This window comes from Pinus tabuliformis, chromosome 7 (genome assembly GCF_031772625.1).
Source record: "Pinus tabuliformis cultivar Carrire ecotype Pingquan chromosome 7, CPIR1, whole genome shotgun sequence".
In the NCBI taxonomy this organism is placed as follows: Eukaryota; Viridiplantae; Streptophyta; class Pinopsida; order Pinales; family Pinaceae; genus Pinus; species Pinus tabuliformis.
Genome location: NC_142293.1, coordinates 489,153,935 through 489,226,023, shown reverse-complemented (window position 1 = coordinate 489,226,023; position 72,089 = coordinate 489,153,935).

Below are 72,089 nucleotides of genomic sequence, written 5' to 3'. Positions count from 1 at the left end.
ACAAAGATATTTATTAGCACACATCTCAAGCACAATGTGATTAGATTCTATGAACAATTTCATTATACCTTGACCCTTTACAAGCTTTGTAGGCTTGATTTCCATCTCATATTCTTGTATCTTTACTATCCATTTTCCTTGCCTACCATCACTATTGGGTTGTGTAAGAATCTCTTTCACTATTGTTGATGGCACATATGCTACTACTTGGGAATGAAACTCATATTCTCAAAATTCCTTGAATGCTTTCACCATAGCATATGCCTACTTTTCAAGAATAATATATTTCAACTCTACATCTCTCAAGGCACAAATAAAAAATGTTATGGGCTGTTCATACCCCTCTTCATTCTTTTGTAAAGGAACCGTGGAAATGGTGTGCTTAAAAGCAAAAGAGAAAATTCAGAACTCCTTTGAAAAATCTGGAATAGCTAGAACTAGGGCTTCGATAATGGCCTTCTTGATATGCTCGAAGGATGTACAATCCTCAGGTGTCCATCTCACCTCGTTGTTATTTATGAGAATAATGTAATGTACTTGAGGAGCTCAACAAAGTTTGCAATAAATCTGCATAGAAACTTGATCTTTCCTAAGAACGATTGTACTTCCTTCTTATTTTAGGGTAAAAAATCTTTGATATAGCCTCCACTCTTTCTGTATCAATCCTGACACCCTCCGTGGAAACTATATGTCCCAACAACTTTCCCTCTTGCAAGGCAAAGAATGATTTCTTTAGGTTCGACGAAAGACAAAACTTTCTGCATTTAAAAAAGTTTGCCTCATATGATCTAAATGTTCTTCGTATAATTTGGAGAATACATTCATGTCATCTAGGTAAATGATTATGAATGTTTCCCTTTCATTGAAAAATGCAATATCCATGGGTCTTTGAAAATTTGTTCCTGCATTCATCAATCTAAAAGGCATTTTTTCATTCATGAATGTGCCCCATGGTGTTGTGAATTTCGTCTCATCTTTGTCATTCGAGTGCATTTCTATCTGATTATAGCCTTAGAATCCATCCATCATTAATATTTTTGAGGCTTCTATCACTTTATAGAAATAAATGATCCATCTTGAGAAGTGGATAATTTTCCTTTAGAGAGCATCTGTTCAGATTTATGAAATACACACATAATTTGATATCGTCATTCCTTTTTATGAATGGTGCAAGGTTTTCCACCCACTCTAAATATCTTAGTGGTAGAATTCTCTTCCCATCCAAAAACTTCCTGATTTCCTTCTCTATTGTCGACAACAAAATTGGAATGAATCTTCTGAGTTTCTACACAAAGGGCTTAGAATTCTCTTTCAACAATATTCTATGTTAAATAATGGAAGTATCATAAGTTTTCAAGTCTTTGTAAATCCATGCAAACAAAAATTTAAATTGCTTAAACAACTCAAAATGCCTCTTCTTGCAATCAGGTTGCAAACACTTGGAGAATTTTACCTTATGTGGATTTTCTTTAGTGCCTGAATTGTGTTCCTCAATGTTCTTGGCCACCAGTTGAAAAATGGGTCTAGTGAACACATCATTATGATCAAATATTTGATCAAGCGGGACTATCCCCTTTAGGATGAAGTTGTTCTTTAGTTGGATCACTTCACGGCCTCCAATTTGGTTCAAAAAGTTGGAAATGGTTTCTTTTTATTCTTCCTCCTCCCAATTTGTCTCGAGAGGTTGACCTTCAAAATATATACTAATCGCTGAAAACTTGTCCACTAATTACAAAAACCTTCTTAGCTCTTGATCATCTTCGAAAACCTACAAAGGCTTAATGTTATCTGGGACAAAGGGCATAAATTGCATCCCCAGCTCATATTTCAACTTCTATGGCAATGCGTCTGCATGTTAATTATCTTCCTTTTGCTATTGGCAATGCGTCTACATGTTAATTATCTTCCTTTTGCATAGTTGTGATGTTAAAAGCAACAAAATAGTTCTCAAAAATATCCCATACAACAATTGGATATGATTTGATTCAAGTATGTTTAGTGGTATACATGTTTCTTATTTGAAACACTACTAGCTCATAATCACCAAAAGTCGTAATGTTTTTCACTCTCATTTTCTTGTCTATTTCTAACCAAAGAATCAATGGCTTGTACTCAATGAAATTGTTAGTGGAATCAAATTCTAGTTTAAATTATAGGGAAATATTCTGACCCAAGGGAGGTACTGGAAGCACTCCTGATCCTGTTCCTTCCTTATTGTATGCTCCATCAAAGAACAATTTCCACACTAAATGCAACTCGTGTGGTTGTTCAATTTCACTAGGTAGTGAATCAAATTCTATCATGGCTTCAGGGTTTATGGATAGGCTATCACATCCCATCGAATATCCTATGGTATACACAGATAGGTTTTTAGATTTGTTTCCATTTCTTATGAAATACAATAGTTTGGATTCCCGGAATAATATTCACTCTTGACTCCCGAATACGGGTATTATTGCATACGATAAATCCATTTATAGGGTTCCACCTAATTTCCCAACCCAGGACCTAGAAAGAAACATGCCATAAGAGACAGGGATATCGGCTACCATTATGTCCATAACCAAGATTTTGTTAGGTATTTGAGTGAGGGAGACCACTAAATCTTTAATGATACCAAGGCATTTCACTGTCCGAGAGTCGAATGAGTAAATGTCATGGTATGGTTTGGTGATATCTAATCCTAGTTCCAGCGTAACTAACTTGGGCATGAAATTATGTGATTCCCCCAAATCCAACATGAAATTATGAAGAAGTTTAGTATGAACATTTAATGTAATGTAAAAACAAGAAATTTTATCCTATTTCTTTTCCATGTGTGGTCCACACTCTATGTTGGGAGGGTCTTCCTAGATGTTCAAAGTATCACTATGAGAAATTGGTTCGAAGGGGGTTATGAGCTTCTGTATGTGTGGTTGATACATTGGTTTTTGGAACAATTCTAGCAGTGGCATTGGGACCTTTATCTTGCTCAATTCCTATTTGAGGTTGAACAATGGGGTTATGTTTCTTTTAATTTCCTTAGCTGGTTGGATTAGTGGTTGGGAAGGCATAGGGTCTTATGGTTTGTTGGCTTCCTAAGTCGAGTTTGGATTGGGATATTGAATATTCTTACCCTTTCTATGTGAAGGCCTTTGTGTGTTCTTTGAACTTTCTAGAGTTGAGTGATTGGTATCGTGTTTTGGTTCCAAATCAATTACAAGTACCAGAGTTTTAGTTTGATGACCTATCCCAATTGGTCTACCTAGTCTAGGATGTAAGTCATATTTCCTCTTGAGTTCCACCATCACTGAGTAAGTGATTCTTTGATATTAGTAAGGTGATACTTCATAATCATCATATGACTCATAACTCTCTTGTGATGTGAGGGAATTCGTATTATGATTTTCTGTGATATAGATGGGGTTTTTATCTCCTACCAAGTTTATATCTTCATTTTGGATGTACTTGTCAGAAAAATCATTAGTTTGAAGGTTGATATCGCTTCTCACAAGGTTTGTATTGGTTTTTATTTTGACCTTCTTTCCCTACTCATCCGTTGAGGGTTGAACGACCTACAAATAAAAATGGGATTTCGAGGTGGCTAGTGTTGACTCTTTCTTGCCTCTTTTGACTCAAGTTTAGCAATGTTATTGAACAAATTTCTGATCAACCTATTCATTTTTTCAATCTTTACTTTAGATGGGTCTTTATTGTAAGTAGGATGATCAAGTTTGTCCTTTACTTTTTTCTTACCTCTTTCCTTATTCCCCCCTTTTTCTTCCTCAATATCATAATTTTCATTTTTGACTTCTATTCTTTATAGTTTTCCTATAACAATTAAGTTTACTTCTATTTCAACTGCGTTTGATTGCATGCCTGCTAAGTTTCTTGGTATCTTTTCCCTCAGAATGATAGAAAATTCATGCTCGAAGGCAACTGCATAACTTACCATGGAAAAAATGGGAGTAGGTTTTATCTCTTTTAGAATATTATTATAAAGCTTATTGAATCGCTTGGTAAACTCCTCTACATGTTCAAAAAGTATCTTCTTCACTGTTGAGAACTTAGTGAGATAGTACTAGAAATCTTTCTTCTCACCCCACTCGGCACGAAATGTTCTTTCTAAATTTTCCCACATCCCCTTCTAGGGTTTTTACAAATAGTGTCATAACACATCTTCATCTTCCACCGTAAAATTATCGGTAAAGTCTTGGAAGGTGTTGATATGTTCTTCAACAATCTATTTCTTCTTGCCACTAAAAATGGGTAGCAACTTCAACTAATTTTCAGGCATGTCACGTAACACTCGAGGAAAAGCCAAAGGAGCATATCTGGTTGCTACCCAAACCAATGGCCAATTGCGTTGATTCTATTGGTTATGAGGTTGCCCTTTTCCATCCATGATGTGTTGTAAAATTACATCCCTAACATGGATGATATGGGAGTTCTAGTTCTCTTAGTAGTTTGTGGAGTCACGTGAGGTGCATATGAGGGTGGGTTTTTCAATTTGCGTGGAGGGCTGAGTAATTTAGAATATTTGAGTATGGCTGTGAGGGGAATATATCAGTATGGATGATATTTGGACAAGCTAGTTGGGAAACTACTGTTGAACAGGGTTGAGGTGTAGTGTCAGTCTTTTGACTCTCTGAAGGTTCTGTTTGTGAATTTTTGTTACATTGTTTGCAAGTGTAGATGAAATTTTTGGGATTAAAGACTGGAAGTGTGAGATTCTAATCTGGGTTTCTCTGGGTGTGCTTCTTCAAAGAAGCTAGAATGTGGATGTGGAGAATGATTTAACTAAGCTTTAGGTTGATTGTCATTGTGGTAGGTGGTGAGTATGATGATGACAATGTGTTAAGAGATAGTGAAACTATGAATAGTGGAGTCACCAAGTGGAATTCATAGTCAATAATTTCATATCTTGTCCACCAATTTTTTTTGATAAAATATCATTTCACCCAGGGAATTAATTCAAATCGTCCCTAGCAATGGCACTGTGAGATATTGGGACCCAGAGTCACACTATGTTGTGCTATAGTGTAGAGCCTGGGAACATCTAAGTGTGATCCTAGTTTGTTGTTATGATTATGGTTTTCTGTTGAAATTTTGCATGTGAATTCTTCTATTGTTATTTCTAAATTTGTCGAATCTATTTATACGTTCTTCCAGCCTAATGTTCTAGCTTGTTTATTCTTGGTTTCAAACTTCAACAAGAAAATAAAGATGATGAGAGTTGCAACAAATTGGATCACATATTAATGCTAATTTCTGTGAATGTTCTTTGTGGAATGATTGTATAATTCTTCCTTAAATCTTGTTGATGTTTTATGTGTTTAATTTAGGTTTAAGTATCATGCACTTTATTTTCCCCATAAAGTTGTCACAAGAAAGTAAAGGGACGTGAAAAATTACTTTCAACCATTCGAATCAGTCTCTAAGTCTCTACTTATGTATGTGTATTCCTATGTTAAATGCAGTGAAATTACTCATAATCTAACTGATATTTATTATGCATTTGAAAATTTGAACATCACATGCATTCAACATTCATCATGGGTTTCATCCAAGAAAGTACAAAATGTTGATGGTAAATTATATTCAAAATAAATTTCAATTGTTGTTTTAAAAATTAAAAATCTTTGAGAATATGGGTAGAGTAAAATATATCAACCATTAAAAACAATTTTTATTAGGCAAGATTTCCACCATTTTTAGTTGGAGAATTCATGAGCTTTGGGTTTGGCATAAGAAACTGATCTTTATTTTTTTTTAAGAAGGTGAAAAGTGGAGAACAAAATTTAACAAATTCAAAAGAGAAATTAAGAATCCCTGTAAACTTGTTAAAAATCAAATGGGTATCTCAAGAAAGAATTAAGCCACAAGAAAACATAAAATTTTTGAAATTTTCCTTTTCATTAAAACACTTGTAAACCCATCAAAGAATTCAATATAAACTTCAACAAATTTGATAAATATTGCAAAAATTGAAGAAAACAATCATACTGATTACATAATTCACTTCAATTTAAAAATCCCATTTTAGACTCATAACAAATTAGGTCCACAACACGTTTTTCCATGAAAATCCTTGAAATTGTAATAATCTTGTGAAAACCCTCAAAATACAAGGTAGGTTCATAGAATTACATGTAAAATATGAACATATAACCCAAAAATCACTTCAAAATCCCTTAACAACTTCAAAATTCCCAGCAAATGCTATAGAAAATTTGGCAGAGTGTCCCATACATGAAAAGATTTCTTTCGCTTGAAAATACAAAATGAGGCATATATTTAGGCACTCAAGGCCTGATAAAGTACCCTAAACCACTAGTGGTATTTAGAAAACCATGAAGAATCTTTACAAAATGTGAGTTGTATTGTAGCAAACTTCTTCTAGAAGTTTTTGGAAAATTCTATTAGCTGTAGGGTGGGTCCCTCTAGATTTTCCTGTAGTGGCTTCTCCATCTCTCTCTTAGTTATACACTAGGTCTCATCTCTCTTTCCTGGGCGTTGCCTGAACTAGGCACTAATTTGGTTGGGCCACCAATGGTGCCAGTATGATGCCATTGCCCATTGTTGAGGTCATTCCTAATATTGTGCTTGTTGTTATGGTGGAGGGTTTGTGTTGGAACCCACCTCTATTGACACTACCTGTAACAATGGTGTAAAACCACTTTGAATGGCCCAATTATATAAGTCCATGAGTGTCTTCCATTCCTTACCATATGGAATATCACATGCCCATGCATCTATGGTAGTTCCTTCTAGGTTGGTGATGGCCTCATAATCCATTCTGCCTCATTCCTTGAAAATATTATTGAGTGTAAACAAAATTTCAAAATGGTCATCATGAAATTTCACAATTTCTTTTCCGTGAAAGGCATAACCCTTTTCTCTGAAGCCCTTGTGATATTCTTTAATTTTAATTAGGCTTTTCATGAAGGATTCCTTGGGATATAGATCCCCATTATTGTCGAAGAAGGTTGGAAATATCTTCCGATAGAGCATTTCACATTTCTATTTAAAGCTTTCTATTTTTTCCATTAGTGTATATATCTCCTCCTCGAATAGCATCGCTAATTAGAGATTTCTTATCATTGGGTTAGCCATTTCTAGCCATCAGAAAATAAAATGTCAAATTCATGAGCTCATCCAAAACAACAACATCTAACCAAGACCCTCACCTCCTCGGAGTATAATTGTGTTGGTGCAAAATAAGGATGGGACATGGAGACTTTGTATTGATTATAGGTACCTAAACAGAATCATTGTCAAGAATATATACTCGATTCCTAGGATTAACGATTTTCTTGACCAACTTAAGGGCACGAAGATCTTTAGTGAGATTGTTCTGAAGTCAGGGTACCACCAGGTTCTAATTGAATATAGTAATGTATGGAAGACATCGTTCAAACTTAAATAAGGCATTTTGATTGATTGATCATGCCCCTTCACCTAACTAATGCTTCAATAATCTTTATGAGGATGATGCATGATATCTTGTGGTTGTTGATAAACTCTTTTGTGTTTGTATATTTGGATGACATCATCATGTTTAGTAGAACCTAGACAAAACATTTGTGGTACATTCAATAGGTCTTGAGAACCCTGAGGAAACACAAGTTTTATGACACCCTCGAGAAGTGTTAATTTGGCATGTAGAGAATTAAATATTTGGTATATATTGTGGATGAACATGGGGTGCATGTGGACCTAGCCAAGATGCAAGTAATTTAGGATTGACTAGCCTTATCTCTAGTAATGCTTGGTAGCTTCTTAGGCCTTGCTAACTTCTATTGAAGGTTTGTGTTGGGATCCTCTCATATTTCTTGACCCTTAAGTCAAGCAATGAAGGTTGGAGAAAACAAAATTTCCTAGCCCAAGTCCTAATATAAAGAAATCAAGGATATGAAACATCACCTTTTCTCTAAGCTAGTTTTCATCCTCGCACACTACAAAAATCGTTTGAGGTTAAGATAGATGCCTCTGACTATGTTATCATTGTAGTCCTCACTCAGTAAGGACATGTGTTGGCCTATCATAGGGAAACACTCTATGATATTATCCATAAATATCACACCTATGACAAGAAGATGTACTCCATCATGCAGGCATGCTAACAATGGAAGGATCATATTCTAGGGAAGGAGACAATCATCCACACTAATAACAAACATATACAATTGATGTAGACACAAGGGAAGTTATAGAATTGACACCATAAAAAATGGTCCACATACCTTTATCAATTCCAATTGACATAAAATACAAGAAGGGTAGCACCAATCATGCTACAAAATTCCTTAGTTAGCCCCTAATTGTTGCACTAACCATAATTCTTAACTCTTGTGGGCATGAGACCTTTAGGTGGTCAAAATTATACAATGACTTTGACTTTGCTACCATGTACTAGATGTTCATCACAAGAAAATAAGTTATATACTTCCATCCCCAAGATGCACTCTTATGCTACCTAGGCCACCTTTGTATTCCTTCAAGTGAGAATGCCAAGTTGATATAGGAGGAACATCATAGTCGAGTAGTAGGGAACTTTGGTGTGGAAAAGATAGTTGCAGTACTTCAAAAGTATTTCTACTGGCTAAAGTTTTGATAGGATGTCCACTGATATATTAGATCATGCACTACTTGTGCCATTGTTAAACCAACCGTCAAAAAGCAGGGGTTGTACACTCTTCTACTTACAGTAGATAAGCCTTGGGAATGAGTCTCCATGGATTACATGTTAGGTTTTCCATCCATCAAATATGGTAATGATTACATGTTTTTGGTTTTCGAATGATACCCTAGGATTACCATTTTAGCACCATGCAAGAATAATATCACCACTAAAGCCACTACTAATCTCTTTTTTGAGCATGTTTGGATTCATTTTGGGCTACCTGAAACCATTAATTGAGATAGGGACAATAAGTTATATAGCACCTCCTCATCTAGCCTGTGGTATCTAATGGAAACCAAATTAACCAAATTGAATGATTTTCATCCCCAAATATATGGATAAATAGAAGTGGTCAACATTGTTATTGTGCATAAATTGTGCATGTAGAACTCCAAATTTCCATGCACATGGTATGAAATCCTTCCATATCTTCAACATAGTTAGAATAGATCCCTCCATAGATTTATTGGCCATAATACATTTTAGGTGTGCTTTCGGTTCTAACCATTGGCGATAATTGATGTAGCTATGTCCATTTCATCTTCACCAACAGAGTCCTCCAATGCCTAGGTGAAGGCAGATAGAGCATCCAAATTTGTTGAAAGGGTCCAACACCTTCAAAAATAAGTTCATGATATCTTGCACAAATCCAATTCCAAGTACAAGTAGCGACATGACCAACATAAGGTTCCTCATAAGTTTCAAGTTGGTGATAAGGTTTGGTTGCATTTATAGAAAGAGTGTCTCATAGGCCCCATAGGAAGCTTAGAACACTCTAATATGGGCCTTACAAAATCATAAATATTGTGGGTGAAAATGATTTGGAATTGAGTATTCCCCCTTTCCTTGGCTTGCAACAAGTATTTAATTTACAGTTGCTTCAACCATATTTTCCACCTCTGTTGACACCTTAGAGGCAGTCGAGCAATTGGGCCCCACATAACACAATACTAACTGCATTGAATAGGATACAATGGATCAAATCATGGACGCCAAGACAAAGGATACCACCAATAACACATATAATTTTACTTGGTTTTCAATGGAGGGCAACTTCTTCACTAAGGCTAGTGGCTCACTACAAGCCAAATTCAACAATGGTTTACCCATCAGATGAGGGAACTTAACATAATGGAGACCAATGCTTCCTAAGGGGGGAGGACTAATTTAGGTGCACATTGGTGGCCACCCACCTCTTCCGCTATCTCGGCGGTTCTCTATCTTATTAGTGGTTTTTCTATGATTTTTTTGGTCCCAAACTTCCGGGGTCATTTTGAGATCCTAAACAACGTATTTTTACAATTTAGGTGGTTAGGGGTTGCCTTCGTTCAAGTTGAAAGTTGTATTCCTCAAATATTTCTTTCCAATGAGCTATTGTGCACCCAAAATGAATATTGTATGCAAAAGTTGCACCCCTAAGAAGATGATGTACCAACTAACAACCTCAGGGATCAGAAATATTTGGCATTTCACCTTCTAGGGTTAAGGTTGTGGACCTCTATCGTTCTTTGTAAAGGTTATTCTCTTGGCCTCCTCTAATATTTTATGCAACTATAGGTAGCCACCATCTTTGTCTCTCTTAAGAGATAGCTACCACCATTCTAGCAAGTTTGTGTTCTATAGTATTCTACTATTTCATTTATTAATAGAAGTTGGGTTTTCACCATATCACTATGATTTATGTTATATTTCTCTCTATGTGTTTTATTTGTTTCCTTTCCTTTCACTTTATTGCTTGCACAACTCGAATTGATCAAGAATGGATTACAAGGTCCACTTTAGGGGCAAGTCACCATTTTTTTATTCGGGGCCTAAAATATTTGTGAGCCAATTTGAGGGATCAAATGAAAGGTTTTGGGATCAAAACATTGCATGCAAAGCTCACATTCCCTCGATACGATTCTACACATCATAATATTTTCAACAATGCAGAAAATCACCTCAATTGAATTTCACATGCAGAAGTTATAGCTCCCACAGTTGGACCATGTTGATCACCATGGTATTGAGTGCATGTAATTGAACCATGTTGATCACCATGGTAATGAGTGCATGTAATTGAACCATGTTGATCACCATGGTATTGAGTGCATGTCATGTCAACGGCCAATACTTAAACATATAGGGCTAATCATATAAACTTTCAATAAGGTAAACGGTCTGAAACCCTATCACAAATTATGTGTTGAAACATGCAAGTTGAGACTTGCAAAAACACCCTAACCTTGACCGTAGATACCTATAAAATTATTGTTACATAGTTGAGTAACTTATATTACATATTATAAAAAAAAATACTAACACGGTTATTTTCTATATCACATTTTGTGTTCATTTCTATAAATGACAATTTTGGAAATTTTGAACACTAAACAAATAATGATTAATTCCATATTTAAAATAATAATTTATAAATTTAAATTTTAAAATAATAAATTATAAAATAGGAAAAATGAAGAATATTGTAAAATTTATTATACCGTTACAATTTGCATGAAAAAAATAATCTCATATTTCCACATGAAAAATCCAAGTTACCATATTTAAACATATAAAAAGCACTTAAAATTATTCCATACACACGTAATGCAATATATTCCATACACACGTGTCATTTAAAAAAAAATTCCCGGTCAATTTTAAACGGTAAACGGTAAAGAACATTCGTAATGCAATATATTCCATACAGACTCTCATTCGTAACGAGCCTCCAGAATTACAATTAAAATTGAAAAGATGGAAACATCGAAATTAAATAAATACATAAATTGAGAAACATCACAAGGCCATTGGCTGGAGCTTCATCATAAAACGATACTGAAAACTAATTTTCAGAGACCAGACTACATTCTTAGAACCATGCTAGGCAGGTTTGGGGAGATCTCTGTGATTTGGAAGGATCCACTCCTTTCCTTATGACATAGATTTTGTGGACAAGGCTATTAGAGTGGAATATAGCTAGGCTCAATTTAAATATTTTAGGCTGTCATTTTTGGTAGTGTTTTGCTGGAATTTAAATTTGACTGTGTTGAGTTTTTGTTAGTTATTATTTTTAATTTAATTCTGATTAAAATTTAATAAAAAATATTAAAATTATAAATTTGAGTTTTTTTATACCAGTAATTTTAAAATTCTAGAAAAATTTAATATTTTAAATTTAATTATAAAAGTCAGCATTACATTAATTTTTTATTTTTAAAATTTATTATATAAAATTTATTTAATATAAATAAATAACAAAAATAAAATAAATATAATATTATTTATATATATAGTAATGAGAATTAATTTAGTTAAATTTAGATAAATTAACGTAAACTTATTTGTTTAATCAATTTATTTTTGAACTCATATTTATTTTTTTCTAAAATCTTGTTAAATCTAGAGACTTATTTTACAACTCAGCATAAAATAAAAATAAAAAGTAAAAATTATATTCTAAATAGAAAAATAATGTCAGCTATAATTAAAAAAATGAATATGCTTTAAAGTAATCATAAATAAAAAAATGTATGAATTTTTCAAAAATATTTCAACAAGAGATTTAAATAAACTATTTGAAGATTTATGTTAACTAATTTATGTCCATATCAACTTCTTATATATTTATATATAGAAAAAAAAAGTTTTTATGGTTAAAATTTTTATTTGGTCCTATATATACTTTATTTAGCATTCAAAAATACAATTTTAACAATGAAAAATAACACATTGTATTTTGCACTCTAAAAAAGTTTGATCCTTCTCGGTTCATGTTAGATCCATACTTAAGATGGCTCTAACATGGTTGTAGAACTCAATATGAGTCTGAGGGGATGTGTAAGCCGTTTTAAAACAAAAAACAAAAATTATATTCTAAATAGAAAAATAATGTAGACTATAATTAAAAAAATGAATATGTTATAAAGTAGTTAGAAGTAAAAAGAAAGTGTGAATGTTTCAAAAATATTTGAACAAGTGATTTAAATAAACTATTTGAAGATCTATGTTAACTAATTTATGTTGATATCAACTTCATATATATCTACATATATAAAAAAAAATAAGTTTTTATGGTAAATTTTTTATTTGGTCATATATATACATATATATATATATATATATATATAGCATTCAAACAATTTAAACAATGAAAAATATACATTTTATTTTGCACTTTAATAAAGTTTGCACATGAAGAAATTTGATCCTTCTAAATTCATGTTAGATTTGCACTTCAGATAGATCTATGCTGGTTTATAAGAACCAATTTGTTTAAATTATCTATATATTCAAATTATGAAGAAGTTGAACAAACTTCTAACTTAAAGCTTCAAGTTGGCCAATCTAATAACTTACTATAATTCAAATGTTATAAAAAAAAATTAATATTAAATAAATGGTTACATTTATACATTTTAAATAACAAATAAAATCCATTATTTCATCTAAAAATTTAATAAATAAAAAAATTAAATTTTTTATTAACAAATTCAGTACCAAAATACTAAAACATAGAAGAGTTCAGACAACATCGCTTATAGCCTATAGGTAAAGCATTCCCCAAATATCTAACCACCTCCAAGTATCCATGGCTATCTAATTCATTTTTTTTCATGTGATTCATTGTACTCATCTGGTACTAATTACATCCACAAATAATATTTACCAGTTATTCAGAGGAATCAAGGTAGATAATTACTTTATAAATAAAGCACTCTCCAAATACCTAGCCACAATTTTATAAATAAAGCACTCTCCAAATACCTAACCACAATTTAATTGTGAATTCATTTGTTTTATATGGTTCACCATACCAATTTATAGTTAATACCAATTACAGTCCGACTATATATAAAACTAATACCAACTACAATCCAATTATATATAACTATCTAAATTTTTTTTTATGTGTTTTACTATACCGATCTAATACTCTACGTCCATGAACCATATCTACATGATAGACAAACAAACATGTCCTGACCAAAATAGAAAAAAATCACACTGTCCCCACTACACAACCTACACTCGAAATTCATTATCCCCACCACACGACTTACACTCGCTCGACACCTAATTCATTATATGGACTTGGTTTTTCCAGTCCACTGCAGAGCCGGCGTTCCTCTTGCGTATCACGTTCTCGTACGCATTCTTCACTGCTCTCAACATGTTGGTGGGAGAAAATATGTTCTCACGACCGCGCATTCGAGCACCCCTTGAGATTCGGTTTGGACTCGAGTCCATCACATGGATGGTGCTCAGTCTTCTTCTTCCCCGATGTTGGGCGTCTCTTTTCTGCAGAATTCTCTGGTATCTGCATCGATCTCCGGCCGTGAATCGGCAGAAAACATATGGTATGACGCCCGTGTATGTCTCCATGTTTACGCACAATTATTTGTGGGTGCTTATTATAGCAGGCAGTCCATAGTGTTAACATGATATGGAGGTCTGTCGTCGTTCAATCGCCTTTTCTGCGTGGGAAGCACGCAGTTTTGAACTCATTAATAAAAAATTGAACGAGTACGTGAGTGCCAGCCGATGCAATCGGATCTCCACGGACAACGTCAGAATCAAAGGCTTTCCGCTAACATTATTTGGCTATATTACTATATTTAGCCCCTTCCCAAATGGTTCTGGAAATTAAAATAATAACACAGTGCCATGGTTCATGCGGTTGACTTCATTGGAAACTCCGGCCGCTTATCTTCATATCTTACAACGTGACATGATGTACCTCTCTCAGCGAATTTTCAATGGCTGATCAAGAAGAAACACCATCAAATCAGCGACTAATTCCGTTGACTTCATTGGAAATTGAACAGAGATTACACAACGTGACATGATGTAAATCTACAAGGAATTTTCGTTAATAATTTGGACGAAAAACAGAATCTATGGGTGCTATAATGCTATATTTTATAAGGTCGTGAGATGCCCTCACGTCATTAGATAGGTCGTTCATAGTTATATAATATTATTCTTAATTAAGACACCGGTTTAGCCAAAAATGAATAAGTATTTTTTATTTTGTATGTATTTCTGGTTTATCCAAAACTGTATAAATACTTTTTATTTGTATTTATCTCTCTCTTCTAGATATTGGTAAGAAATAGTGTTAGGGATTATAGTGATTGAGAGCATGGTTTACTTTTCTGTTTTACCCAATTTAATTTTAAGGAAGATGTTTGGTTTACTTCATTTAATTTTAAGGAGTATATTCGGTTTATTGCGAGTAGGTGTTCTCACTTTTGTGAAGTTTTGATTTTTACTATATCATAAATTATTTGGATATAAGTTTGGTGTTACAATGGTAATTGGAATAATTGATTCTAGACTTTTATTAGATTATTCTAACATGTTATTTATTTACCATGATTAAAAATTGTTTTGTTTCTTTAATAAGATAAAGTAAATTATGTTAGATATTATTTTTTGGGCATTAGGCCATGCAATGAGTGCTAAGTGGACTATTCAAAAATCATGAATTAGTCAGTTACAACTGCCTCTCATGGAAATGGTCATAGATGAATGACTTACTTAACGCAGTTGAATCCCAAAAAATGATATCTAATATAATGCACTGTGAAAACAGCCAATACTTAATTCAAAAGAGTGTAGGGAACTCTATTTGAATGGTTCATAAGGCACAATACTTGCTAAGGTTTTGCAAATGGGGTAGCAAGCTAGGTGGGCTTGATTGTGGGGATAACTCCAAAGTTAAGCGTGCTTGAGCCAGAGGTGATCTGGGATGGGTGACCTCCCAGGAAGTCCTAGTTACTGGGTGCAAGCCTCGGTAGTGATGATTGATGCTATGCGATTTATTTCACTAGATTCAATCCCACTCCTTCACCCCTGAGCATCACCCGATGCAATGAGTGCTAAGTGGACTATTCAAAAATTATGAGAAATTAGTCAGTTACGACTACCTCTCATGGAAATCCCGATGCAATGTGTGCTAAGTGAACTATTCAAAAATCATGAGAAATTAGTCAGTTACGACTACCTCTCATGGAAATCCCGATGCAATGAGTGCTAAGTGAACTATTAAAAAATCATGAGAAATTAGTCAGTTATGACTCTCTCATGGAAATCAATTTGTATATTGTTATGCAAATTGCTCATTCTCTATGTAAAGGTAAATTATTAACGAAAATAAATTATAGAATTGTGTCTTGCTCCCCCTCTTCAATGCTAATTCTACTGTTGTTGTAGATGTTGGAAATACTAAGAGGGGGGTGAATCAATGTTTCACTTCAATTAGTTAATTTAAACTTCACAGAGCATTAATTATCATTAGCATCAGATAAAAACATAATTTAGCATCACATCACATAAAAAGATAACAACACCAGAATAATGCACAACATCAAAGACAATACACTAGATTTTTTTAGGTGGAAACCCTTCCACGAGAAAAACTACGAAGCATTTCTTAATATAAGTCTTCAAATTTACATCAATAGGAAGTTCCAAATTCCAAGATTTTCAGCATCAACTGAAAATCCCCTTAGTTTATAAGCTCCAAACTGAAGGACACTCCAATGCCTTGATTTAGCAGTTCTAACAAAAAGGAAGATCCAACTCCTTGATTTACCATTTCCAACTACAATGATGCTCCAACGCCTTAATTTACTAGCTCGAACTAGAAGGATGCTCCAATGCCCTGATTTACCAACCTAACTAGAAGGACACTCCAAAACCCTAGTTTTATGAGCTTCAACTGAAAGGATGCTCCAACACCCTGCATAGGCTCCAACTTGCCCCAACACCACCCTGCTGCCCTAAAGTGTTCTCAGGCTCCAACTTGAAGGAGACTCCAATCTTTTGTCTTACACCACCCTGCCACCCTATTTAGCAAGTAGACAATGTATCACAATTTTCAGATTGGATCCACCTCTGCTCAATGCAATACAATATATGTTCAACCATAAAATTTGCTTCAATACCAATGATATCCCATAATCAAGACAATTTGGTTACCAAGCCAAAATCAACAACAATAAACCTCTGCTCATGAATAACATCAAGCTCAAACAACGTGTTCATTTACCAACAAATATCATTACTCAATATGAAAACCTTAGCTCATCAATTTCGTCATATTTTTACTCTAAAACCCTGCATAAATAGCTCTACCAAAATCTTACTTCAAAATCTCTACTCAAACATCATACGTAACTGATAAACCCTCAGCATATGTAACACCCTCCTCTCTCATCTACTAAAGTAACCGGTGAACCGGGGTAAACATGTGACAAGAAGTTACTACGATATGACTTGACTCCATATGTGTTAATTAAGGAAGTGGAACTGATAGAAACACACCATACAAACTTTCCACATGAGCAGCAGAACTTCTAGGAGCCATCCCAACCACTTAGGCATCCATCCCCTTAAAGCCCAAGATGCTCCCTTGATATGGGCATGCTTGCATCGAGGAGGCTCTGGATGCTCCCACAACATGGGTATGCATGCATCCAAGGAATTTTCTCGTGATACTCGTGTCTGCATCTCCAAGATTTGTGCCATTTTTTCAGGCCTAGAGCCCAGGTCACTACCTAGAACTCAATGACACTTTTAAAACTGAAATATAACAACCAAATAATGATACAAATGAAACTAATTGAACAAGGACTTAACTGGACCCCTACTAGCCATGACAAACATTTTGTCAAACACGTCACAAATATGTAATCTACAGGTTTAAGCATATCTGAGCATAGGGGTATCATACTTATCTGAGAATCGCTAAGAAGCATTGTTCCCTTATATCATTAGTTGCATTATAATCTATTAGGTCATATATACATTGTTCATTCATTTACAAATCAAAACATGAGGAGAGCCATACACCATCATTGTCATAATACATGCTAAAAACCAACATAATAACAACATAAATATCAAGGATACATTAGCCATATAATCCACATATAAACCGGTATAATACTTATGAAATAACAAGGAGAAATAACATCATATTAATGATGTAAAAGCTAACTTGGTATGAGACTACCACGTTCCAGTTGACCGTAGATTGGCTGAGCTAGATCTCTCTTCAGCCAATCACCCCCGTGTCATATTCTAAGCATTAATGTTGGATCTCCTAAAACATATCAATCAAAACCATTCAGGGTTTCAAGAGGCCAAACCACCTCAACCCACTAAACAATGATTCTACCTCACAGCCGGACATCAAGAAACCATCACCAGATCAGTCTCTACCTAAGCCTTCCAGGGCTCGAGAGCGTTGTTCCAACTAAGGCTTCTAGAAATAGTAACTCAACCCACAACTTAGTTTGGGCTTCCAGAGTGTTTGTCTAACCAGGGCTTCCATGGCTAGTAACTCAATCCACCAAGGGTTTTCAGAGCGTTTTTCCAACCAAGGCTTCCTGGACTAATAACTCAACCCAACCTGTTATAGGGCTTCCAGAGTGTTTCTCCAACCAGGGCTTCCAGGAACTAATAACTTAACGCAAGCTAAAGGAAACATGAGAACCAACCAGAAAAACAAAGAAATAAACCCGCGACACCATGGATATCCAGGAAATGGCAAGGCTAGGAAAATCCATTGCCAATCTAGGAAATCCCCCATGCCAATGACAAATCAAAACCAAGAAACCACATGCATGTTCCATGCATGCCAAAAATAGCAAGGAAATCATGCATGCAACTCGGTAGCCGCTAATCCCAATGTCCTCTTGCACTTTCCTGCTTTTCCTTTCCCTTCTTGCTCCAAATTCCAAGTATGCCACACTCCTCCAAGAGTGCTCCAAGAAAACTCTAAGTGTCCAAGAGTATGAGAGAGAGAGAATAGAAGAGAGTTACACCAAAACATGTCAAAATATTCCTAACTGATCTTCATAAGCCTTTTTATCAATGAGGCCTCTATTTTTTTCATTTTCCATTATTTTCCTTCATTTTCCTCCTCACATGCAACTTGTGACGATTCACCTTCCTTTTCTCCTAATTTCCATTATTTTCATAAATAAATGTTCCAAAATGCCATTTTGCCTCTCCAAAGCCTTTTCCATTGTCTTTTCCAATTTCCTTAGCCATAATAAACCGAATGAGCACCCACACTAGGATGTCTTGCCCACCATTCAGCTTGGAATACGTGTCCCATGACCATGGTCTTATATGTTTTTACATGGATTTTTAACCAGGGTTGTTATAGAACCCTCCCCCTTGAGGGAACACCATCCTCGATGTTCAATGACACATATAACCAGTAAGACCGTCGAAAACAAAACATACTACTCATGGAGCTTTAAAACAAAGCTCATTGCAGTATTTAAAATGACCATTTGCTAAAACAAGACAAACATATCGTTTACTGAAGCTTTATAACACAACTCATTACGATATTTACAATAATAACCACATATATGGACATAAATATTTGCTTCACCCAAAAAATAATCATACTGTCTATGGAGCTTTATAAATCCAGCTCGATACAATATTTAAAATAATACATGCATATAAATATATGCACATTTTCTCAATCAACAATTAAAAGGATATGATACCTGCATCCGCAACAAGGGAATCCAGAGGCTCACACCTCCACCCTCAAAGTAATACCATTATTCACCTCCTTCCCAGGAAGTCCAAAATCCACTGCAAGGTTAAATTTGCATCCAATGTCCAACACTATAATCTTGCGCCACTTGTCCTCTTAGTGAACAGTTATTGGCTCATTGTTCTAGGGAACATTCCCAATGTGCATTTGGTTCCATCTAGAAATGCTAATGACCAAAATAAATATATCCCCGACCTTCCCTTCTCTGCTACATAGTACCTTGGGCAATTTGGTCACCCTCTTTCATGCAGTCACACACCTTCCAAGTTCCGCTACCAACCCCATCCTGGGTAGTTCATCCCTCGACAAGGTTTCCTCGCATCAGAAGATTCAAAAACCGAGGAATATACCTGCCTTAAACCATCATACTGGTCATAGAATTCTCATGGCAATACATGTACACTATTGGGTACTAGTGTCCCACAATGGCCTTGCTGTTGAATGCTTTTCCAACATACTGCTTCTTGTTTCAATTCCTTTCACTGACACTGCTAATTCTTATAGTCGGTTTCAATCATCCAAACGAAAATTTCCATGCTTCATGTACCAATCACATAATTTCCATTAGATTCACAATAAATTGAAATAAATTCAAATCATACCTCATTGGTGGCCGATCAATAAGGTATACTTGCAATTTTGTTCGCTTATTGTCACAACAAGTCAAACTAACATCTTTCAGCAAATCATCATCTATAAACATATCACATCAGGTTAACTCAAAACACAACCATCATAGATCAAAATTATAAATCACATGAAACCATCATAAACCAAAATCATAGATCACAAGAAATCATCATAGACCAGAATCATAAATCACATGCATAATAAAACTAAAATAAAATATTGATACTTATCCTTCATCAGTCCTTACTTCTGCCCTTTTTCTTTCTGTACACACACTGGATTGGTTGTCACACCCAACAAACATCCAATTCCTTCTCCTCAACCATGTGTGCATAAACAATGTACATCACAACACATACATCCACACACAATGTACGACACCACACAACACATACACCTACATCTGATATACAAAACAACACATACATTTATACCTGATGTATAACACCACACAATACATGTACCTACACCTGGCATACAACAAAAAACAATACACCTATACCTTATGTACAACACCACACAATACATGTACCTACACTTGGCGTATAACGCAACACAATGCATGTACTACACAAAGTCCAACACAACGTGTACACATGTCACGATACCACAACTACACCATGCACATACATAACACCACATGCCCACAAAACAACATGTTTGACATGCACATAATACCACATGTACACTGGTACCATATGTACAACATGTACACAGTACCACCTATAAAAAGCATAGCCCGCACAAGGTGTGCACAGGATAACATGTACATTTACACAACACCACATGTACGCAACACCATATGCACGACATGTACACAACACCACCTGAACATAACACCACATGTACAACATGTACACAAAACCACATGCTTACAACACCACTTGTACAATTATGAACACAACACCATATGTACATACACTGCATATACAACATTTACATAACACCCTATGTACACAACACCCTATGTACACAACACCATACATACAACAGGAACACAAAATCATATGTACTCAATAAAACATATATTACATGGACACATCACCATAGCTACAATCATTGAATATACAATGTGCACAACATACACAGAATAATAGCACTGCACATCCAAAGCCATACTACCTCTACTAAGAAACCTTGCTTCTAGTGTCTTTTCGCCATCCATGCATATCCTAGCATGCCTCAGATCCCGCTGCTTTCATTCAAATGATGTATCCCTCAGAGCTACTTGTCATAACATAAACATAGTCATAATACAATCATAAAATATCAATTCATATCCACATGATATTGAACTCGTATATCTTTCATGACTACTCTCCCCTCTTGATTACCCATAAGACCAAGAACTTCGTCATGCCACTCATTTGCCTAAGCAATCATTCCTCTACAAGAATGATCCCTAAAAACCCTGTCGGACAATGACATAGATACATAGATACATATACATATACATTAGCATAAAAAAATCATGATCCTATTAGACAATGAAATACATACACACATACATACGTATATAAAGAATAACATAATCATGATCATAACATAATTACGAGATAGCATAAGTTTAAGGTTAAAAGAACTCCCTTTATCTTTGCACACCATGCACAACATTGAGAACAATCGTTCCCAACATATCCAAGGCATATGATGCCTTAAATCCATTCACCTTACCTTTCTTGATTACCTTTCCCATGATTGTCCTACCACTGTCCATTTACACCAATGGACCCAACGAGTCCATTTGGTTGTCATACTCTTACCTTCAACTACCCTTATACATGCATCGAATTCATCTAAGTCTTACATTGCCTGCTAGATTTCATTCAACTCTCCCTGAGCTCCACTAACTTTCCTCTTTCCCAACCAATTCCCAAGACTCAAAACTTAAAAGGCAATACCAAGAATAAAGCAAGAGAAAACCATGAAAACCAATAACAATACGACACCACAAACAAAGTGGCATGATCATGCACTAGACATAAGAAAACTGCAAATCAAGTGCAAACAAGGCACAAAGAATTGAAATCATAAGACTCTTAACAGACACTATGACTCAATCCCCATTGTTCCCAAAGAAAGCTCAACCCAATCCTTCTTTAGAATTTCATGGAAGTCTCTTTTCCATGCGATCCCCTACATCATATTTCCATAAACACATAACTGTCAGTTCATAAATAAACATAACAATACACCAATTACCTTAACTTGTTGTGCCAAGCATGTTTATTGCAACTTAACACATCCACGCCATCTCTCAAGGGACTCCAATCCTTTGACGAATCTAGCCATAACTAGAACCAGCTATTATACCTATCAAATACATATTTATGAATATAACACATATCCTCATAATGACAAACAAATTCAAGGTTAATAAGACTTCCTATATGCAAAGCACTCATCCGTTTGGAATTTCAGTTTCCAAACATAGCTAAAGGAATTTCCACCCAATTCCTTTCTTTTACCTTTTCCTTGTTGCAATTGAGTCTTACTATGCACTATCACATCACTTGACTATTAGTTATATAGACACATCAACTATTACCTTGTCAAGCTAATACCAGGCATGTTTCCCTGCAATTGCTCACACATGTTAGTCTCACATTCCAAAGATCAATACATCATGTATATTAATTTGAAATCAACCTTTACAAAGTCTAACAACCATGTCATACTCAACAATCAACTCACATTCATCAGTCATAATACATAATGCTACAACTACCGCATACTTACACTCAAGTACATATTATTTGTCTCAACACATATGTATTAGTACAACCATCTTAGAACAAGACCATTTCCGCAAGAAATATTATAGACATGTACTCATATCATTCAAGTAATCAAACATTTAGACAATAGATAGATGACATAATAGACAACAAACACTCAAACACCAAATAAATGACATAGTCAAACATTCAAACATTCAAACACCAAATCGATGACATAAGATTTAACTCATACCTTAATGTATCTCAGGGGAGGCTATATTGTCTGCACAATCAATTTAGATTAGAATGATATAGCTTCACAACATATCAACTCAAATATATATAAGGTCATGCTATCCATAATAGTCACTGGCTAACATATTCACATCATAAGCTCATAAAAATTTATCATTCGTACATAATAATCACATATGCATAGTCAATCTAGATTAGTATGACATAATATCACCAAATATTAACTCATACAGGAATGTCATAACCCTGACCATTTGCATAGACCAATCCAACTTAGTATGATACATATAACATCAAATTCTTAATGTAATAACCCTAATCATCAAGTTACTAGCATATAATAACAAGTTATAAATCATGCTCATCAACAACATATAACGTAATCATCAAGCTAACTATCATAGAAAAGAAACAAGTTACCCTATAACATACTCATCAATAACATATAACATAATCATCAAGCTAACTATCATACAACAACAACAACAAATTAACCTATAAAATACTCATCAACAACATATAACATAATAATCAAGTTATCTAACCTAAAACAACAATAGCAATGCATACCACCACAGGTTACTATCATTCATGACTATTTGACACATGTGCATATGACTACACTAATCAACTAGCATCTATCATACATGTAACCATAACAACAATAAAATGAAAGGAATACAAATAACCATAATGCATATAACAATCCTTAACCTACATACCTACATGCCCAACATACAAAGCTGTATGACGACATGCTATTGCCTCGAGGTCCAACGCTGCAACTTCACTTTAATGATTTGTATCTCCTACTCTATCTTATCCAATACATTAGCATCATAGCATACCAATATCATCATGATGACCTAATTGCATACAACGACTTCACAATGCATGTGTGACCTACCATACATGCATAACCATAACCATGACAATGCATGCATAACAACATATAGACACTAACATGCCTAACAAATGCATATACAACCATACACTCATGATGACACATCCCACAAAAACACCATCAACCTTCACATGGTGACATCACTACAATCATGCTCAACACCATGCAAATGCAACAAGCACATAGTATCACAACACAAGAAGCACATATGCAACCGACATGAATGCATGACCAACACATAGCCCATCTAGTCCGAGGGGTGAACCATGCTCAAATACCACTCTGTAACACCCTCCTCCCACATATATCCAAGTAACCTCCCAACTGGGGTAAACATGTGAAGAGAAGTTACTACAATATGATTTGACTCCCTATGTATCAATTAATGAAGTGAAACTGACGGAAACACACCATACAAACTTTCCACATCAGCAGCAAAACTCCCAAGAGCCATCCCAAACACTTAGGCAACCAACCCCTAAGAGAAATTGGGTTTTTTGACCATTAAACCCCCAGATGCTCCCTTGATATGGGAATGCATGCATCTAGGAGGCTCTGGACACTGCCTGATCTGGTTTAGAATATTAGATTACTGTGCTAAGATCCTCCTCGGATTAGAAACAAAATTCTTTTATTGTGCTTAAGGATTCATGAATTTTTGCAGGTGAAAAATTAGTTTTTATGTTAATTTTATTAGAAATTAAACATAAATAAGAGACTGAACAACAACATAAACATTTACAAAACGACATCAAAAACACATTACAATAGGAACATGATAAAGGAGTTCACCCCTCCTAGGCTATGTCTCCTTGGTCCAACTTCCAATGGATTGAGCCTCTCTATTATGCTCAAAAGTGTAAAAATATGTGTTTACAATTCTCAATTGCTTCTACAACGTGCTCCAGTGAGTCCAGAATCTCCAAAAATGGTTATCTAGCCTATTTTTGCATCCAATTTGGTGGAAAAACTGAAGAAGTTATGACCTCTCCTAGTTTTCACACTATTTGCTCCACAAATTGCTCCATTTCCAGCATGATCCTACAAATTAGCTCCAAAAAACGCTAACTGAAAAAAAATCTTCACGACGCAGTAGTCCATAATCTATCCGCACCAACTGTCCCATCACAAATTGCAATTGGTGAAAAATCGATGGTCTTATGGCCTGTGAATGCGGCGGGGTGATTGTGATATGGCGAAACTGACAGTACTATTAACTGTAACCCTTAGTTGCATCGCATCTAAGATCCTTTCGCAAATCGCAATCGGCGGAGAACCAGAGGGTAGCATAATGTGGGACTCTGATTTGTCCAAGTCAAAGTTGAACTTTGACTTGCTCTAACTTCTTCATATGAGCTCGGATTCGAGTTTTGTTTACATCGTTGGAATCAGAATGATGAGCTCTTTGATTTGAAGATAAGTTTATCAAGATTCTCACACTTTGAGTTTTGAGCCTAATTTTGAGCACCTGATCACTCCTCCTCACTGGAAGCCTTTTGGGCCCCAAAAGGATCACTTTCAATTGTCCAGTAGGTGAGGGTACAGTTCCCTCACCTTTCCAACCTCTATCCATTTGGCTTTTCAAGTATTTTTACCCTTGAGCCCCACTCGAAGATAATCAATACTTCCCCTTTTTTATGTCCTTGTTCTTCTGTCAAGTATATTGTCTTTCTGAAGCTCATCAAGGAATTCTGGAGAAAAGTCTTCAATAGATGTAATCTGAATATTCTCTCCTTGATCTTGAATCAAAGGAGGCTCATACAACCTTAAATTCTCAACATTAGCAGCAACATAAATTTGCATATATGAAGGCAAATCCAACTGAAAGGCATTGTTACCAATCTTTTCCAAAATTCTGAATGGACCATATCTAATTGGTTTTAGTTTTTTACCTTCTCCTTGGAGCCTCTCTTTCTTAATGTGAAGCCAAACTTCATCACCAACTTGGAACTTGTGATCTTGGCAATGCTTGTCATCCCTTTCTTTGTACTTGCCTTGGCTCTTTTCAAGTTGTTCTTGCACTGTTTAATTTACCATTTGGAGTCGTTCAATGAACTCTTTGGCTTTGTATATGTTACTATCAGTAGCAACATCTTTTCCAAAAATAAAATCCAAAATAGATTTAGGAAAGTATAAAAAATATGCCTCAAATGGAGAAGTTTGAGTTGAAGAGTGCTTGGCTCGGTTGTAAGCATGTTGAATATAGTGCAAATGTTCATCCCACAACTTAGGATTCTTGCTGCAATATCCACGAAAAAGATTTATCATTGTTCTGTTCACCATTTCTGTTTGGCCATCTATTTTTGGATGAAAGGTTGTACTCTTTTTTAATTTGGTGTCCATGAATCCCCACAAGCTTGACCAAAAATTCCAAGAAAGTGAGAATCTCCATCACTAACAATGGATGTGAGTAATCCAAAATGCACCCAAACATTGTGAAAGAATAATTGAGTAGTTTGTTCAGCTATAACTTTCTTTTTACATGGCATCAAAATACACATTTTGTCGAACCTATCCACAAATACATGCAAATAATCATGACCTCTTTTTGACAATGGAAGAACTCCTACAAAATCCATAGAAACAATCTCCCACAGTTGTGAAGGAACTGGAAGTGGTGTGTACAATCCTAACTTCCTATTGCTAAGCTTATTGATTTCACATAATGAACATCCTTTAATAAAATGAGACACAATTTCAAGCATACGAGTCCAACAAAAATACCTCTGTAGATGTGCCACCATCTTACTTACACTAAAATGATCAACAATAAGAGAAGTATGTTCCTCTCTTATGATGTTAACTGTTGTAGCTCCCAGAGACACCCTTAGATTGCTTACAAGACCATTTCTTGGGTACATCTAGATTTGTGTGTCTCAAATGATTCTCAAATAGGAGGAGACATCACCCATGTTCTATACATATATATATATATATATATATATATATATATATATATATATATATATATATATATATATATATATATATATATATATATATATATATATATAAGAGGCATGAGTTGGTTCTTTCATCCAAAGATACAAGTCAGGTATTTCAATATTTCTACACATACACAGTTCCTAGAAATATAACAGAAAATAGTGGAGGCTGAGCACTTCAAAGGCTTACAGTTTAATCAACTTTGTGGAATAAATGAGAGAAGACAAAGAGGAGGGATAACTCAAAATGTAGATCTCAAAGCACCAAGAATTCTATATTAAAAACATAGAGCCTGAAACCATGAGATTTGCTACAATTATCTAAGTTACAGGTAGATATAATGGACATAAAAGAAGTTGTATGCTATGATTCATGTAGTGCAGTTTAAAGATATAATTTCAACCCATCAAACATGCATGTGCATTAACATCTCAATGCAAATGAATATGTAGGAAAGTATGAAATATTTTGGCATCTATTGTTGCATGAATTCAGAGAAGAAAATAGACAAATGGATGAAAATAGGAAATAACACACCATAATACTTAAAAGGGGGAATCACCACTACTCCTGTGATATTCTACAAGATCTATGTAAATAAGTGATACGATCTCACAAAAATATCAACCTTTCTTTTTAGATTTTAGAACCCCTATTCAGTGTTGCTACCGCCTATTTATAAGAAGAGGGGGTGCGTTATCAATCATTATACCTTACAAAATATCCCTGGGCTGAGTCTCAGCTATTAGATAAGCTTGTTATCTTGGCTAGGGAAGGCTCTATGTCGAAAAAACATCACAAAAACAGTAATTGCCTCATAAAGGAAAGCACATCACAAGATCAAAAAACAGATGAAACATTAATGCAATATCTCCGCTCCCCTCCCTGTAATTACTTTAGCTTTAGGCTGCATCTAGTTCACGGTGTGGTCTCATGTGCTACTTAGCTAACTCTTGTCATTTCTACCTTTAGTTCCTTTGACACCGACCTTTGAAGCGGGTCACAAAGAACCATTTCTGAGTCTACCCATACTTGGTTTTGAATGCTCCCTCTTCTTGATTTACTGCTACAGTTGCTTTCAGCGCCGACCCTGTAACTTCTACCTTTAAATTCCTACTGAACATAATTGGCACCCTGATCTGGCTTGGGGTTATGTATTATAGTGTAACATAGAAGACACTTGGGCGTGGGCTTTTTGTCTCTCAAATAGGCGAAACGGGTGCCTTTTTTATTTCCCATTTAGACCCCTTTATTATAGCCCCTTTTGTAATTTTCCTCATATGACTAGGGGCTAGAACTAAGGGCTTAGCCCTTCTGGCGCTAAGACTTTCAACAAATATGTGGGGGCCTTTTTCCTTTTATAACTTAAATCGCCTTTGATTTCCCCTTACGCCGTGTTGGTCGATGTCTTGGATGCGAAATCCTTATCAAATATACCACATTCATATCGCATCTGAGTGGTCCTCTTTCCTTATCGCAATCACAGTTAGGGAGGCGTATCAGTGGAAGAATAAGCCTTCACTTTGTGTGATTGTTGATCACCCATCCTAGGGTGATGTCATCACTGCCACGTGTTACCCTGTGAGTGGTGACACATGTCACTCCGAAATGGCCCCATAGGAATCCTGAAAATGCTGAAACTGAGTGACACGTGTCCACCCATACTGCCACGTCAGCATCTGTACTTCCACGTCACTGATGACTTCAACTACCATATCAGCTCTAAGGACCAATCATATGTCACCACGTGGCCCCCTGGAGGAGAGAGAAAAAGGCCTGCCCGACCCTATTTTCGCATGCATTTCCTTTGTTAAGCCTTTTTGGCGATCGCCAACGATTTCACATTATATCGCAAATCGACGATAACGTAAGTTTTTGGAGTGTGTAGGACTGTGGTGTTGCGGGATGTGGGATCGCAAGACTATGATGTAGCGATTTTGTGGGATGCAGTATGCAGGACCTGCGGGATGTGGGTTGCGGGATCACGGGACTGCGGGACTGCTGGATCGTGGGACTGAGGGACTGCTAGATCATGGGACTGCGGGATTCATCTTATTTCGCCACATCGAGGAGAGAGAAGGGGGTGGCCCAGTCTTTGTTTTTCCAGATAATTCTTTTGTATTTGGTTTTTGGCCTTTCCTGTAGCTTTTACATTATATCATAGAATCGACCCCTGCACGGTCTTGGAATGAAAACCCCGTTGATCGTCGATTTCCCAGACTTCGTCGATATGCCGATGCACCAATGCGAAGTGGAGGAGAGAGAATGGGGTGGATCGATCTAGGTTTTGTTCCGCATTTCCTTTGTAAATGATTCTCGGCCTCCCCCGACGATGTAACACTACATCGCACAATCGGCCCCCCGCAAGGGTTTTAGAGTGGTAGCCCTTTGCTTCGCCGATATGGCGATGCGCTGATTGCCAATATTGCAGGTTGTTTTGTGCCCGAGGCCCCTGACTGTCGATATGCCGATAAATGCTCTACTTGGATCCACCAACTGCCAATGCGCGATAGCAACGATCGACAAATCGCTGTTTTTGCACCCTGCTAGTATCCCTTGCCTACCAGAAAGCTTGATCTACGATTGCGATTTGTCTCAAACCTCCGATTGCGATTTGTGTTCATCCCTTAGTGTTTTTCTTTATTTTTTGGGTCTTCCAAAGGTAATCTTCAACATGATCTAACTTCTGATCCAGGAGTCCTTTTTTGGACTTCTATATACCATTGGAAATCTCTTTCCCAAAACTATGCAATGGAGAGGGCGTAATCAAGTTCTGATAGCTTCTATGGCATAGTAAATGGCTTCAAATTCACTGTTCTTATGCATACTAGACAACTTATGATTTACAAAGCAGTGAGTGAGGACTGAGTGAAAACATTAACTCTTTCTCCCTATGGAATACAAAGCTTGCCAAGATAGTACAACAAGTTATCATGAAAATGATAATCCAATTGCTCTACTTGGTTACCTTGACTCAATCTTGCATAAACATCTTTAAAGTAATTATCTAATGCATATTACTCAATATACCTTTCATGTAAAAAAAAATTATGCTTCAGTAAAGTAGTTGCACTAAAAATAGGCCAAGAAAGCATATCAACAACTTTATTGTAGATAGCTTTCTTATACCTGATTACCAAGTGGAATTATTGAAGAAAACCCATCCATTGGAAGTGCCATGATTGCTGCAACTTTGATTGAGATTGGAAGTATTGTAATGGTTGATGATTAGTGTGAATGATGGTTTCCTTACCCACCAAGTAGTTCTTCCATTTTTTCACACCTAGCATCAATGCATACAATTCCTTGTCATATTTAGGATAGTTAATCAGGGCACCATTAAAATTTTTCGAATAAAAATAGATAGGCTTACCATGTTGCATGAGGAGTGCACCCATAGCATAGTCACTAGCATCATTTTGAATCTTAAATGACTATCTGAAGTCTCGAAGTGCAAGTACTAGAGCTGTACTGATCTTTTCCATTAATGCATCCAAGGTCTTTTGTTGTTTTCCTCCCCACTGAAAATCCTTTTTCACGCTTGTCAACGCATGCAAAGGAGCTGCTATAAGAGAAAAATTAGCAATGAATTTCCTCCAATATTGGGCTACTCCCAAAAAAATTCTTACCTCCATAATTGTCTTGGGCCTTGGCCAATTCACAATGACATCAACCTTGGAGGGATCTATTTTCATCTCACCTCCTCCAACAATATGACCCAAGTAAACTAAAGAAGTTTTTCCAATCTCACACTTTGACATAAGATACAACTATTCTTTTTTCAAGACATCAAGTACTTTTCTTACATGCATGACATGTTCATCATAATATTTACTGAAAATTAAGATGTCATCTAAGTAGACTATTACAAACTCATCAAGAAATGGCCTCAATACCTCATTCATTACACACATGAATGTAGCGGGAGCATTACATAAACCAAACGACATAACTAGCCATTCAAACAAACCTTGTTTTGTTTTGAATGATGTCTTCCCAATGTCTCCTTTAGCTATTCTAATTTGATGGTAGCCACTCCTTAAGTCCAACTTATTAACATACTTTGCATCTTTCAATTGATCAAGTAAATCATCTATTATGGGCAGTGGGTAACGATTCTTTACCGTAATTTTGTTCAATGCATGAAAGTCCACACACATAAACCATGTTCCATCCTTATTTGGCACCAAGTCAATAGGTGAACCACACAGCAAGGAAGATGGTCTGATGATCCCTTTGTTCAAAAACTCTTGAATTTTCTTCTTAATTTCTACGCTTTCCATCATTGACATCTTGTACATGCCAATATTAGGAAGAGGAAAATCTTGCTACAACTGTATCTCATGTTGGATTCCTCTCTTAGGAGGTAATCCCTTTGGCTCCTAGAACATTTCATCATATTGGTTAATGATGTCACCAATTCATATTTCAAATTCGAATCAAAACCTTTAAAAGCTTCATTATCAACATCATTTTTTGGTTTTATCATGAGAAACATGAAATTCTTGCTCAAATTCACTAGTCTTTTCATCTGCCCTGCATTAGCAAGTGAAAGATTTATTTTCTTGCTATGAGCTTTCACAATATATTCTACTCCATCTTGAATAAATGATATTTTTTTTCATGTCTATGGAAGATAGCTTTTTTGTCATAAAGGTACGGGATTCCCAAAACCGTGCCAAAAATATCTAACAGCACAATGTAAAGCTCTACTTCATCCATGAAATTTGCAGTAATGGAACATTTCAGTTTACACTTTCTTGTAACCTGCAATTGCGCATTATCACACACCCATCCAAGTGGATATAGTTTATGATGTGGAATGGTTTCCAAATTTAAACTTTGTTAGTGTTTTTAGAGATAAGATTGCCTTGAGAGCCGCTATCAAACAACGTATCATTATTGTTGTGTTTTGATATCACCCTTATGTGAAAAAGTTCTATTATCCTCTTTTTATTTGGAGTTTGATTTTGTGAGTTTGAAGAACTAGTGCTAGAAATGGATTATTTTCCTTTTAACCACATGGCTATGATATTAGTTTCATCACTCGAATTAGATCCCAAATCCTGTTGAGTGGTTGTAGTTGTATTTTGTTTTCCCTTGTTGTTGTTTCTTTTTGGTCTCATTTCGGGATGAAGCTTCCAACGATGATCTCATTGTGACCCTCTCTGGGACAATGTTTGCATGTAATTTTCTCTCCTTCTTTTTTGATAAACGCATTTTTCTTTTCCTTCCCTTTGAAAGCCTTTTCCTTTCCTTTACTCTTAAATGGCTTTTTACTACCTTTTTCTGGAGCGTTTTTCCCTCTTGCCTCAAGATGAGTGGCTTGCACACACACATCATCTAGATTATTGGGATTAAACATTAAGGTAGTCTACCTAAGGTAACTGTGTAAACCCCCTATGTACTTCAACAATGTGTCTTATGATTGCAAATATAAACCTAACATCAAAGACCTTTTTCTGAATTCTTGGGTGTAATCTTGCACATTTTGACCTTTAAGCTATCTAAAGTTATGTCAATCATGATGGATTTCTGCATATAATCTAGAGGGTAGAATTGTCTTTTGATTTCAGCAATGAAATCAATCCGAGAAATTAAGATCTTACCATGTTTTTTAATCTCCTCTTGAGTTTTTTATTCCCACCATACTAGTGCTGCACCCCCCATTGTCAAGGAAGCTAACTGAATATTTATGTCATTCTCTTGAAGGTTTTGAATCATGCAATAAACCTCCAACTGACGAATCCAATTATCAGGATTCTCTGCATTCACTTCACCATTATACATGGGCAGCTCAAATTTAACATCAAGTTTCAAAAAAGGTGATTTTCCAGTCCCTTTTGAAGAATGATGATAAGCATGAGTAAGGGTTTTGTTAGTGGAAGAGGGTGAAGATGCTTGTGAAGAAGAAGATTAAGAATGTGATGGAGAGAGTGGAGGTTTTTATCCATTTCTATTACCTCCTCCTGAAGAGACTTCTCCTTTGGGAGGTTGGGAACTCTCCCCTTGAAACTTGGTATTCCTCTCTTCATAAAGGACCTTCACCATCTATGTCATGTCAAAGAAAGCCTTTCTGAAGGTCTTCTCAACTTATTTGATCTTTGTAGGTTCTCCTTTATGAGACATGATCTCTGGAGTCTCAACTGCAACTCTAGGCTAATCTGGTGTTGGAGATTGTGGCAACCTTGCTCTTCTTCCCCTTGACCCAACTTGAGGGCTTCAAAGCAACTTCCCTTCTCATGTTTTGATTTTTAACTGTGTAAGCATGACATAAACTTGCAAATAGTTAAATCCTTCTTTCACAAAGCAAACCTAGTGCTATCATACCAAAATGATCTGATTTAGAATATTATATTACTGTGCTAAGATCCCCTTCTCATCTTTTGAGTTTTCACCTTGTAAGCATGACATAAAATTGCAAAAAGTTAAATCCTTCTTTCACAAATAAAACATGGTGCTATGATACCAAAATGATCTGATTTGGAATATTATATTACTGTGCTAAGATCCTCCTCAGATTAGAAACAAAATGCTTTCATTTTGCTTAAGGATTCATGAATTTTGGCATGTGAAAAATGAGTTTTTATGTTAATTTTATGAGAAATTAAACATAAATAAGAGACTAAACAACAACATAAACATGTACAGAACAACCTCAAAACACATTATAATAGGAACATGATAAAGGAGTTCACCCCTCCTGGGCTACGTCTCCTTGGTCTAGCTTCCAATGGCGTGGGCCTCTCTATTATGCTCAAAAGTGTAAAAAGATGTGTTTACAATGCTCAAATGCTTCTACCACCTGCTCCAATGAGTCCACAATCACCAAAAATGGCTATCTAGCCTCTTATTGCATCCAATTTGGTGGAAAAAATGAAGAAGTTATGACCTCTCCTAGTTTTCCCACTATTCGCTCCACAAATGCCCCATTTCCGGCATGATCCTACAAACTCGCTCCAAAAAGTGATAATTGAGCAAAATTTTCATCGCGCGGTGGTCCATAATCTATTGGAACTGACTGTACCATCTCAAATCGCAATCGGCAGAAAACTGACAGTCTTATGGTCTGTGAATACGACGGGGTGATGTGCGATTATGATATGGCAGGCCCAATGGTACTATTAATCGTAACCCTTAGTCGCATCGCATCCGGGATCCTTTTGCAAATGGAAATTGGTGGAGAACCATTGGGTAACATAATGCATGACTCTGCCTTCTGTGGTGTGTGATTGCGATTACCACATCGCAACCAGGGTACGCTGGGGGTCAAGTTTTGCAATGCCTTCCCTATTGCGATGTGCGATTGTGATTTATCGCATCACAACCCTATTTTGCTTGGGGCTGATTATTTAACATGACCCGCCTGCGATATGTGATTTGTGAAATGTAGGGGCCAATGGCAGTCTGCCACTTGGTGCTTCTCCATTCACTGAAGGGCTTTGCCACATCATATTTTCCTACCATTTGTCCAAGTCAGACCTGAAATTTGACTTGCTCTAACTTCTTCATACGAGATCGGATTCGAATGTCATTCACATCATTGGAATAAGAATGATGAGCTCTTCAATTTGAAGCTAAGTATTTCAAGATTTTGACAATTTGAGTTTTGAGCCTAATTTTGAGCACCTGATCACTCCCACACCATGGGTATGCATGCATCCATGGACTTTTCTCCTTAGACCTGTGCCTATGTCTCCAAAATTTGTGGCACTTTTTCAGGCCCAAAGCCCAAGTCAATACCCACAACTTAATGACACTTTTATAATTGAAGGATAACAACTGAATAATGATACAAATAAAATTACTTGAACAAGGAATTGACTGGACCCCTACTAGCCATGATAAACATTTCGTCAAACTTGCCATAAATATGTAATCTACAAGTTTAAAAAATAGATCTGATCATAGGGTTCTCATACTTATTTGAGAATTTCTAAGAAGCATTGTTCCCTTATATCATTAGTTGCATTATCATCTATTAGGTCATATATACATTGTTCATTCATTTGAAAATCAAAATATGAGGAGATCCATACATCATCACTGTCATAATACATGCTTATAACCAGCATAATAACAATAGAAATATCAAGGATACATTAGCAATAGAATCCACATATAAACCAATATAATACTCATGAAATAACAAGGAGAAATAACCTCATATTAATGATGCAAAATCCAACCCAGTATGGGACTAGCATGTTCCACTCAACCGTAGATTGGTTGAGCCAGATCTCTCTTCAGCTAATCACCCTTGTGCTATATTACAAGCATGAATGTTGGATCTCATAAAACACATCAATCAAAACCATCTAGGGTTTCGAGAGGCCAAATCACCTCAACCCATCAAACAATGATTCCACCTCACATTCAGACATCACAAAACCATCAAAAGATTGGTCTCTACCCAAGCCTTCCAAGGCTCCAAAGCATTGTTCCAGCTAATGTTTCCAGGACTATTAAATCAACCCACAACATACTCTGGGCTTCCTGAGTGTTTGTCCAACCAGGGATTCCAGGATTGGTAACTCAACCCACTAAGGGCTTCCATAGCATTTTTCCAACCAAGGCTTCGAGAACTAATAACTCAACCCAACCTGTTACGTGGCTTATATAGAATTTGTCCAACTAGGGCTTCTAGGAACTAATAACTCAACCCAAGCTAAAGGAAACATGAAAACCAACCAGAAAAACAAAGAAATAAACCCACAATACCATGGCTATCAAGGGAATGGCAAGGCTAGGCAAATCCACTGTCAATCTAGGTAATCCTCCATGCCAATGACATATCATAACCAAGAAACCACATGCATGTGCCATGCATGCCAAAAATAGCAAGGAAATCATACATGTAACTCGGTACCTGCTAGAAAAACCCACAGTAGCTACTGATCCCAGTGTCCTCTTACGCCTTCCTGCTTTTGTTTTGCCTTCTTGCTCCAACATCCAAGTATGCCACACTCCTCCAAGAGTGCTCCAAGAAAACTCTAAGTGCCAAGAGTATGAGAGAGAGAGAATATAAGAGAGTTCCACCAAAACTCGACAAAAGCTTCCTAACTGATCCTCAGAAGCCTTTTTATCAATGAGGCCTCTATTTTCGTCATTTTTCATTATTTTCCTTCATTTTCCTCCTCACATGCAACCTATGACCTTTCACCTCACTTTTCTTCTAATTTCCATTATTTCCATAAATGAATGTGCCAAAATACCATTTTTCCTTTCGAAAGCGTTTGACATTGCCTTTGCCAATTTCCTTAGCCATAATAAAGTGAATTAACACCCACATTAGGATGTCTTTCCCACCATTAAGCTTGGAATATGTGTCCCACGACTGTGTTCTTATATATTTTTACATGTATTTTTAATCAGGGCTATTACAACATCTAGATGATACAATTACTAATATTAAATGATACAATCTCTGTTCTTCAAACTATTGTCAAACCCTCAAGAGTTATGATGAATACTTCAGATAATCAAGCTTCAAGCTGAATAATCAACTTGTCTAATTAGAGAAATTCATTTTCAATGTTGTCAAGATAATATTTTTCAATCAAATCATACCTCAAGTATGTTGAAGTAGAGAGTCCCACTATTATACTTGAAGATGTCCTTGAGCTAGTGTCAACTATGTCATTGACGATTGAAGATGTCTCTTATCGATATAGCTTTCTCTACTCTTATATAGTGATGCTTCTACCCTTATTCTCATTGTTATAGATGAAGCCTCTTCTCAAATAGGTTTGAATCTAATCAATGAACTTAAAAAGACTATGGATAGATATCAAAACTCATAACATAGTAGCTAATAGTAGTCCTAGATCATCTCAAAAAGATGTACCATACATATGTTAATATTGATGCTACTAAGGTCTTCAAAGGTGCCAATAAATCAGTCTGTATTGACCTCATAAGATTTCAAAAATTCTCCTTAAAATGTCCAATCTAGAGTAGAAGAGAATCATGAAAAAAGACCAATATATCACTGCAACAAGATGCTTTAGATATGCCTTATGCAATAGAACCCTCTTCAAGACAATGTGTAGAATTTTCTTAAATTCTTGGAAGAATGGTTGAATATCTTATTGCTTGAGTGGACGAATTTTGAGATCAAAGCTGCCTCAAGATAAAAGGGCCATAGATGCTTTCCAAATCTCGCAATGTTTCAATGTTGATGGGTGCAAGAGTTTTGTGGTTCCTGAAAGTGGAGCAGAAAATCTAGTGGTCTTTGGAGAGAAGACCATGCTGTGGCATCAAAGGCTTGGACATATTGGAGAGAAGGGCCTTCAAATACTTCATGGTAAAGGTATGGTAGAAGGTATGAGTAATAGCTCTTTGGATTTTGATTTCTGTGAAAATTATGTATATGGGACGCAGAATCAGTTGAATTTCCCCTCTGGTGGTAAAAGGGCGAAACATATATTAGAACTTGTGAAAAATGATGTGTTTGGACCTGCGAAGGTTCCATCACTAGGTAATTCTATGTACTATGTATCATTTATAGATGACTTCTCAAGGAATACATGGATATATTTCCTTAAGAAGAAATCTGAAGTCTTTGACAGGTTTAAAGAATTTAAGGCTCTGGTGGAAAACTAGACAGAGAAGAAGATAAAGGTGTTGAGGACAGATAATAGTGGAGAGTTTTGCAGCAAGGAATTTGAAGAATTCTGTAAGAAGTGTGGTATAGCACAGCAGAAGACTACTCCATACACACCTGAGCAAAATGGAGTTGTAGAGAGAATGAACAAGACGTTGATGGAAAGGGCAAGAAGCATGCTCAGTAGTGTCAGGTTAGGACAAGAATTCTGGGCAGAGACAGTGGAGATATCATGTTACCTAGTCAATAGATCACCTTCATCAGCGTTGGAGGATAAGACTCCACAAGAGGTATGGACTGGTAAGAAACCCTCTCTTTCACATATGAAGGTATTTGGATGTGATGCATATGTACATGTTCCAAAAGAGAAAAGAACCAAGTTGGATAGTAAATATAAAAAGTGCATGTTTATTGGGTATAAGGATGGTTTAAAGGGTTATAAGCTTTGGAACCCAGTAACAAGGAAGGTTGTGTACAGCTGAGATGTGGTGTTCAGAGAGGTAAAAGATGTTATTAAACATGAAGCCCAACCAAAGGAACCTGAGAAGATAGAGTTTGACCTTAAGGAGGAAGAATCAGACTCTACAGCAGAGGAGGAATCAAAAGATGAAGAGCCACAAACTCTGGATGTGAGAAGATTAGTTCGAGAAAGAAGGCAACTCGAAAGGCATAGTACATCTTCTTTCTATTCAAATTTTGCTTTATCTGTTACTGATGATGATCCCAGAACTGTGAACGAAGGAGTAGATTTAGAGGATGGAAAACTCTGGAAAGAGGCCATGGTTGATGAAATGGCATCTTTGCAAAAAAATGAGGCTTGGGATTTGGTGGAGTTGCTAGCTGGAAGGAAACCCATTGGCAGCAAATGGTTGTTCAAGAAGAAGACAAATGCAGAAGGAAAGGTGGAGAAATACAAAGCTCGGTTAGTAGAGAAAGGTTATTCTCAGGTGCTGGGAATTGATTTTGGTGATATTTTTTCCCCTATTGCCAAGGTAACTTCTATTAGATTACTTTTATCTATTGATGCTACTTTTGATTTTGAGGTAGAATAGATGGATGTGAAGACAACATTTCTTCACGGGGATCTGGAAGAGGAAATCTACATGAAGCAACCTGAAGGCTTTGTGGTGAAGGGTAAGAAAGAACTGGTATGCAAGTTAAATAAGTCTCTGTATGGGTTAAAATAGTCACCAAGGATGTGGTATCAGAAGTTTGATACATTTATATGGGGACTTGGCTTCACCAGAAGCAAAGCAGATCACTGTGTGTATTTTAAATTAATAGATGACCATGTTATTTATTTGGTCTTGTATGTGGATGATATGTTGCTGGTTGGAAATGATAGAGAAATTATCCGAGATTTGAAGACCCAATTGTCCTCCAAATTCGACATGAAAGATCTTGGTGCTGCAAACTATATTTTGGGCATGGAAATTAAAAGAGATCGGGCAAAGAGGAAGATCTGGTTAAACCACAAGAAGTATGTCGAGACAATACTGTAGAGGTTTAATATGTAGGATAGTAAACCAGTGAAGGTTCCTATTCCTATAGGTGTGAGGTTATTTGCTGAACAATGTCCCAAGACAAAAGAAGAGGAAGAGGACATGTCCCGTGTTCCATATGCAAGTGCAGTCGGTAGCCTGATGTATGCAATGGTCTGTACTAGAATATGCATTGCACATGCAGTGGGAGTATTGAGCAGGTTTATGTCAAACCCAGGGAAGGAGCACTAGACAGTAGTGAAGCGGGTTTTTAGGTATTTGCGTGGCACTAGTGATTATGGTTCGTGCTACCAAGGAAGACTAGTATTGGACAGAGTGTTGGATGTTCGTGGCTTTGTTGATGCGGACTGGGATGGAGATCTAGATCAGAGAAGATCTACAAGTGGGTATGTGTTTAACCTATTTGGAGGTGCGGTCAGTTGGATGAGTAAGAAACAATCTGTAGTGGCACTATCAACTACAGAGGCAGAATACATGGCAGCCACTCATGCAAGCAAGGAAGCAATTTGGTTGCAGAGAATGTGTTCAAGTATGGTGTTAGTATAGGGAGCTATAAGGATAGACTGTGACAACCAAAGTGAAATTTTCTTGGCAAACCACCCTGCATATCATTCAAAGACAAAGCACATTGATGTTCAGTATCACTTTGTGAGGGATATGATAGAAGACAAAAATGTGTTGTTGGTAAAGGTGGATACTTTGAAGAATACTATAGATGCATTGACAAAATTTGTGAGCTCTAAGAAGTTCTCTTGGTGTAGAGAAACAATGGGTGTTTCAAGGCTGGATAAATGACTAAGCTCTCTTGTGGCCCCCTGTGGAAAGAAAACAACAAGTGGGAGAATGTTGGGTTGTTTTATATTATTTCCATGACTAGCCCACGCAGTTAACTAGGGGGTTAAAGGGGGGGCGGAACCCCCCTTTCGTTGCACAAATTGTGTAGTGGGGGGTCACAAGGGGTTTGAGGGGTGCAGGTAACCCCCATCTATGGGGTTTGGGGCAGCACCCTGAAAAATATTATTTTTTGGACCCTATATTAGGTTGGGTGGACCTACCTATGGTTTTGTGCATGTTTTTCACACATGGTTTTGGACGCGATGGTTTTCGGTCCATGCTTCTCGATGTGATGGTTTTCAGTCGATGGTATTGGATGCTTTGACATGTATAAATATGTATTGTAACATTGAAAGGAACATAACGAAAAATCAAGCTGGTAGTTCCGGTTTTGGGATCTAGGGGAAAGTCTTTGTGTATATGTGTTTTATGTGTTATGCTCTCGCATTATTTATTTTCTGTGTTTTAGAATTTGTATGCAGGTAATTTCTGTGCAGGGTTAAAACCTACATCTCTTTCTATCACAAAATTAGAGCCGAGGAGAATTTCTTGAAATTTGCCTCGGAAACTTCATTGTGCTAGCCTAATACTAGTGCATGAAATATCTGAAGGATGCTCCTATATTTGTCTCAGAAAATGATTGAAATTTGGCCTCTGATTTTTCAAAAATGGGCTATTGGACCAGCCTTAGACTTACACAAATCTTCCTTAAAAATTACCCATGAATGTCTTCCAGAGGGGGATGAATATTCCTCAAAGTCTTTCCATGGAAGGTTTGTAGATACAACATAATGTTTCAGGAATAATGTGCCACGAGGAAGTTCAAATATGCTTCTACACTCATTCATCGAGGATTTTGAAACCTTTGCAATAGATGACAAATTAACCCATGATAAAACCTTCACAAAAGGAAAAAGAAATAACCCCAACCTTAGTTCACGAGGCTTTATCACATAGATGAAAATATACATAGAAGATTAAGCCATAGATCCATACTGGTGCGAGCCTTAGGTACACTGAGGCCTCAAGAACCACGAATTTTCCACATAATTTATAGCGAGAATATAGATAAAATGACTAGCCCACACCTTCCTCAACTTCATCTTGTTGTTCAGATGATCATGACTACTCTAGGCCTCAAATAAAACCACAAAATATATGATATATCAAGTGCATAAGATGATTTCCATGGAGGGTAGACGATTCCTAGATTTATACTTGTTGAAGGGTCATCAAGAGGGAGCCGACATGGCCTAATTTCCTTAGAGCTGACCTAACCAAAATTTAAAATTTGAATTTTAAAATTGAATGTTTGGGGCCAAAAAATTTAACCCTCCTTTAGGGCTAGCTTGTGAAAAATAGGAGGGAAATGTGAAATTCAAATTTTATCAATTAGAGACAGAATAATTTTCCTTTTTGGAGGCTCACTAGAAATTTAATATATTCTTCCAAATATAAAATTCCATAAATAATTCAATCATAATCTGCCTTCCTTATGTTCTTTTGGGGACTTTGACCAAGTTTTGGGGCACAAACTTTGGTTGAGTGTATCTCCTTGACCATGGGGAGTTAGGAGACATGCCACCTATCATGATAATCAACATGATGAGGAGAATAAAATGGAAATCGTATTGGGTCTAAACATTTTTACTCTTCCATCTATGTTTCTCATCAAACACGAGCATCATAACCACATTGTAGGGGCTTGCTTTGTTTGCTTTCTTCTATGCTTCTTGTCCATTAGAGATTCCAAATAATACAATCCATGATGTATATTAAGAGAATTTATAAATTGACATTGGCATTAGTGACAACACCTTTCAACAACTTAGAAAGAAGGAAGAAAATCAATTATAAGATTCTATCTATTCATTTTTTTTCTTGGAATCTTTGTATTTAAACTTTTAAAGTTGGAAATTTATCTTAAGTTTATTTTGGCAAATTTTACTAATTCCTAATATGCAAATTGTAAATGTTTGGCCATATTTTTCTAACAATATTCAAAATTTTAACTTGTTAGTTTGCAATCCTATGAGTTTTTTTACATAGTTGTCCATGATTAACTCTATGAGAAGGGGCTCTACCCCCTTTAATTTGTAAATTGTCCATGTTTTTTTTTATTTTAATATTTTTTAATTGTTTTTCTTTTTTAATTTTAATTTTTTAAATGTGTTTTTTTATTTAATTAAATTTAATTCTTAATTATTATTTTTATTGATTTTATGTGTGTTTTTTTAATAGTTATTTTTTCAATTTATTTTTTTTAATTTTTTTTTAATTAAAAAAATTAGGTTCGATGTTTTTATTTTTACTTTTTTTTAAATGTTTTTTTTAATTTTAATTTTTGTGTTTGAGGGTTTTTTTTTTTTTTTGGTATGTTTTATTTTTTTTAACATTCTTTTTTTGTTATTTTTACTAAAAAGTTTATCTGAAACAATCTTTTTGGAAAAAAAAAAAAACAAATTTTATTACTTTATATAAAATTCATAAAAATATCATAACATTTCTTATTTTTCCAATTTTTTTGTTCAATTTTGTTCAATTTCTTTTTATTTTATTTACTTAACATGTCATTTTTAACGAAAAGACCCTGAAATATGCGTTTTTTTTTTAATTACATATATGTGCTAAATGTATATTTTTTTGTCTACTGTTTAAATTTTTTATTTTTTATTGACAATTATTTTGTGTATTGAAGTATAATTAATGATATATAAATATATAAAATATCCTAACCTCAAAATATTAATGCTATTTTTTTTTTTTGAAAAAAACAAAAAAAAATTCATTATAAAAAAACATTTCAAAGAAAAAACAAAATCACATGTTTAGGAAACTCTTGAAAAACAAACATGTTAGGACGAAAAACAAGAAGAGGAATAAGACAACTTAAAAAATGGTTAAATAATCAACATTTGAAAAGAAAATTGTGCATACTTAAGACATAAGAAAATTTAAAGTGTAAAAAATATGCCTTAAAAAAAATTGTTGATGCTTTTCAAAATCTGCATGAAAATCACCAACATTAAAAAAATTGTCCACAATTAATACATCATAAAATTTAAAGTGTTAAAAATAAACCCTATAAAAGAAGTTGTTGATGTTGCATCAACACTTTTCAAAATCAACATGAAAATCACCAACATTTTAAAAAGAATGTTCATATTTGATACATAAAATTCTATTGAGGAACCTATTGGGGACAATAAATATTATTCCAAGTATTAAATGATGACGAGTTTTGAGTTATACCTGGTGGTTGATTTATTTCTTTACTTGATTCCTTAAATACTTGTTGAAACCCTAAAAGTGATGGGAAATATTTTATCGACACTGCTTCTGTTCTTGCAAATCGTCCAATTGTAAATTTAGAGAGGATTTTGTAGCATATTTCAAAAATTGAGAGAAATGTTCTCGATAATTCTTACTAGTCTTGGAGATTCCTCTTGAATACCTAATGAATAATTTACAAACATCATCATATGGTAAGTGAAAAAAATCACCTACTCTTATCAGATTTAGAAATTCTAAAACTTTATCTTTGATTCCTTTGAGTAGGAGTGTTTTCAAGGTCTCTTTTGCCAAACGTTTATGTTTTGATTTTTGAAGGTTGTATCGAAATCATTCCCTATAGTCCTCCAAACTTTGATTTTCCCCTTGTATCATTCCAAAAATATCTTCATTAGCCCAACAGTAGTCTTGTACCTTGGTACTGCTCCAAGATTACATTCTTCATATCTTCCCATGTTTGAATGTTGTTCCCTCCAAGGCTCATGAACCATCAAAGAGCTTCTCCTTCAAGAGTAAGAGAAAACACTATTGGACAATTGGCAGTGTCTGGATGGCTAGTGGCTATGATAGTGTTGGCATTGATGTCAACCAAGATCAACATGGTGATTGGGAGTCCAGGAGGAATCCCATGGTAGTTGTAGGCTTCTGGTAGAGAATCATCATAGTAGCAGGCTTATTGAAAAGCCATAAAATGATGACTACTATGGTGATTGGTAGTCTAGGCTCAGGAGGAATCCTATGATAGTTGCAGGCTTCATGTAGAGAATCATCATAGTAGCAGGCTTACTGGAGAAGCCATAAAATGATGACTATGATGGTTGGGAGTTCAGGATTCCAGGCACAAGAATAAGAATCAAGAAGCAAAGAATGGCAAAGAGTTTTTAGACATTTTATAAGTATCATATGGGAATAAAGCCTAAATTATAACCTCTTCGTTAGAAATTGCTCTGAAAGAGTTTTCCAACGGTGTGTAGAAGTCTAAAAATGGAATATTGAATCAAAAGTTATGACATTTCGAAGTTTAGGGACTTGAAGTCCTAAGCAGGTTGAAATATTGGAGGTTAGCACATCAGAACATGTTATATTGGAGGTCAACAGAGAGGAAGGATGAATATCAAAGGTTGGAGCACATTGGGACTCGATATCAGAACCCCAGAGCATAGGGCCATGGGAGCATCGGAATATCAGAGATCAGAGAATATCAAGACATCAGAGTCTAGCATATTGGGATATTAGAGGCTCGAGGCCATCATAATATCAGAGGTCATCGACATATCGAAGGTCGGAGCATATCGGAATATCAGAGCTTCTTAACATTTGTATTTTGAGAAGTTACAATATTCAGTGCTTCCAATATTGTTAAAGCATTGAGGGATGCTGAGAAAAATTAACAAAGGACTTTGTTGCAAAACTAAGGCTAATTAGGAATATTTCTCTCTCCTTGAGTAGGACACATGGTGGCATGTCATTAGCTGTGAGAAACTGAAGTGGCTAGCAATGTCAGCATGATGTGAAAGTACAATGGACAAGTGGAATCCTGTTTTGGCATTTTCAGTGGCCCAAGTTGGTAGCATGGCACTAACATTAATATCCAGTAGGCTTCTTTATAAAGTCGATACCAATGCTGTAAGTGCCCAAGTCCAGCTAGTAAGATCTATTTCTAAGTTCAGGTAAGTGAGCCTTTTTACTATGCCAAGAAGTACTGTACACAATCAGAACTTTGCAGAAGTTACGATACAAAGGGGCTCCAATATAACTCTAAGCTGATGGTCACAGGCCCGGTCTTATGAGAAGGAAAAAGCCCAAGGAGCTAAGCACCAAGGGAGCTAAGGATATCGAGGTTGTGTAATATCGTAACATTTTTTTTCTTTAAGTTACAATATGATGGGGCTTCAATGAAATAAGTACAGTGAGTTAAATGGATGGATAATTCAACAACTAAATATTAAATGCATATCAATGGAGTTGGTTTATGAATTTAGCTAGATATGCAGAAGGCGTTGAGACATGGAAATGAGGACAACAGTTCAAAGAGAAGAACTGAAGAAATGGATAAAGCATTCAGCTGCTTCGCGTGCACGACTGGTAGATTTAAATGAGGAACATAGTGGCAATTCCTGAGTGTTGTCAAGCTCTGTGGAGCAATAAATCAGCATGGGAGTCACACTAGAGTGTGTTGGTCTCCTGAGATTAAATTCTCAGTATGGAGGATTATGCAAAGAGTCAGTGGAGAACTCGAAAGCCCATTTATGTGTTTAATGTTATGATGGAGATCAACTAGTAGACACAATAATAGTAGGAGGAGCCATACTGAGGTACACTCAGAAAGTATGGGCACAGGTAGCAGGGCAACAGAGACAACATTGTGTAGAGAGCATCAAAGGATTAGATGTCCATCAAGCAATGTGGGGAGAACATTATATCGTTGAAGCATTGAGGAGTGAGAGATGTGTGAGCAGAGAGTGTTCTCAGTAGCAAGAGCAAAGAAAGTGTTGTGAGACAAACAATGAGAGTAGAGCTGAAGAGTGTGCAACAAAGAGCTTGTGAGAGAGAAGGCAGAGTGCCAAGGATATTTTTTTGTGAGCATCGAGAAAATAATAGTTGTATGAGACCAAGGGGGGCCTATGGAACAATAGTGAACCGAGAGCAGAAGTTGTTTATGAAATCAACCTGATTGGTATTTTCATAATTGTATATGACTTTGTTTTTAGTTTGAAAATAGTATGAAATAGTAGAACAGTTGCAAGAGCAGGTTGGTGCCTACATTCAGAAGAGGTTGGTGCCTCTTGGCAAGTTGGTTCTTGCTAACCAAAGGGGTCTGATGCCTCCTGTGAGTGGATGCTCACAAACAAATTGTTGTAATTAAGTAGGTTCTTAAATTAAATCATAAACAAACAATAAATTGGTGGGTTTTTCCTTCTGGGTGTCCATGTGAAAGAACTGGTGTCAAGATGTATATGTTGCTCATGTGATTGGTTGTATGAACATATGACTACTTAAAAATTGCTATTTACTCTCTTTATTAATACATTCTCTCATAAGTAACATAAAATAAAAAGGACTGAAAGCACATTCAGGAAAAAGAATTAAGATTCTCATTGTTACTAATTCACCCCCCCTAGTAATTCCTTATTTCAACAATTGGTATCATTGCCAGGTTCCTTTAGGAACATTCTAACAATTGGAATGTAGATCTATAAGGAATTATGTCTAGGAAAGAGAGTCAAGAGGCTTACTCATGTAGAATATCAGTCTTTGATGGGAAAAACTATGCCTTTCTGAAAGTAAGGATGGAAGCATATCTTATGTCCTTGGGAGTCGACTTCAATGCTAGTAGACTACAATGTCCCTGATATTCCTCCCACTCATGCAGATGGTAAAAAAATATATTGAAATAATGCTAAAGCCAAGAATTCCATTCTCTTTGCTCTTTTCCAATCAAAACTTGTAAAGGTTATGCACTGTAAGTCTGTTAAGGAAGTGTGGGTAAAGCTTAATCAGAGTCATGAAGGAGATGGCAAAGTCAAGTAGGAGAAACTTAAAACCTTCAGAATGAGGTTTGAGAGCTTGAGAATGAGTGAATATGAAAGCATAGCAGAGTCCTTCCTCAGATTTGATGAAGTAGCCAATATTATTAGAAGACTTGGTGAAGAGGTCAACGAAGAGATGTTTGTTCAGAAAATATTAATATCTATGCCCATAAGATTTAATGCCAAAGTCTCAGCTATTGAAGAAATGGATAATTTAAAGGATCTCTAGATGGACTGGTTCTCCTGATTGGGAAACAGGTCGGTCAACACAGCAGGAGAAGTGGATGATTTAAGAAATTGATTCACTTTAGTGTGGTGTAGACAATCACGTGTAAAGTTATCCTCGTTACAAATTAAGCATGGGTATGAAGGATTTCATTTCTCATCAGAAGATGAATTTGTTTGTTTATCCTGTGGTGATGAATCTTTATTTTTCTTTCCTTTACATTTCTTCTTGCTTCCAGGTTTCTGCTAAGACATTCCTTTATTAGATGATACGTCATTTATCTCGGAAGAAGAAGTCACAGGAGGATGGGATGGAGGGTTTTGTGTAGGAGAGGTAAGAGAAATACCAGATGGTTTACTCAATGACTGCGAACTGGAAGAAACTATAATTCCATCCGTTGCATGAGATTCTTTACCAAGTGGAAGAGGAATAGTATTTGAGGGTCTTAGAGCATTTGGTATATTATCATAGAGCGTGCCCGATTGGGTGTAAACTAGATCTAAATATTGAGCATGAGCAATAAATTTCTCTTCGTTCACTACTCCACCTTTGGACACATCTTCTATTATGGGAGCTAACATATACTTGACAAACTATTCCGCTAACAATTGATGAGGAACATAAGTCTTGACCAACCGACAACAACTCCTCCACTCATGAATGTGATTTGAAATGTGAGTAGAGTCTAATTGTTTGAAGTTAGTCAAAAATTCTGTTCCAGTTTCATATCTGATGGGAAAAATGGAAATGCATGAGGAAGGTAGTGGCTAAAGTGGTGAAGTTGTGAAATGATGCTCTAGGTAATTCAATATACCATTTAGCTGCGATATTTGTAAGCATTCGTTGGAAAAGACAGAGTCAAATGGAATCATCATTAAGTGAATTGGATGAACACTATAGATAATACATCATAGCATGTGTCGATGGGTCTTCTCCTTAATTCCCATTGAATTTTGGGATATCATAAGGCAACTTATTGGGAATAATCAGCCACGATGGCGAATGAGCAATGTGATCATTAGTAAGTAGATTTAAGTCTTACAATTCAAGAGTAGCCACAAAAGGAAACTTCTGATTAAAGTCCAGAGGTGGATGACCTAGATCTGAAGGGATACTTGGGCAATAGGTACTTTCATTCCTGGATAAGGAGGATACTGATAATAAGGAACCTGGCTACTAGAATATGGAGGGTTTTGATAACCAGCATATAAGTGAGTTTGTTGCCCAGCCCCAAGATGGCGATAAAGCTGTTGAATGGTTTGATTTGGATTTGATAGCCTTGAAAAGGAACTTGATGTGATCCATACCGTTTCCCAATAGGGGTTTACATTGTCCCCTAGTACATGTTCGACTGAGACTATGCCAAATTTTAAATAATTTGACCTACTGAAACTTGAAGGATACCTTGTGCAAGCAATTGAGAAGGTGAGGGACCTTGTACAGGTTGACGAATCAGGATTTGGGGAGAACTAGACACCATTGGAATGGGTTGTAAAGGTTGTCTCACATGTATTTGAGCTTGTTGACGTGCTTATGGATAGGTAGGAATTTGTGATGAAGACAGTGTAGTTTGAGGATTCAATAATTGATCCCAAAATGAACCAGGTTGAATGGGTAAAGTAGGTTGCCAAACACTGGAAGCCATTCCAGAATAAGGAGGACTATAATTAGGTGGATTACCATATTGAGGTATACAACCAATATGTTTCCCCCTTACCATAGGAGGAGGGGATGATGGAGGAAAATACGATCCAAATGGAGGGTACCGAACATAAGGAGGGTTGGGCTATTGAGGGTATCTTTGCTCACTGATATAAGGGACAGCCTGCTGCTCTATTGTAGGTGTGGATGGAGGAAGAGCAGAAGACTATGTGGATTTAATAAGAGAAGTACTAGACATTATTCCTGAATCAGATGACATGGGAGAGGTCCAAGGATTGGAAGCCACACCAAAAAGGGTACCAGATAATGACTAATAGCCAGCTGAGATGGATTGACCACCATACAAATGAGCTTCTGGTGATGTCACAAACATATATGAAGAAGCGACACTAGATGTCTCAACCATAGTGGTGGACATAGGTTGGGAGTTTAGATCAGTTCCAATCATGATTAACAATCCCAATGAAGGTTGTTGTGAGAAATCCATGGGTAGGCCAAAAGAATCAGGTAAAGGAGATTATGTCAGAGGTTGAAGAGACGGAAGAGGATTTGTTTTATATAAATAAATTCTTTTGAATTGAACATGAGTAGAAGGACAAAGATCTTCTTGGGGGATATCTTCAATACCTATAAGTCTCTATGGAAGAGGCTCATCATCAGGCCCAAGATATATTGGTTCTTTCTAAGACAAATGAAGAGACGAGGAAGGTCCCAAAGACTCAAGTGAAGATGGTTGAGGCTCCTTAGGTTCAATAACCTTAGGAAACAAAGTTTCTGACTCTGGGAGATCAAATTCAATGACCTCAGGTAACAAAGTTTTAGGGACTTCTATTTCAATTGTGTTAGTGTCACCAATAGGAATAGATGTAATCTCAGGTTCGAAACTCAAAGGGACAGATGATTCTAGTTGATCAATATTGGGTGGAGGGCTAGATGTAGTTCCCGATGTTCCTAATTTAGCAATTTTCATTTGCCTATGTCTCGGATGATGGTTAGGAGTAGCATTAGGAGAAAGCAGAGGCTTATTTTGCATTCTACGTGAACAATGGGGAGTGGAATTTTTTACTTCAACATTGGATAATAAACTTTATTAACATAAAAATAAATAAATTGAAAAGAGGGTAATCTAGTCATAAAGGATTACTAAGAAACTGTGAACTGCAATATACACCTTACTGAACCATGGTCTTAACGTATGACACCCAATCACCCTGAATGTTGTGTTTGGTGTAATATGGTATATGAGGTGAGAGACTCGGTTACCTATGGATGGATAGAAACCTATTGGGGACTCCCAAAATATACGTGACAGTATGTGGGAGTGCAGTATGTAGTAGTGTTGTCTAATGTGTAACCATTCGATGAGAGCGTTCCCATATACTTTACATGTGTGGAGCGCCACCAATTTACCCAAAGATACGTGGAGTAGGATCCTATACACTCACATACGTGGAATGGGATTTCACCCCTGGATGTAACGCTAGAAAAGAATGATATCTCCTATGTTTAATGATGTTGGAACACATCTCTAGCCTAGACCTCAAAATGTTTGCGTTAATGTTACAAATTGTCCTTAGGTTGATTCAATAAATTTTATTGTTTATCTTTGATTATGTTTTAGTTTTAGGGCTCACCACCAATGTCACCTGAATATCCTAAAATGAAAATCTAGCATGAGAAAATAGAAATCCTTTCTCTTTCAATGAAAATCTAACTCCATAAGGGATGGAATGATCAATATGCAACACACAATATGCAGCAAACAAGATGCAAGATGCAATTTTCTTTTTGATGAAATTGTTCCTATGCTAATGCACATGAAAAACCATAAATGCTGATGCAATTTTTTTCTTTTCACCACACTTAATTTTTGAAATGAAGAAAACTAAGATGAAAAATGTTCAATTACTAATTCAATTACACTTTTCAGAATGAGTATTAGAACAACAATTCATCTAAGAGATCAACAATCAAATGAAAATAGTTGGCAAGCGACCAAATGATAAGAACAAAGAAAAATAAAAACCAATTCTTACCAAAGGAAAACAACACAAATGCAAACCAAACGGAGGCTTTAGAGAGACCAAAAGGCAATGAAGACTCATGGAAGTTCAGTTGGAAGTAGGTTAACCAAAGATAGGCTCAAGAACCAACGAAAAATTCATGCAAAAATAGGTGCCAACGCTGGTGCATAAGAGGCACAAGTGCATTGTAACGCTGGTGTGGAGTGGACCAGGGTGAGGTGCAATGCTCTGTCAAAGGAACAGGGGGTGTGCTAGGCTTTGGAAAGAGAATTCGAGCACAAAAATTGCAAAAAAGGCTCAATGAAATCACTTCCTAGGTCTGTTCTTGGTTGGATGATACAACAAAGGTATATCAAGGAGGTAATCAAACACAATGGACAAGGAAACCACCAAGGGAACACTCTGTTCCCCAATATGGTCACTAATTTGTTATACGAGATTTACGATTGCAAACAACAATATCTCCCCTAGGCTAGTGGCTAACCTAGAACAACAAAGAGACAATGAACATAATTCTTTTCCTTAAATTAAATAGATGATGGAGTGAGGCATACCTAGAATCCTTCACGCACTTCGATCCTTCATTAGCTTGGAAGCTCCAATTCTAGCTTACCAAAATTAGAACCTTCACAGCCAGATAACACAAACCAAGAAACTATGAGATCTATGTAGTATCATCTAAGTACTTCATTCAATAGATCAACATAGTATTGAAATATTTGAAATAATAGCATCCATGAATTATTTGCATTAGTATAAATGGAATGAAATTACAACCATAAGTAGCAGTTGATCTTATAGAAGAGCTCCTACAAGTTGTTGACTTGTCCTTTCCTTGTCAAAATATGCACCTCCAAACACCCTAAATGCATGAGATGATGACCACTCACTATAGTAGCATAAGGGTATAATCACTCTCCAAAAGCCAACTCCCAACCACATAGAAGGTTGGGAATATATAGAGGAGTGGTGAAAACTCCAATGTATGGAAGGATAGGATTTGAATGTTTTATCCAAAGTAAGTAGTTGAAACAACTTCTGGAAACTCCTAGAAGGGGAAGCTTTTGGAATCTTGATCATTCTCCCGAATTTCTAGAACTAACGCAAGTGAAAAGGGGAGAAACTTATTGGTGAATAACACAGTCCATAGTGGAGCAACTTGCTGGTGAACGCACCCTAGTAGGCTTACAAGGAGCGTTGGTCCTCAAACTGGCTCAGATGAAGCAGTTTAGGGCTAAAATTCTAGGAAATGAAAGGTACATGCTTAGGGCTTTGTGTAAAGATGGTGACAAGAGGGAATAGGATGTTGATTGATCCAATTAGGAGGCTCACTGATCAGATGTGACAAAATGGCATATAACATTGATCCTAGTGTTCCCTGATTGGAGCAAAGAGTTTCATGTTCATCTAGATGTGTCATCAATTGCACGGGGAGCTATATTGGAACAAGCAAGGGAGGATGGGATGGAATACCCAATCAATTTTTCCAAAAGGAAGCTATCTTCGCTGGAGTTGAATTATACCATAATGGAGTGTGAAGGATTAGTGATGTTGTACACTCTACATCAATTTAGGAATTACCTATTGAGGTCACACTTTAAGTTGTATATTGACTATTTTGCATTACACTACCTCATTAACAAGCCATTTTTGGGGGAAATAATATGTAGGTCGTCGTTTTTGTTCCATGAGTACGATTTTTAGATCATAGTAAAGCTTGGTAGGATAAATGTAGGGCCGAACCACTTAACGAGGATCCTTTCTAGTAAAGGTGTAGGAAAAATGAATGGTAGCTTACCAGATGCATAATTATTTAGTGTGGAGATGGTAAATGACCATTTTGTAGAGATCATCCACTTCCTCAACATGAAGACAACACCACAAGATTACATGGTTACACAAAAGAAGCAGTTGGTAGTTAAGGCCAAAGACTATTCATTGATTAGAATTTTTTTATATCAGTTGGGCATGGGTGGAATACTCCATAATTGCGTATTGGAACATGAAAGACCAACCATTTTTACAAAGGGTTATGAAAGAGTTCATGTCATTCACTATGCAAGAAAAGTGACCATGCTAAATATTTTTCACACAGGTGTTTAGTGGCCAACAATCCACTTTGATGTGAAGGAGTTTGATCACATTTGCGATATCTATTTGTTGTAGTAGCTACAACCACCCTCCAAAATTTTTCCTTAGCTTCGTTTTGTAGCCTCCCTACCAACCTTTCATAGCACCTTGTCTTGCTTCGTGAAGTACACAAGCTTTAGTTTTTTTCTTGCACAAAGATAGACTATTGATCAAATCTTGATGCATTCCCCTCATAGGCTGATCACCTAGACTTGGTCTAGCTACAGGCTGAGAAAATCCCCAAGAAATTGCACAATTCTGGAGGGAAACTAGCCTTCCCTCCAGAAATTGTGCAATTCTGTCTTGCAGCCTACTGGGCTCCATAATTGCGTAATCCTGCATGTCAGGCTTCACCCAAAAAATTATGCAATCCTTCCCAGTAGGCCTGCTCAACCCAAGAATTGCACAATCCTGCGCAGCAGTCAGCTCCTCTGCCCAAAAATTGTGAAATATCCTGGGTAGTCAGCCTAGCTCCCATCCAGAAATGCACTTTTTCTCCCATCAGTTGAGCAACCTCATGCATGAGCAATTGGGTTGACCAGTTCCACCCGAGACCAAGGAAACTTGACTTGCATGCATGGCTTTCTTTTTCTTGCAATAGCAAAAGGAAACATGAAAAAAGAATCCCTTGATTCAGGGAGCTATTTTTAGCAGCTGGAGGTTACATGCAAAATCGTTTTAGAAGCTTTCCTCCAATTGTTGCTTGTTCCTAGATTTGTGACATGCACGTCATGAGCTCAAACTTATTTATTAAATGCATCGTCACTCATTCTTTCACATTGATCTTAGAGCTCTGACATCCCACAGCACATCTAGGACTCTTTGACACATCCGGCTTAGCTATTCACAGGTAAGTGGTCTCAACTTGTATTTTTCACCATTTCTGTTGTTTTTTTTGTTTTATCTTGTATGAGTGTTGTTTGCTTGATTTATTTGAATTATTTCTATCGTTTACATGCATACTAGCTTTTACTAGCACCATTTTAGTTTTCGTTGCTATCTCACTGTTGTCGCATGCATGAAACTGTTTTGCACAAACGGTCGCTGATTTGATGACTTGCTTCACCCACATCCATGTTTATCTTTTTTATGAATATTTCATTGAATATTTTCATGCACAATCAATCACTTATGCTTTCACTTAGTGTTGCGATGAATTCACTTTCATATTTTCTTTCAGTTGCCTGTCGATGGGTCTAAGCATCCTTGGCCCGGACTCTACCTCACCAAACAACATTATGCAATCCAGGGAAGGAAGGCTCTATCTTCCTCTCTAGAAATGCTCATTTCTGCCCAAGCACTATCCTCCAAGATTGCTTTGCACATTTATGAAGGACAGTGAATGCTGGCCCAGAAAATTGTGCAATGTAGTCCTTGATCCTGTAGTCATTTTCAACTGGAATTGCACATTGCGCAATCCCAGCATTTAACAGTTAGCCTGGATTGCACATTGTGAAAATCTAGTAGCCAGTGTTGCCTCCTAGATAGCCCAAAGTGCCCTTTACGTAGTTTTGTAAGCCAGTCACCCAGCCTCCCAAAAGAAATTATGCAATCTTTGACTGTCATTCCCCAGGTATGTGTTATGTCATTCCCTGAATTTTCTTTGGTTTTCACTAACATATTTTTTGCCATGCATGTCGCTTTGTCTCCAGATCTTTCAGGTGTTCATATGCCTCTTAGTAGTGCAGGACCAATGGCCTCCAAGAGAGCAAGATCAAAGGACACTGATGGAAGTGCAACTGGAGAAGAAGCTGAGCAGGTGTCTGCATGTCTACCAATATATGAAGATACCAAATTGTTTCTAGACAAGGACATCAAGCTGAAATGGCAAGAGGTTAATGAAGTATTTACAGGCACTTTTTGGGAAGACCTCGAAGACCGTCAGGTGTATGTGAACATTCACAAGTCCGACTTGTACCAGATTGCATGCAGATACCCCGTGTTCCCATGTGCAGACATGATACACTGGATCATCTTGCACACTGATCCCGAGACGATGAATCTACATAGTGTCAACGGGGTGAAACTTTCCACCTTCTAGGCACAAAATTATGATGAGATGTATCAGATGTCGAAGCCCATAACTATCATGGAGACTCCTTTCAGCTTACCCAGAAGCAGTGCCAACTCTAGTGACATTCTTAAGAACTGGGTAAAGGAGCTGGCTAGATTCAGGATGACACCCAACTAGATCTATAAGACGAAGATATTGTGGAAGGAATATCAATACTTGGTCATATTTTCATGTTGACTATGTGGCCAAGAAATTACGGAAACCTTCCCACAGAGTTGGGTGATCACGTTGGACCAGCTATCCAGAGAGGGTAAACGATGTAACTAGTCCAACATGTTGGCTCATCAGCTAAAGGAACAGGTAACGAAGGCTTGACAGTGACCCGAAGGTATGCAAGTAGAGATCTACATGTCTGCCTACATCTTAGATGCAATATGTGCCCGACGGGAGTTCCCGAGCTTAAAGTGGGAATGGTCATCGATGAAGACTGCTATGAACACATATTTTAAGTTTTTGTCTGAATGTAGATTCAGAGGAGTAATCACACGGCTGTCTAATCATTTTGTGACCCCAGTTTACAAGATGATATTCGAACATGATCCACCCTACATGTCAAAGGAAGAAATGGAGGCACTAATAGACATTGCTGATTGGTATGCCTCACCATCCAGCACCTTCATATGAATGTTTAGCGTGGAGAAGCCTCCACATGTTCTAGCGAAGTTTTCCTTGGACATACTCATCATGTAGGAAGTAAAATATCACATCTCAACAGGATTGACAGCTAGACTGCATCGAAAGAGGAAGGAACCTTGACCCGCTCTTCCGTTGCAGATTGGGTTATACGAGATTCAGAGTTTCAAGCAAGAAAATGTCGAAGAAGAATAGATGAAGAAGATCCATTCAACCTCCGAAGTTACAATCCGTATGACCCACTTTGTCTTGTGAAAGATCACTACGCGAGAGAATATTTCAACTCAATCCACGAGGAATTTCATTAGGTGGAGGAGTACCCATGGAGATATTGCTACAGTTTCTCTAGACCCAATGAACAGGTCAGCTTCATTATGGGGTGGTTAGTGAAACAACATGAAGCAACATCCCAGAGAGCACCAGTAGTAGTAGTAGTAGCAGTAGAGGCAAGCATACCAGTGCGCGACAAGGGCAACAGGAAGATTGTCGATTGCATGGAGGAAGAGAAAAGCTACAAGTTCTGAGTAGATTTATTAGTAGAGAAAGAAGCTATGGCTATATAGGCAAAGAGGGAACAACGCGACAAGCGAATCAAAGGCAGAGGGAGGAGAGAAGAAAGGAGGAAACGGAGAAGGAGTTGCATGAGCTGAAGGAGAAACTTCGAAAGGAACAAGAGTTGCATAAGCAAGAGAGGGAACCACAACAACAACAGGTACAGTAGGGGGCACAACATGTGTAAATAGATGAAACAATGCCCGTACTGGTAGTGGAATCATCAGAACAACAGGCATCAGATAGACAAGGTGAACCATCACAAGAGCAGGACTTCGCTCGTGAGATAGAGCAGGCACTTAAATTGTTGGATATGGATATGGAGCAATGAGAATTGGAATAGGAAATCAACCTTATGCCTCACCACCAAGAGGTCGACTTACCTGCTTCACTGCATCCAGATGATAAGCAAGTCTCAAGTGATTGGGGAGGAACTGAGATCCTCGGAGATCAGCCAGAAGGAGAGATGCACATCATCTCATCTGACGAGTCTCAACATAGACTTGTGTAGTCTCGTAGAGTGTCGACTCCAGATGACCATACATCTTTTGCACAATTTGAGGAACGCGTTATCGTGTCTGACATGTGCAAACATCCAACAGCCTTGGCCAATGAAACCAGAGTGTATGTTGAAGCCACTAGCTCAAGTGTTCACTTTCTGATAGCTGAGAATGAGCGAATGGCTAAGGAACTATAGACGACCAAGCAAGGAGGATATTTGGTGACAACTTCCATCCTAGATGAAATGAAGAAGGCAATACTAGATGAAGTATTGTACCTTGAACCAGTTATGCGAGCGTTGTACTCCAAGTTTGGCACTGTGCATAAGGCAGTCATCCATCTCAATGGATGGTAGCAACGATGTGCTAGAAGAGCATGTATCTTGATGAAATTGCATATTGCTATTGATTATATGAAAACATGGATGATGATATACAAGGGAGCCCTACTTCACTTTCCTAAGATGATGAAGGCTAGTGCGGTGGAGCTAAAGGCCATGGAACTCGAGGCTTGTGGTGTGAACACATGTGATCCTGTCTATTGGGACTCTCACCCAGGTGAAAACAAAGGAATAGGTCTGACTAGAGCTTGACCTGTACTTCGACGAGTTGATGTGCATTGCTACTAGCCCAGAATTGCCCATTAATGTAAACATCATGCTCAAGTATGTTGCTGGGGCCAGCCGCATTGAAGACATTTATGCACATGCTCACAAATGAGTTGGATGGAGGAGCCCAAGCAGTGTACCCAGATGCTATGGAGGCAAGAGTCAGGTTCCAGAAAGATGTCACCTTGGAGCACACGGACACCATCACGGACTATTGATCTTGGCATCAGTATGTTACTGTTGATCATCATGAGGATGTTGAGGAGTTGGACTTCCATGGTTGTCTAAGTCATAGTGATGTCTAGCATGGCTTGCTCAAGCCATTTCTCTCACATGGGTACATGTGCATTGTAATGTAACATCATGTCAAGTGTAAGTCAAGTGTCGATAGTTGGATGTAATAGTCATAGAGTAGATGAAGGTTCATGAGGGTACATGAACTGTCAAAAAGGGGAATATCAAGGGTCACCCCACCCTTTGCTATAAATAGTCCCTCGTAACTCATTGTAATGGCTTTTGGTAAGCCAAGATTCTGATAAGACTATCTTGTAGAGAGCTTGGATAGTATTGTAACGAGCCTTCGATTCCAGCTAGTACATCTCTTTGGAGGAGTAGGTCGTTGTGGCTGTAACGTTTCGTTGTCAGAACTGGTGGCTGGACATGGATGTATTGTATGACTAGAACTTACACTTCTTAATATAACAATAGCCCAAACATTTCATGCATATGTTGTATTGTATTATATGTTATCTGGTTTATTCTAAATGATATATGTATTTGTTTACTTACGCATGCATGTATAGCTATCTGTGTATGTATGTAAGAATCTTTCTGAAATGTGATGTTGGTTTAACCATCACTTTGGATTACTTTCTAACTTGCCTTACATATTGTGATGTATCTTTTCTCGTGTGTTCCCTTTTTAACTACATGTTATCACAGGTTTCCAAGGGTGCACTCATCTCAACCCCTTTGTGTTAGAACCACTCATGCACCTTCCTTGGCTCACTGCAACTGTCACACACTTTCCACCAATAGAGTTATCTTACTTGCCTCTATGCGAAATCGTGGTCAAGGAATTATCATACAACCCACTACTGGGACTCATACACCAAACGATCTAAGGTGTAATTGGGACTTCTTACCAGGGATATCCCCTGACATGTTGGTGGGTCCAACACTGTAAACATTTATGGTGCTAGAAGGAGGGCTAGCTGACAAGATGTGTCCTGTCATCCTATTTTGAACCTTTTCATATCTATCATGGATTTGTGCACTCTTCTCCCTTCGCGATGTTTTTCAAACAACAAAGATGTCACCATCATGAGGGAATTTTTCAATTTCGTTTCCACTTACATGTATGATGGTGAAGGCGAAGTGTTATGGCCTAAGTTCTTACATGACCTTCTTTCCATGCTTCATGAGGAATATGGATGTACTGATGAATAGGCTAGCTTGCTACTTGCATACACACTTGGCAAATCTCCACATCGATGGTTGTGTAGCCTACCAGCTGACAGCGTGCACTCGCTTGAGCACTTTTGTGATCTCATTGAAGACACTTTCCATAATTTTGATCCAGACTATATTGAAAAACAAATGTTACAACAACAAAAGGCTTTGAATGAATCAACTATGGATTTTTGGCAGTGCTTCCCTGATTTGCAGTTTCAAGCTCCAAAGAGCTAGATCAAATTTTTCTATCTTTGGGACCGATTTGAGTATTGCGTTAAGAAATCTGCTCGTCCCTAGAAAAAGTTTGAAATCAAGTCTCGCTCAACATTCTTCACTGATGGAGTTGCGCAATCTCAATTGGAGATGCTCATTGTCGCAAGTGACTATCTACCATCCCCTCATCAAACAACTCCACCACTGCGAATGATGTTGAATATCATGCTCACACACCTGTTCAGCTGTCACATCCTCCCAATGTCACTTAGCTTAATTTTCACATAGATTTGGTTGTGATTCCATTGAGTTGTCACATGCATTTTGTTCAACAACCTCCGTCTTCGCACTCGGCTGTTCCTCTAGATGATACTGTCTTGTGTTCTTCCATTCCGGACTCTACACTTGTTGTGAACGAGGAACAAGCCATTGATGGAGTCGGTGTTGCACAACCAACATGCACTCTCATTCATGAAGAATATGAGTGGGAGCTTGAACATCAACACTCGGTGAAGGATGAGTCCCTTCCGTTTGAGTCCCCTCCATTCTTTCCTGACATCTTTGGTGAACCTGCCATCCTTGATTTCGCATGTGTATCTTCATCCACGGATGCACCCAATGATGTTCACTCACAGGACACACCAGATGTCAGTACAACATTTGACAATGGAGAGGATAAGTTATTCATCAAAAATACGCTCATCTGTCTTTTCTGGGAACACAAAGGATGATTTTGTCTGCTTTTCATCTACCCCACTATTTGATTCATCAGATCACGAGGATGCCGATGAATCGTTGATTTTTCTAATTGTGGATTTCATGATCCTTTTACCCCTATATTTGATCACGATCATGATCCTATCATAGTTTATTTTTTGAAGCCACCAGTCTATGATGATCCATATGACGATGAAGTTGAAACACTCTAGACTGTCGAGGCACTTTAGCCCAAGCTGATGGTTATGTTAGGCCCTCGCAGTTTGGAGATTTCTCACTTCCAATAAGGAAATTGTTCAATCACCCCAGGCTCCTCATCACTCATCTGTATGCATTGAAGATAAATCTCACACATAGATCATGCTTCCTCCACTCGAACTGCACGATCCTATCGCTCATGCATTGGAGGAATCTTACATTGCAAGCACATGTGCACAATGCAATCTGTCTTCATTTCTTTCATTTTCTTGCATGTCAGTCAAGAGTGTGCATATGCCTCAAAGCTACATGTAGTGTCACACAACACCATGATAAGTCCACGGACTGCTTGTCATGTTCTTGCACTCACTTATCTCCTATGCAACTTTGAAACATGAAGTGTGGTTGTCTTCATTTCTATATCTTTCTTGCTTACTGGTTCGCATAGTTGGGTTGCTCGTAGACCAAGCCTTCACCAACATGGGTCAACTAATGTGCCGGTGGCTGCATTGGAAATGTCACTTCATGTGATCAGGCCCATGCACTGTTAGTTTAGGAGTAGGAGTAGTGCTTTCTTTCAGTTGGTTTGCTTGCATGATGGTTTGCTTATTTGCTTTATTCACTTGCTTGTTTTCCTACTTTGCTTTCGATTTTGCTTCGACTTCTACTTTTCTTGTTGTTTGTTAGTTTGCTTGTTTTGTTCGTAGGTTAGTTTCGCATGAAACCATGTATGACTCTTGAAACAAGCTGGGTAAAATACAAGAGGCCTTGTGTAGTTATCACTCCTTGGTTATCTATCATCTTGCCTATGTATGAAGATCTTGTTACTTTTAGTCCACAACACGTCGAAGGAAAATACGTATTGTTCGAAGTGAACCTTGGTGAAAACACGACGCTTGTGCACTAACAAGTGTCACCTACTTGAGTTGGTTGTTTTTGGGTTAACCCTTGTCAGCTCAGTCAAGTAGAGTAAGGTAGGGGGAAAACCTTAAAGGCACGTCAGAGGTATAATAAAATACTTCTCTACAAGAACAACCTCTTCTTCTCTCAATAAGTTGGGATCCCTCTTATACCTCTGAAATGAATAAGTGCTATGAATAATTACAGAAAAAAATAAAATGAAAAAGTGAAAAAAGTTTGAAAAAATGAAAATGAATAAGGCGAAAGAAGAGAAAGGCTTCCTATGCAAAGAGGTGATGCAAGTAACTTCGTCAGGGTACTGACCAGGCTTACTGGTAGCAGAGCCATGCTTGTGTTCCTAAGTGACTCCATTGGGGTACTGTCGAGGCCTGCTGGTAGCGGAGCAACACCAGAGATGAAACTAAGACTCTGACGACTATACTGCTTGTGCACCAATATACCCCTCAACCCCAATTGAAAAAACTGTGTTGCCTTGGCTTGGAATGTGTGTCAACCAACCAAGATCTTGTTAGATGCTACATCTTACAATCAAGTTAGTGTGAAACCAAGACGAACTTAGAAGTGAACAATACTTTCAGAGGTGTTATACTTTATTTTCACAAACAAGGTCCATTCGGAGAGCTAGAGTTTTGACAGTGTGTCACCAAGTGTTGTAGCAGCTACAACCACCCTCCAAAATTTTGCCTTAGCTTTGTTTTGGAGCCTCCCTACCAGCCTTTCACAACACCTTGTCTTGCTTCGTAAAGTACACAAGCTTCAGTGTTTTTCTTGCACAAAGATAGCCTGTTGATCAAAACTTGATGCATTCCCGTCATAGGCTGATCACCCGGAATTGGTCCAACTGCGGGTTGAGAAGCTCCCCAAGAAATTGCACAATTCTAGAGGGAAGCCAACCTTCCCTCTAGAAATTCTGCAATTTTGTCTAGCAGCGTATTGGTCTCTGGAATTGCACAATCTTGCCAGTCAGGCTTCACCTAGAAAACTGTGCAATCCTTCCCAGCAGGCTTTCTCATCCTAGGAATTGTGAAATCCTAGGAAGCAGTCAGCTGCTCTTCCAAATTGCACAAATCTCTTGGGCAGCCAGCATAGCTCCCATCTAGAAATTCACATTTTCTCCCAGCAGTTGAGTAGCCTCATGCATGAGCAGTTAGGTTGACCAGTTCCACTCGGGACCAAGGAAACTTAACTTGCATGCATGGCTTTCTTTTTCCCAGAATAGAAAAAGGAAACATGCAAAAAGCATCCCTTGATTTAGGGAGGTAGTTTTAGCAGCCAGAGGTTACATGCAAAATCGTTTTACAAGCTTTCCTCCAAGTGTCGCTTTTTCCTAGATTTGTGGCATGCATGTCATGAGCTCAAAATTATTTATTCGACACATCAAAGCTCATTCTTTCACATCGATCTTGGATCTCTGATATCCCACAACACATCCAAGACTCTTCAACACATCCAGCTCAACTATTCATGGGTAAGTGGTCTCAACTTGTCTTTTTCAACATTTTTGTTGCTTTTTGTGTTTTCGCTTGCATGAGTGATGCTTTCTTGACTTATTTGAACACTTGTTGTCATTTACATGCATATTATCTTGTATTAGCACCATTTCAGTTTTTGTTGCTATCTCATTGTTGTCGCATGCATGCAACTGTTTTGCACGAATGGTAGCTGATTCAACGACTCGCTTCACCCACATGCATGTTGATCTTTCTACTGAATCTTTCACTCAATGTTTGGATGCACAATCAATCACTTCTACTTTCACTTAGTGTCACCATAAATTCACTTTCAGATTTGATTTCAATTGCCCATCAGCGAGTTTGGGAAGCCTTGGCCTGGAATTTGCCTCACCAAACAAAATCGCACAATCCGAGGAAGCAAGGCTCTGTCTTCCTCTATAGAAATGCACATTTCTACCCAATCACTGTCCTCAATGAATTCTTTGTACATTTATGAGGGATAGTGACTGTTGGCCTAGAAAATTGCATAATGCAGTGCCTGAGCCTACAACCGTTGCCAACTAGAATTGCACATTGTGCTATCCCAGCAGTCAACAGTCATCCTGGATTATGCATTGCATAAATCCAGCAGCCATTCTTTCCTCCTAGACAGTCTAGACTACCTTTTGTGCAGTTTTGGTAGCCAGTCACCAAGCCTCCCAAACGAAATTGCGCAATCTTTGACTGTCATTCCCCAGGTATGTGTTATGTCATTCCTTGAATTTGCTTTGGTTTTCGGTTACAGATTTCCTACCATGCATGCCACTTTGTCTCCAGATCTTTCATGTGTTCATCCACCTCTTAGTAGTGCAGGAGAAATGGCCTCCAAGAGATATTAGTATCAAAGGACACTCACAGAAGTGCAACTGGAGTAGCAGTTGAGCAGGTGTCTACATGTCTACCAATATATGAAGATACCAGGTTGTTTATAGACAAGGACATCAAGATGAAATGACAAGAGGTCAATGAAGCATTTTTAGGATCAAAGGACATAATAGAAGTGCAACTAGAGCAGTAGCTGAGCAGGTTTCTGCATTTCTACCAATCTATGAAGATATCAAGTTGTTTCTAGACAAGGACATCAAGATGAAATTGAAAGAGGTCAATGAAGCATTTGCAAGATCAAAGGACATTGACGAAAGTGCAATTGGAGTAGTAGCTGAGCAGGTGTCCGCATGTCTACCAATCTATGAAGATACCAAGCTGTTTCTAGACAAGGACATCAATATGAAATGGCAAGAGGTCAATGAAGCATTTGCAGGCACTTTTGGGGAAGACCTTGAAGACCATCAGGTGTATGTGAACATTCACAAGTCCGGCTTGTACCAGATTGCATGTAGATACCCTGCATTCCCATGCACAGACATGATACATTGGATCGTCTCGCACACTGATCTCGAGATGATGACTCTAAGCAATGTCAGTGGGATGAAGCTTTCCACCTTCTGGGCACATGATTATGATGATATGTATCAGATGTCGAAGCCCATGACTATCATGGAGACTCCTTTTAGCTTACCCAGTAGCAGTGCCAACTCCAGAGACATTCTGAAGAACTAGGTAAAGGAGATGAATAAATTCAAGATGACACCCAACTAGATCTATAAGACGAAGATACAATGGAAGGCATATCAATACTTGGTCATATTTTCATGTCGACTATGTGGCCAAGAAAGCACAGTAACCTTCCCACAGAGGTGGGTGATTGCACTGGACCAACTAGCCAGAGAGGGTAAACCATGTAATTGGTTCGGCATGTTGGCTTATCAGCTGAAGGAACAAGTAACGAAGGCTCGACAGTTAGCCGGAGGTATGCAAGAAGAGATCTACATGTCTGCCTACATCTTAGATGCAATTTGTGCCCGACAGGAGTTCCCGGGCTTGGAGTGGGCATGGTCACTGGTGGAGACTACTGTGAACACATATTGTAAGTTGTTGTCCGAATTCAGCTTCAAAGGACTAATCACACGACTGTCCGACCATTTTGTCACCCCAGTTTACAAGATGACATTTGAATAGGATCCACCCTACATGTCGAAGGAAGCAATGGAGGCACTGATAGGCATTACTAATTAGTATGCCTCACCGTCTGGCACCTTCATACGAATTTTCAACGTGGAGAAGCCTCCGCATGTTCTACCAAAGGTTTCCTTGGACATACTCGTCATGTAAGAAGTAGCATATCACATCTCGGCAGGATTGACAACTAGAATACATCGGAAGAAGAAGGGACATTGGTCCACTATTCCATTGCGGAATGGGTTATACGAGATTCAGAGTTTCAAGCAAGAGGATGTCGAATCAAAATAGATGAATAAGTATCCATTCGACCTCTGAAGTTACAGTCTGTATGACCCATATTGTCTTGTGAAAGATCACTACGTGAGAGTACAATTCAACTCGATCCACGGGGCATTTCATTAGGTGGAGGAGGACCCATGGATATATTTCTATAGTTTCACCAGACCCAATGAACAGGTCAGCTTCTCTATGGAGTTGTTAGAAAAATAACATGAAACAACATCCCAGAGAGCACCAGCACCAGTAGCAGTAGCAACACAGGCAAGCATACTAGTGCGCAACAAGGGTAAGAGGAAGATTATCGATCACATGGAGGAAGACAAAAGATGCAAGTTTCGAGGAGATCCATTGTTAGAGAAAGAAACTATTGCTATAGAGGCGAAGAGGCAACAACACGACAAGTGAATCGCGTAAAGGAAAAGGGTGAAGAGAAGAATGGAGGAAATAGAGAAGGAGTTGCATGAGTTGAAGGAGAAACTCCAAAAGGAACAAGAGCGACACAAACAAGAGAGGGAAGCACGGCAGCAATAGGTACAACAGGGGGTGCAACATATGCAAATAGATGAAACAACACCTTTACTGGTAGTGGAATCATTAGAATAGTTGGCATCAGGCAGATAGGGTGAACCATCGCAAGAGTAGGACTTCGCTCGTGAGATAGAGCAAGCACTTCAACAGTTGGATACGGATATGGAGCAATGGGAATTGGAATAGGACATCAACCTTATGCCTCACCACCAAGAGGTCAACTTACCTGCTTCATCGCATCTAGATGACGAGCAAGTCTCAAGTGACCGAGGAGGAACAAAGATCCTTAGAGATCAACCGGAAGGAGAGATGCACAACATCTCATTTGACGAGTCTCAACATAGAGTTGTGCAGTCTCGTAGAGTGTCAACTATGGATGACCATACATCTCTTGTGCAAGTTGATGAATGAGTGATCATGTATGACATGCGCAAACATCAACAGCCTTGGCTGATGCAACCAGAGTGTATGCCGAAGCCACTAGCTCAAGTGTTCACTTTCTAATAAATGAGAATGAGAGAATGGCTAAGGAACTATAGACAGCCAAGCAAGGAGGAGAGTTGTTGATAGCATTCGTCCAGCTGAAATGAAGAAGGAAATATTAGATGAAGTATTGTCCCTTGATATAGTTATGTGAGTGTCATACTCCAAGCTTGGCATTGTGCATAAGGCAGTCGTCCATCTCAACAGATGGCACTAGCGACGTGCTAGAAGAGCACGTATCTTGACGAACTTGCATGCTGCTATTGATTACATGCAAACATGGACGATGAGATACAAGGGAGCCCCACTTCACTTTCTTAAGATGATGAAGGCTAGTGCAGTCCAGCTAAAGGCACGTATCTAGAGTCAGATCCGGAACTATGAAGAGCTCCTGTAGCTCATCACTAGTATACATGCTTCCCATGCACATGTGTTCAAGAGTATGGATGTTGTGGTGCACGCATAAGCGATCCCATCTATTGGGAATCTCACCCAGGTAAAGACAAAGGCAAAGCTCCAACTAGAGCTTGACTCATACGTCGACGAGTTGATGTGCATTGTTATCAGTGTAGGTTTTAACCCCGTACAGAAATTACCTGCATACGAATTCTAAAACACAGAAAATAAACAATGTGAGAGCATAACACATAAAACACATATACACAGAAATTTCCCCTGGATCCCAAAACCAGGACTACCAGCTTGATTTTTCATTATGTTCCTTTCAATGTTATAATACATATTTATACATGGCAAAGCATCCAATACCATGGACCGAAAAGCATCGCGTCCAATACCATGGACTGAAAATGATCGCGTCCAAAAAACATGTGCACAAATCATGCACAAAACCATAGGTGGGTCCGCACAACCTAACATAGGGTCCAAAACAAAAATTAGTTGGGGACCCCATAAAGTGGGGTTACAGGTACACCTCAAACCCCCTGTGACCCCTCCGTTACACAATCGGTGCAACGAAGGGGGGCTCTGCCCCCCCTCTAACCCCCCCGGTTAACTACGTGGGCTAGTTGTGGAAAGAATATAACACAAACCAACATTCTACCACGTGTTGTTATCTTTCCACAAGGGGCCACAAGAGAGCTTAGTCATTTTTCCAGCCCTGAAATTCCCATTGTCTCTCTACACCAAGAGAACTTCTCAGAACTCACAGATTTTGTCAATGCATCTGTATTATTCTTCAAAGTGTCCACCTTTACCAGCAACACATTTTTTTCTTCTATCATATCCCTCACAAAGTGATACTGAACATCAATGTGCTTTGTCTTTGAATGATATGCGGGGTTCTTTGCCAAGAAAATTTCACTTTGGTTTTCATAGTCTATCCTTATAGCTCCCTGTACTAACCCCATACTTGAACACAATCTCTTCAACCAAGCTGCTTCCTTGCTTGCATGAGTGGCTGCCATGTATTCTGCCTCTGTAGTTGATAGTGCCACTACAGATTGTTTCTTACTCATCCAACTGACTGCACCTCCAAATAGGTTAAACACATACCCACTTGTAGATCTTCTCTGATCCAGATCTCCAGCCCAGTCTGCATCAACAAAGCCACGAATATCCAACATTCTATCCAATCTTGATCTTCCTTGGTAGCACAAACCATAATCACTAGTGCCACGCAAATACCTGAAAACCCACTTCACTGTTGTCTAGTGCTCCTTCCCTGTTTTTGACATGAACCTACTCAATACTCCCACTGCATGTGCAATGTCTAGTCTAGTACAGACCATTGCATACATCAAGCTACCGAATGTACTTACATATGGAACACGAGACATGTCCTCTTAATTTTCTTGTGTCTTGGGACACTGTTTAGCAAATAACCTCACACCTACAAGAATAGGAACCTTCATCGATTTACTATCCTGCATATTAAACCTCTGTAGTATTGTCTCGACATACTTTCTCTGGTTTAACCAGAGCTTCCTCTTTGCTCGATCTCTTTTAATTTCAATGCCCAAAATATAGTTTGCAGCACCAAGATCTTTCATGTCAAATTTGGAGGACAATTGGGTCTTCAAATCCTGGATAATTTCTTTGTCATTTCCAACCATCAACATATCATCCACATATAAGACCAGATAAATAACACGGTCACCAATTAATTTAAAATACACACAGTGATCTGCTTTTCTTCTGGTGAAGCCAAGTCCCTGTATAAATGTATCAAATTTCGGATACCACATCCTTGGTGACTGTTTTAACCCATACAGAGACTTCTTTAACTTGTATACCAGTTCTTTCTTACCCTTCACCGCAAAGCCTTCAGGTTGCTTCATGTATATTTCCTCTTCTAGAACCCCGTGAAGAAATGTCGTCTTCACATCCATCTGTTCTACCTCAGAATCAAAAGCAGCAACAACAGGTAAAAGTAATCTAATAGAAGTTACCTTGGCAACAGGAGAAAAAATATCACCAAAATCAATTCCTAGCACCTGGGAATAACCTTTTGCTACCAACCGAGCTTTGTATTTCTCCACCTTTCCTTCTGCATTTGTCTTCTTCTTGAACACCCATTTTCTGCCAATGGGTTTCCTTCCAGCTGGAAACTCCACCAGATCCCAAGCCTCATCTTTGTGCAAAGATGCCATTTCATCAACCATGGCCTCTTTCCAGGATTTGCCATCCTATGAATCTACTGCTTCCTTCAAAGTTTTGGGATCATCATCAGTAATAGATAAAGCAAAATTTGAACAGAAAGTAGATGGAATATACCTTTCTGGCTGCCTCCTTTCTCGAACTAATCTTCTCACACCTGGAGTTTGTGGCTTTTCATCTTCTGATTCCTCCTCTGTTATAGAGTCTGATTCTTCCTCCTTAAGCTCAAACTCTATCTTCTCAGGTTCCTTTGGTTGGACTTCATGTTTAATAACATCTTTTACCTCTCTGAACACTGCATCTCTGCTGTACACAACCTTCCATGTGACTGGGTTCCAAAGCTTATAACCCTTTAAACCATCCTTATACCCAATAAAGATGCACTTTTCAGATTTATTATCCAACTTGGTTCTTTCCTCCTTTGGAACATGTACATATGCATCATATCCAAATACCCTTAGATGTGAAAGAGAGGGTTTCTTACCAATCCATACCTCTTGTGGAGTCTTATCCTCCAACGCTGATGAAGGTGACTTGTTGACCAGGTAACATGTAGTATCCATCGCCTCTGCCCAGAATTCCTGTCCTAACTCGACACCACTGAGCATGCTTCTTGCCCTTTCCGTCAACGTCTTGTTCATTCTTTCTATAACTCCATTTTTTTGAGGTGTATATGGAGTAGTATTCTATCGTGTTATACCACACTTCTTACAGAATTCTTCAAATTCCTTGCTGCAAAACTCTCCACCATTATCTGTCCTTAGCACCTTTATCTTCTTCTCTGTCTGATTTTCCACGAGAGCCCTAAGGAAATATATCCATTCCTTGAGAAGTCATCTATAAATGATACATAGTACACAGACTTACCCAGTGATGGAACCTTCATGGTTCTAAACACATCACTGTGCACAAGTTCTAATCTCTGTTTCGCGCTCTTACTACCAGAGGGGAAACTCACCTGATTCTGCTTCCCATATACACAATTTTCATAGAAATCAAAATCTAGAGAGCTATTACTCATACCTTCTACCATACCTTTACCATGAAGTATTCGAAGGCCCTTCTCTCCAATATGTCCAAGCCTTTGATGCCACAACATGGTCTTCTCTCTAGAGACCACTAGATTTTCTGCTCCACTTTCAGGAACCATAGAACTGTTGCACCCATCAATAATAGTGCTACCTTGCAGCTTGTACAGAGTTCCAATTCGAACTCCCCGCATCAATACCAGTGCTCCCCGAACCATTTTGCAGGTATCCTTCTTGAACACTGTTTTTATACCTGCATCATCCAGCTTGATTACAGAAATCAGATTTCTTGCCAATGCAGGAATATGCAGAACACCCATAAGTGTTCTAACCCTTCCATCTTGCAACTTCAACTTTACTTTTCCATGACCAATGATTCTAGCCTTCCTATCATCCCCTAAGAATACATCACCATTATCGTATTTCTCATACTCACAGAACCACTCTCTATGGGGAATGAAGTGAAAGGATGCACTTGAGTCAATCAACCATACCTCATGATCTACATGTGTACTTGAAGAAGCCAAGTACACAACCCCAGCTTCAACTGAGGTGGTTTTTGCCTCTACAGAAGGACCATCATCAGATCCCTTTCCTTTATCGGGAGCTTTAGATTTACAGTCCCTTTTGTAGTGCCCTTCCATTCCGCATTTCCAGCACACCACCTTTACAGGTTTTCTTGGAGATTTAGATCTCCCTCTAGATTTATATCTCCCACTCGATGAATTATTTTTGTTTTTGTTCTGGGACCGTCCTCATACAGATAAGGCATCACCATTCTGGCTCTCCATATTTTTCTGTTTCATCTCCTCCATCAGCAAGGATGAGACTATTTCATCAAACTGCAAGGCAGTTGCATTGCTACCCATTGCAATAACCAGACTATCCCACAAATATGGTTGAGAACACAACAAACTGATGCACGTATCTTCATCTGAAATTTTAATATCAACAAATGCTAACTGAATTACCACAGTATTAAATGCGTTCAGATGCTCAGTCACTGAGTCTCCATCTTTCATCCTCAAGTTATATAGATTTTTCTGTAGGAATAGTTTATTCACCAGAGACTTAGATTGATACAAAGTCCCTAACTTGTCCCAAAAAGCCTTCGTCGTAGCTTCCCCTAATACATTCAACAATACTGAATCTGAGACACACAATCATATTATGCTCTTTGCCTTTCGATCAAACTTCTTCCATTCTTCTTCGGACACTCCCATTGGTTTAGTACCCGGATCTACTGCAATCCACTGATCTTTATCCACCAACAGATCCTCCATCTTGAGTTTCCACAACTCAAACCTATGACCATTAAATTTCTCGATCTCTATCTTTCCACTTCTCGCCATCTTCTTTCACCACAAGAATCGATCTCACATATCTCCCACTGAACAGGGTTTACCACAGGCCCGAGCGAAACCCCTCAGCAACAAATGCGTCCCCTTGAAGCCAAAACTACTCTGATACCATATGTAGGTTTTAACCCCGTACAAGAATTACCTGCATATGAATTCTAAAACACAGAAAATAAATAGTGCGAGAGCATAACACATAAAACACATATACACAAAGATTTCCCCTGGATCCCAAAACCGGGACTACCAGCTTGAATTTTCATTATGTTCCTTTCAATGTTATAATACATATTTATACATGCCGAAGCATCCAATACCATGGACCGAAAACCATCACGTCCAATACCATGGACCGAAAACCATCGTGTCCAAAAGACATGTGCGAAAATCATGCACAAAACCATAGGTGGGTCTGCCCAACCTAACATAGGGTCCAAAACTAAAAATTTTCGGGGTGCTGCCCCGGACCCCATAAAGTGGGGTTACGGGTACACCTCAAACCCCCTGTGACCCCCCACCCCCCCACTACACAATCGGCATGACAAAGGGGGGCTCCGCCCCCCCCCCCCCCCCCCCCCCCCCCCCTCTCTAAGCCCCCGCTTAACTACATGGGCTAGTCGTGGAAAGAATATAACACAACCCAACAATCAGACCAGACTTGCCCATAAGTGCAGACATCATGCACAAATATGTTGTTAGTCTAGCTGCATTGAAGACACTGATGTGCATGCTCATAGATGAGTCAGACAGAGGAGCCCGAGTAGTGTACCTGGATGTTATGGAGGCAAGATTCAGGTTCCAAAAATATGTTACCTTGGAGCACATGGACACCATCGCTAACTACCAATCTTGGCATCAGTATGTTACTGTTGATGAGTGTGAGGATGTTGAGGAGTTGGATTTCCATGGTTGTTTAAGTCATATTTATGTCTAGCATGGCTTGCTCAAGCCATTTCTCTCACATGGGTACATGTGCATTGTAATGTAACATCATGTCAAGTGTAAGTCAAGTGTCGATAGTTGGATGTAACAGTCATAGAGTAGATGAAGAGTCATGAGGGTAGATGAACTATCACAAAGGGGAATGTCAAGGGTCACCCCACCCTTTGCTATAAATAGTCCCTCATAACTAATTGTAATGTCTTTTGGTCAGCCAAGCTTCTGATAAGACTATCTTGGAGACAGCTTGGACAATATTGTAATGAGCCTTGGCTTCCCCACTGCGCAGAGCTAGTACATCTCTTTGGAGGAGTAGGTGGTTGTGGTTGTAATGTTCTGTTTTTAGAACTAGTGGTTGGACATGGATGTATTGTATGACTGGAATTTAAAATTCTTAATATAACAAGAGCCAACACATTTCATGCATATTTATTGTATTTTATGCTACCTAGTTCACTCTAGATGATATATGTATCTGTTTACTTACACATGCATGTATAGCTATCTGTGTATGTATGTATGAATATTTCTGAAATGTGTTGTTGGTTTAACCATAATTTTGGATTGCTGCTAACTTGTCTTCCATATTGTGATGTATCTTTGCTCGTATGTTCCCTTCTTAACTGTGCGCTATCACAGGTTTCCAAGGGGCGCACTCATCTCAACCCCCATGTGTTACCTCTCATGCACCTTGCTTGGCTCGCTACAGCTGTCACACCCTTTCCACCAATAGAGTTATCTTACTTTCCTCTATGCGAAATCACGGTCAAGGAATTACCATACGATCCACTGCTAGGACTCCTACACAGAACGGTATGAGTTCTAATTGGGACTTCTTACTGGGGAGATCCCCTAACATGTTGACAGGTCCAACACCATAAACACTATCAAAGAGTGGTAAATATTCGCTTCAGGCTGAAATTCCACTCCATTTGAGGATAATATTACAACAATTTGATAAGTGGTAATATATT